We start from the raw sequence: 60,948 nt of genomic DNA, 5'->3' as shown, positions 1-60,948 counted from the left end.
TAGATTTAGTCGGCAACACCAGGGAGCGGACAGATGTGAGACCATAGAACTTCGCTATTATACTTCGCATAAGGTTCATTACAAACTGTTCCACCGTATGAAACTGAAGTGTGGAACAGCTGACCCGTATGATATGCAGAACACAAAACAGTATTTACTGTCAGATGACAAGCTGTCTCTGTTGTTGACATTTATGCGTGAGCCTTTTTAATAGCACATTGCAACACTCAGGCATTAACATAACAGAGTAACATGGATTCATTAATAGTTGAATTTTCCCTGACATCAACAGAGAGCAATTACTTGTTCTGAGTTGAAGTTGCTTTGGCATCACTGTGTATAACATTAAAAAGTTTAAGGTAACAATACATTAATACAGTAATATAATCCTTCTTCTATATTACGCGTTTACATAGCAGTGGGTTTCTTTTAATGCTTTCAATTATTTTGGCTTATAATTTAAATCAAGTACTGTGAGATGTACTGCTAATACATTTATGAAAACACAAAATCTTTAAATAAAAATGAAGAGAACTGGGTCAAGTAAAATTTACAAGCAGAAGTCTGTAGGTTCAATATTTAGGAATTGTAAATAACTTGGTTGTACCAAATGGCTGTGTTCACTGCATGAACTATATTATATGTGCAGCTTGAAACAGCTGAAACAGTAACAGCTTGTTGTTCTGTCTCTGTCCTAAACCTCTTTGTAGTGTTTTGTTTGGTGATCCTGATGATGGTGGTGGTGGTCATCTATAGAAAAGAACCTCTCTGTTGCAGGCTTAGACCATATAGAAGACAGGAGTACACAGTAAGGAGTACCAACTACCACCGGGGTGGCTGTAGCTCAGGTGGTAGAGCAGATCAGCCACTGACTGGAAGGCTGGTGGTTTGATCCTTGGCTTCCCCAGGCTACATGCCAAATATCCTTGGGCAAGATACTAACCCCAAGTTGCTCTCCAATAGGAGTGTGAATGTTGGTTAGATTGCACTTAAGTATAGAAGCAAGTTCTTGTGATTGGGTGAATGAGGCATGTTGTTTACAGCGCTTTGAGTACTCTGGGAGAGTAGAGAAGGGCTATATAAGACTCAGTCCATTTACACTGCTATTAATTATTTAGCTTGTCTTATGAAATAAGACAGAGGTTATTCAATTGGGCCTTAGATTAGGGCTTAGGAGGTTAGCACTGTCTAAATTGTAGGTGTATAGACAAATAAAAATTTATCTGGTGAAGAGTGAGTAGATAACGAGTAAAACAAACTCACCACTGTGGGTCCAAATCAAGCCATTACTTCGTAATAACTTTGTTAAATCTGCCTTCTCTTGAATATCTTCCCCACCAAAACAGCAGGCATTCTTTGATTGGCATTGCCAACAATGGGCACAATGCTGCCCAGAACTTGAGAACTATTGGACCAAGGTAAGGATAGTCTGTGTGTGTCAAACCGAGCTTCCTAGAAGGCTGTTCATCATCAGGATACCAAATAACTATCACTTAGATGGACATTTCCCACCAATGTCTTTCCAAGAGCTTTTTCATAAGGAGGACAGGCAGAGACAGATCTAGAGCATGATCGGCCGGTACTTTGACCGTATAGGCTTCCATGACGAGATGAGCTGGAGATAATTAGCCTCACTTAGCATAAAGACTGGAAGTGGGGTCTAACAGCAAATCTGACCTGCTGTTGAACATCACAAAGGATTCTGTGCAGGCCAGTCAAGTTCTTCCACATCAAACCTGCTTATCCATGTCTATATGTTGGAATACAGGCACTATCCCCAAACTGTTCCCTCAAAGTTGGGAGCACGAAACTGTCCAAAGTGTCTAGGTGTGCTGAAGCATTAAGAATTCCCTTCACTGGAACTAAGGGGTCGAGGCCAGCTCCTGAAAACAACCTTACATCATATTCCCACTTCCACCAAACTTTACACAAGTACCGTTCTTTTGACAACCGCCAAACCCAGACTCATTCCCCAGACTGCAAGACAGAGAAGCGTGATTTGTCACTCCAGAGTCCAGTGGTGGCATTACAATAGGGCGTCTGACAGATGAGCAGTCATTGGATATTCACCTGTCAAACCACACTTGGAAGGACAGCTGAAGACACACAATGGCAGAGTCAATCATATGCAAGGCTCCAGAGGCCAACTTCCACGTACTGCACAGGCCTCAAGGATTATGCTCTTTGAGGAGGCTCTTCATCAAGCCACAACATGAGGGCACTTTCCATCTTTTGCAGCTGGTAGATCGACAACAGAGCCATCAGAGAAAGGAAAGGAGTTGTGGGAAGTGAGTACTTATGCTTTGAGACTGCTGATTGAGCTCTCTGATTCTCGAGTATTCTCATGATAATGACCATGACTCAAGCAGTACATTCCTTAATGATGTGAATGACTTTGTCATTGTCAGAATTGTCTATTCCTTTAACATCAGTTTCCAAATAGTAACTGTTCTGAGTTCACCAGTGACTGTTAGTTCCATTTGAGAGGAAGGTATGAATGCATGTTTGATCTTTAACTAGATCAAACATTTACCATAGAAATAAAAAACCACAGAGCATCTCAAAGATGCACTTTGAAACTTGCATGTTTTTACATATATTGAGAATGGTCCATACTGACCTGAACTTTGGGTATTCAGAAACTGTAAGACTCTTTATTAGGAGGATCATCTATACTTTAAATCCAAATACATATACAGTGCTATGCTTTAAAAAGTAAACTTCTCTGGTGCATTGTCAGAGTAAGCAGTGGATACCAAAAGGTTGATTCTGTTCATCTGGATGTAGTGTTTTCAGTGGGAGAAATGTTTCGTCACACATTGTCTCATACGACAGCATTCCAGCTCCTGTTCAGTGGACCACACATTACGCTCACTTGTTCAGAAACCTCTAAAATACAGCTGTTCCTGTTTAACTCATTTAAAAACTCAAGAGACAAACTGTTTTCCTGATTAATTCAGATTATTCACAACTGATCTGGCACAGAACATGATATTTATTTATCTGTAAAGATTTTTTTTTAAATAAAAAAATTAAGATGAAAAGTCTTTGCATTGTAAATGCCAATGTATATAAACAAAAAGAGATCTTTTATGCCCGTGTGCAGTTTAAGTACCAAGCCTTGTGTACATTGCTGTGGAGCATACACAAGATTGCATGAGTGTGTGGACAAATCTTCAGTTAGAGCCAGATAAGCCCCTTCATGTGATTAGTGAAGCACTTATGTGGTTAAAAATGAAATGTAGGATATGAAGGTGCAGAGATAAGCAAGATATGGGATAATCAATTCAAAAAATGATCATTGGGCTGTCCTCCAATGAGTGTTGAGTATGCCCAGAACACCCTACCCAGGAAGTGCCCATAACCGGGTCATAATGGCAGCTGGCTTTTATGTGAAGGAATAACGGGTCTTGGCAAATGAGTAAAACTCAGCTGCAAACAATCCCAGTACGAGCTGGAGGGCACGTAATCTGCAAAAAGTACAGATGAGATCCTGAGACCACCAAAGTGGAAGCCTTCTACCACTTGGCTACACCAGACAAAGCTCTAGGTGTGGGTGTAGTGAGTCCAACCTTAAAACTGAACAATGTTTTTTAATATAATGGAGGAAATATCTTCTTTTATAAGATTTAGAAACAAATATTAAAAGTATGAGGACAATGCATTGTTTCATTAGTTCCTGTTTTCTTACTCTCCTGTAAATTAAGTATTGAATTGTTTATATATGTTTATGACTGCACATGGGTTTGATTAGGTGGATTATGCGTAGGTGCTTGTAAGTCTGTAAATGGGCTAAAACAATAATTAATCAGAATCAGAATATTTTATTTATCCCAGAGCAAATTATTTAAGCAAGAGAGTTTACATAAGCTTACATAATAATAAGCTCAGTTATTATTGTTGTTATTGAAATCTGGGTCTTATTTTAATGTTGGAGCTGCCAAGACCACATAGAAATTTCATGGATGTAAAAAAGGAGAATATGCAGAAGACTGGTGTGACAGAAGTCAGTGCAAGAATAGGGTGAGATCTGAGTCATCTGCTGTGACTCAGATTATCTGGTTTGGTTTGGAGATGGTGAAATTAACAAAAAGACACAAATAACAAGAGCCAGAACTGAAGGTGGCAGAGTTAATAAGGCAAGGTTCACATGGTTTGGACATGTGCACAGAGAAGACAGTGGATCTACTGGCCAACAGATGTTGAATATGGAGGAGGAAGACCTCAGTAAAAGTTAATAGATGTAGTGAGGAGGACTTGCAGGGTTGGTGTGACAGAAATGGAGGCAGATGATCTACTGTGGTGACTCCTAAAGGGAGCAGCTAAAAGAAGAAAAAAAGTAAACTGGTTGTGCTAAGTTGCATTGTCCATATTTATAACAGTTTGTACAGTCTGTGTGATATAGATGCACATTTATTTTGTACATTATCATGTGTTATTATTATTATTATTATTATTATTATTATTATTATTATTATTATTATTATTATTATTAGGGATGAGTTCCTGCCCCAAGTGGAGGAGTTCAAGTATCTCGGGGTCTTGTTCGCGAGTGATGGGAGAAGGGAGCCGGAGATCGACAGACGGATTGGGGCTGCAGCTGCAGTAATGCGGACGCTGCACCGGTCCGTCGTGAAGAGGGAGCTGAGTGTAAAAGCGAAGCTCTCAATTTACCGGTCGATCTACGTCCCTACCCTCACCTATGGCCACGAGCTGTGGGTAGTGACCGAAAGAACGAGATCGCGGATACAAGCGGCAGAAATGAGCTTCCTCCGAAGGGTGGCTGGCCTCTCCCTTAGAGATAGGGTGAGAAGTTCGGCCATCCGGGAGGGGCTCAGAGTAGAGCAGCTGCTGCTCCACATCGAAAGGAGCCAGCTGAGGTGGTTCGGGCATCTGATAAGGATGCCCCCTGGGCGCCTCCTGGGTGAGGTGTTCCAGGCATGTCCCACCGGGAGGAGGCCCCGGGGCAGACCCAGGACACGCTGGAGAGATTATATCTCTCGGCTGGCCTGGGAACGCCTTGGTATTCCCCCGGATAAGCTGGAGGAGGTGGCTGGGGAGAGGGAGGTCTGGGCCTCTTTGCTTAGGCTGCTGCCCCCGCGACCCGGCCCCGGACAAAGCGGATGAAAATGGATGGATGGATGGATATTATTATTATTATTATTATTATTATTATTATTATTATTATTATTGTTGTTGTTGTTGTTGTTGTTGTTGTTGTTGTTGTTGTTATTTATATGGTTTGCCACTGGATTTAAAAATGCTTGGTGATGTCAAAGTGCCATTGAGGGAATAAATTCATCAGTTATTGAAGGACTGTGCAGGAAATGATACTGGTGGTGGGAGATCATTCTGGCTTAATTTTTTTAATTGCTTATCCAGTTATGGGGAGGGCTATTGCAGCAGACACTGAGTATGACACAGAGTACACAATAGGGCCAATTTAGTCTCACTAATTACGTCAGAGTATCCCCAAAGGGGCAGCATGCAAACTCCACACAGCAAAGCCCTGGTTAAGGTTTGAGTCTAGAAGGTTCTTGCTGTGAAATGAGGGCGCTAATGACTGCAGCATTGTGTTCACTTATTAGATTAAATCAGTAATTTAAAAAAACACCACCTGCTCTGCTAATAAAATGCTTTCCCATAAGAATGAAACCTCCCCCTCCCCCAAACAAACAAAACCATTTTCTGTAGGTCAGCAAAAGTTGGTGCATCAATGACTGGTTTACACCATGATTTGTTCAATTTGGACCATCGTGGGCTTAAATCAAAGTACATGGAGAACAGATTACTTTGCGCACAGTAGCAAAATTATTTCACAAAAAGTTACCACTCCCAAAAATACTAGCCTCCATGACCATAATCATTGTCAATCATTTAGTCTATTTGCTTCGTGCAGGCCGTTTGCTAATGTTCACTGGAGGTACTTCTTCACTAGGAGTGATATATGTTGTGGGTTGTTGTCATGTGGCCCAGACCCACTTTTCCTGAAACCTTATCATATTAAGGACATACTCCTTCAAGGACTTGAGCCTGACTTTAATGTTGTACCCCCTCAAGTTTTACCTCTCATTCATTTAATTTTCTTTTAGTCTTAAATTAAACAAACAACTTATGAAACAAAAGTAAAGCAAAACAAAACAAAACATACATAAATCAAAAACAAGAAATAAGCAAGCCCCGCCACAGTATAGTTTCTTTCATATGAAAAATACAGAATGTGTAAATTTGCAGATTCACAAGTTATGGAAAAAAACCCCCCACAAAAAACCAAAAAACCCAAAATAGCACTACAACACTATTCTATTCCTTTCAATATTTTCACCAGTGTCCCTTTCTGTTCCATCAACCTTTATTTCTTCTGCCAGTTTTGGCCCTATGTTTACGAAGAATTCATTAAAACCATTTACTATCTCTTTCATGTTATTAATACTTCTTGTCCCTTCTATAAAGTACCCAGGGTAATCATTATTCCTTGATTCATTTTTGACTGTAGCTGCCTCCACCAGTGTGTGAATGTGAGAGTGAATGAATAGTGGCATTGTAAAGCGCTTTGGATGCCTTGAAAAGCGCTATATAAATCCAATCCATTATTATTATTATTATTATTATTATACTTGTGAGGGTGCTGGGAGCATCTCCCTCACTAAGTGATGTAGGCACTCACAGTGTCTGATAGGAAGTTTTGATTTTGTTATGTTTTTGTTTTGAAGTCCGTTAACCTCTCTCTCTCCCTCCCTTGAAGTCAACTTCCTGAAGGCCTTAGTCATGGAGTGCACACATGATTATGGCCTAATGATGTTCACCTGAATGGAGTTGAACCATCTGATGAGAGCGGGGGGGGGGGCGGGGGGCAGTGGGTTGAATTTTCAGTTTGATTTGATTTAGTTAGTTGGGATATAAGATAAGATAAGATAAGATAAGATAAGATAAGATAGAACTTTATTAATCCCTCGGGTGGGTTCCTCTGGGAAATTCGACTTCCAAAAAAAGCACAGCAACAACCAAAGTTACAGTTACAGAACTGTTATATATATATACACACACACACACACACACACACACACACACACACACACACACACACACACACACATATATAAATACAGAGACAAATATAAATAAAATATACAAAGGGGATAAATAGAATAAATAGGAATAAAAAATAAAAATACAAGTGAATTGCACATTTCAAGTATTGAGTCTATTGCACTGTTGACTATTTACAAAAAGTATTGCACAAGGTATTGTACAGTGAGGTGCAGAGGCACTACAGCTTAGTTGTTCCCCCCTCCTTTGTCCTCCTGTTTCCCCTCCCTCTCCCCTCCAGAGAGGAGTTAAACAGTCTGATGGCGTGTGGGACAAAGGAGTTTTTAAGTCTGTTAGTTCTTGTCTTGGGGAGAAGCAACCTGTCACTGAACAGACTCTTCTGGTTGTTTATGGCCGTGTGCAGAGGATGCCCAGCATTGTCCATAATGTCCATCAGTTTCTTTAATGTCCTTTTCTCTGCCACTGTCACCAGAGTGTCCAGCTTCATGCCGACCACAGAGCTAGCCCTCCTGATCAGTTTCTCCAGCCTGGATGAGTCCCTCTTTGCTGTGCTGCTCCCCCAGCACACCACAGCATAGAAAAGTACTCCAGCAACCACTGACTGGTAAAACATCCTCATGCTAAGCTATTGCTTAGCTGGGGGGTGTTTTGTAATCAGATATTTGTGAGGTGTGTCAAAATAACCGCAGTATTTCACTGTATAGGTTTTTGTAGCTGGGCTGTGTGGGTGGGAAGACCTTTTACATTTTATTGGTGATGGTATGACCAGCATCTATTTAAGGAGGGGTTTGTTGAGAGGCTTGTGTGGTTATTTTTTAGATGTGTTGCTGGTGAGCATGATGGAAAACCTCTGTACCATAAAAAGAGAGAATATATTCAAAGCTTAGAAAACAATTGAAGGCTCGTGTGGTTGTTTTTTTCCATTTGGTCCCCTTCACATTGTCTTGCCACCCCTACAATACTGTTTAATACATTCCATATACCTCTTGTGTTATCTTTGTGCTCTAACCTTTTAATGTAATACTCTCTTTTACAGGATCTCATTATATTAGTTAATTTATTTTTGTAAGTTTTATACCTCCTTTCAGTTTCTATGGTTCTCTTTTTTTTATGAATTCTCGATATAGGGTATTCTTTTTTTTGCTGGCATTTTGTAGTCCTTTAGTTATCCATGGTCTTCCTACATAGTTGTGTTTCCTGCTGATTTCAATTACTGGGCAGTTTTTTTTTTATCAAGTAATGTGTTAAATGTTCTTAAAAATACTTCGTAAGCTTTATTGACTTCTGTTTGTTCATATATAATATTCCAATCTTGCTTTAAAAGTTCATTTCTAAGACAGTTTAATGTCTTCTCTGTTCTTATTCTTTTGTAAATAATCTTGTGTCCATCGTTCACTTTATAATGGCAATTATAAGATGCAAAGACAGGTAAATGGTCACTTATATCGTTGATTAACAGCCCACTTTTTATCTTTCCTTCTATTATATTTGTAAATGTATTATCTAATAGAGTTGCGCAATGAGATGTTATTCTGGTCGGTCTTGTTATCAGTGGAAATAAACCCATGCTGTACATGGAATCAATAAATTCTTCTGCACTCTTATTATGATTTGGATTCAATAAGTCAACATTAAAGTCCCCACAGATAAACATTCTTTTCTGATTTATATTTGTAAATAAGTCCTCCATATTATCCTTAAATATCTCAATCTTAGATCCTGATGTTCTGTATATACAACTGACAATTAGGTTTTTCCCTTTTTCCATACTTATTTCCACTGATAAACATTCCATCACTCCATCAATAACAGTCGTCACTGTTCCCATTCTTTCGTACTTTAGGTTTTTATCAGTGTAAAGTGCCACCCCACCTCCTTTCTTGTTGATCCTGTCTACATGAAGGAATTCATATCCATTTATTTTAAAGTCTTCTTCTTTTCCAGGAGTTATCCAGGTCACCTTGAATGGCTGTTCAAACTGTGTTATGTAGTCTTTGATGGATTGAAAGTTTGCATATAAGCTTCGACTATTAAAGTGGACCATTGTTATACCCTTTTATACCTTGATTTTCTTTTTAAGTTGCTCATTTGTATAATAATTGCATTCATTTGTCTTATTGTTAAAGAAATCACAATCAGGATCTATGTTGCTGTCATACACCAATGTCTTATTTTCAATATCTATATGAGTTGTTAGTTGAAAACTGTCAGACGTCTGAGTTGGTTGTGCAGCTTAGACGGTCCCATCATATTTAGCACTGCTTTGCATTCTGATTTAGCAGTTATATTTTTCTATATTATATTATTATATATTTTCTGTCATCTCTTTGATGACTAGAACCTTAGCCTGCACTGGTGTTCCATTTAACTTAATGAATATTTTACAGTCTGACGTCCAAGTTGACTGTATTTTCTTCTGTTTTCTTAATATTCTTGCAGACTTCTCAGTCCGGTTCTTAGAAATGCTGCGATAACTTTCTATATCCATTTCCTGCTTTGTGAGCAGCAGCAGTTTTCTTTTTGACTTGATGCTTGTCAAGTTAAAGGTCAAACCCTTGTTGGAGATTTTATACTGTATGTACACTGATAACTTGTTAACTTGATTTTATTAGTCTGAGCATTAAAAAGCTAAAGCACATCATTACACACTAGGAGGCTAAAAATATTAACCCTAAAATTAACCCGTTTTTCTGAAATTATTTTGTTATTGTGTGCAAATAGAAATAATTTATGCTTTCTAAGAAAACAAATAAACTGCTATATTTAGAAATCCTATGTTGAAAGTCCCCTTGCTTTGTTGAAAAAAGCAGTTTTAACCAAAACATGAAGTTTCATTGGATGTTTTATCCTCGTCTGTAACAGGTGAGATAGATGTGCCATCTTGTGGTTGTTTTTTTTTACTTAATTAGATATAAAAATAGAGCACCAGAAAAAAATATCAACCCTTCATTTCAAATCAGACCTCTTTGTACTTTTTAGTACTCCAGCTTCCATCAGACAGTAAACACCGTTTTGTGGAGTTTGCATAAAACTGATCCACCATACTTGAGATTGTTCCTTTCACAGTTTTGCTGAATGTAAAGCTGTGCAAATGATTCTGGGTCAGAAAAGCTTCCCTGCATTCTGCAAGTGTCCACATATAGGAGAATATTTTAGGCATACTGTTATAAACATTTTAAACATTCTCTAGCATATTAAAGAGTATGGTTGGGTAAATGAGTGTTTGTTTGATTTTATCCAATTCTAATCAACCTAGTTACATTTAAGCTATAAACAAAACCACCTACTTTCCACTTGTGACACTTCTTGGTTAATTAATTATTGGAGTAAATGCACCATTTTTCCTTTACATATTTTTCTGTCCTAATGCTGATCACACCATCACTAAGCTGGTTCTAGATTAGTGATACTAGGAATTAGGCATTGGATGAAAAGAAGTATATACAGCAAGTAAAATGAACATTGAACGTGTCACCAGATTTCCAGATGAGTATATTTGTAAATGTGCTATTGACTTGAAATTCTCAACTCATCCAATCCACACATGCAACGAAATCAAACCATAGATGTCCATAAATTAAATCATGTGTATTAATGAGAAATGACACTGGAAAAAAGTACTGATAACGCTTACTGAAATGTATTTAATACTAAAAGCGTATGTTGGTGATGACAGCTTTAAGATGCCTCCTGTATGGAGAGGTTAGTCCCATGCATTGCTCAGGCGGGATTCACTCATTTGTCCACAGTCAGGTTCTGTGGGCCCCTTTTATGAACTCTGAGCTTTAGTTCTTTTCATAGATTTTGGATTGAGGTCAGATGATTAGCTGGGTAATTCTTGCAGCTTTATTTTCTTTGTCTGAAACCACATAAGAGTTTCCTTGTCTGTTTGGGATCATTCTCTTGCTTAAATGTCCACCCTTCAGCCTTTCTTCAATTGTGCCATGGTGAAAAATGACCACACACCATGATGACACAGGTTTGTCTAAATGTTGTTCAGCAAGCTTTCAACCTGCTTTTTCTCATTAATGGAGTCTTGCATGGTGAGCATGCACACAAGCCATGGTGGTTGAGGTACTTACTGTTTTCTTTCTTTTTTTTGCAACAAAAGATCCAAAGATTTTGAAAGTACTCATTGGTTTTGCCCATCATGAAACCTTGGTAACAAGATACCTTATTAAGGCCATCACCTGGGACTGAACCAGCTGATATTAATGTGCACTAAGTGGCAGGATTGTTTTTTAATCACTGATAGATTTCAGCTGGTGTCATGACTTTTCACACCTTCCTTCCTTTTTTCTATGTTTAATACACTTTCCCTGTGTCATTTTTCCATTATTAGACATAATTTATTGACACTTATGGTTTGATTCCTTTGTATGTTTGGAGCGGATGAGCTGATACTGACGTCTGGTGAGAATTTAATGTCATTAAAACCTTTAGAAATATATTTACTTAGAAAATTGGTGGCATGTTCAATTACCTGGTGTAAGGACACTATAGTTGACCCTGTTGCACAACTATAACAATAGCAGCAGATCCCTCTGTCAGTAAACAGAAGCCTATTCACAATCAAAGAGTAAGGACAAATGCAGACAAGTCATATCTCCTATACGACTTTGTGCAATGTCTAGAAATAGATTTATTTTTTTTGCCCCTTTAAAAACTTACATGGGTACCTGTAGAGTGCTTTTCTACTCTGAAAACTCACAGCACTTAAACACAATAAGGCTCTTGACACAACTCATTCAATGTAAGACTTTCACATAGAAAACTTTAATACACTAAATATATGTATATTCAGTATGACACCAATGATGCCTCAGTTCAGTCTGATGGGAATTCCTGTGTGAACTGAGTCCAGTTTACAATCATAATTTACTCTCTTCACTTTACTTGTCATGTACTGTACATTTATTTTCATCACACTTCCTGTATCATGGACTACTGGAATGACACCATGAAATATTGGATTCATACCAGTTTTAACTCTCGTCTCAAAGACTTATACCGAATGAAACAACAGATGTCTTTCTTCATTTCTGTTTTGTAAAGAAATTGTAAAATTATTTTGTTTATAAGTCAGACTGAGAGAGTCGTGTAACTCCAGGGATCCCAGGAAAGATCTTTGAGGTCAGCAGCCATCCTCTTGAAATCCAAGTCAGGGTGAATCCTAAACAATCCTGACCAACATATGAATGAGCTCTATGTGCTCAGTTTTAGACCATGTCCACTAGCTTGAATTTACCCTCCTGCTTGACTGGAAGGACATTGATGAAAGTCTTGTAGAGGACGGCTCCTCTTGGCAGCTTGGTGATGACCTGAGTAGCCTCTGGGCTCCGTGGTGCTGGGACATAGACCTCCTTAGTGAACCTGACATAGCCATCCTCCAGAGCAAAGAGTGTCTTGTTGGTTCCCATTCCAACCTTCAGGGCAAGGAAAAAGGACCAGCAGTGAAACAAGATGAAAAGCAGTTACACCAGCTCTTCACTGTCTGCCACAGCTCACTAGGGATGGGTATTGATAAGATTTTCACGATTCCATTTTCGATTTTGTTTAACGATTCGCTTCTTTATCGATTCTTATTTTTAAAAAAGGAGAACACTAAGGTCGATTAGCTTAGAACTTTGTTTTAGATCTTCTCTTTGAACAACTTTTAACATAAATTATTCTGTAGCAATTACACAAGAATATCCAGTAATGTCCCTGCCTACAATTAAACACATTCACTTACTGAAAATCATCTGCTGTGGCAAATGGGTGCAAGGCTTTGACCACAAACTGAGTCACTGCTCGGTGACATTCGTCTATCCTGGCCTGAAAGGAGACGCTAACGGTAGACTGCAGCGAGAACTGCCAGCATCTGAGCCAGACTCTGTCTGTCTCTCTCATCATGGTCACCTAAATGCACAGTAATGGCAGGTTTTGTAATAAGGCAGATCGCGCTATCATAATATGCACTGTTGATTATTTATCTGCCGCATTAACGGGAGAGGACGTGCAAACGTTACCGCTGCTGCTGGGCTGAGATTCACGAGTCCGGAGCGGAATTAAAAACACGACATTCATTTAAGGTCATTGCGTGTTTTGTGAGCAAATGCTTTTGCATATTCATAGTGTTTCCTCCCTTAAATGAAATATCTACTTTGCAAGTTGTCCTGTTGTCATCTGTTCTCGTAAAGTATAACCAAACTTTTGTGCGTTTGAGCTGCTTAGGCGTCGTGTTTCCTGCCAGGTAAATGACGCTCCGCAACGTGGTGACGTCATTCAGGGCGACTGGAACCGATAAGGGAATCGTTTGCAAAAATGGCAAACAATTCCAAGGAATTGAAACAGTGGGAACCGGTTCTCAACAAGAACCGGGTTTCGATACCCATCCCTACAGCTCACAGTGCCACATGGAACTAACTGTTGACAGTGTGGTGTTAAGATGAAACTTTTAATTCTAGGCTGAAAGTCCATCACACCAACATTTTTGGATAGTGTGCAACTTACATGAGCTCCTGGGTGATACCGCATCAGCCTCTGTGTTGCAAGGATGTTACCAGCATGGACAAAGTTTCCTACCACACGGAAGAGGGGGAAAAATAAAAAATTAATTCCAGCCCCGACCTTTTATGCCAATTCTAGCTATTGTATACACTTCTTGCTTACGCTATGAAAAGTCAAATTCAGCAATGCCACCAGTTTTAGAAGCCATCAGTGACATGTGTCAAGTGTCTGTATTGCTGTATCACTGCATTCTTCTGAATTTCTCAGTCTGACAAATGCTGCACATATCATAATAACAAAAGCTAAACATGAAACCAATATAAACTAAACTGAATTGAGCAGACCCATTCTGGAAAAAACCCCACAAGCAAACATTAAAACTAAATGCTAATAAAAACTAATGGAAAGCACAAAAATACATTAACTGTCCCACATCCTGTTAACTTCACCTGCACATCCCAATACTGCAGGCTAGAACAGGTCCTAACTTGGAATACAAATATATGGATATAATTGTTTGCTGCTACCATCTTGTTTCTTGAAGCCATATCTTCTTCCAGGGCTCTTTCCTCCGAGGTTCTTGCTGCTGCCGCCGGCTTTCTTAGACGCAAACCTCACCGAGTCCAGCAGAGAGAGCTGACCAGGTACCAACAAACCTGAAATCAGAAAAACAAGCGCGTTCACTTGAGTTTTTTTCGCTTTAAATCCAGTTTCGGCACGTGACACTTTAAAAAAAAAAATCTATATGTAGGACATGATATTGCCCCACTATTATGCCCTGACTGTTACCTAGTGGTATGAGGTCTTCAATCAACACACAGGGTTAGCTTACAGTGAACACGATCTACATTGCATTTATTGAGACGTGTCCCACGTATCTTAAACTAGCAGAACTGAGGAGAATCAATAAACTGCATCAACAGTGACGTGCACGTTAATATTTTAAAAGAACAAATCCTATTCGCTCTTCATTTGATCTGCATCGTGACATTCAGCGCTACCTCACATGCAGACAAGTTAGGACACAGTGGTTGCCAAGTTACACTTCGACAGAAGCACTTGCGCAAACTTCAAAGCCGCTCGTGTGAGCAGTAATCTGTAATGTCCGTTTGAAAGTTTGCCGCACTCACTGAAATGTTTGATACCTGTTCTGGACTTGACCATTAACGACACCAGCGTAGCCATCTTGAGCAATGTTGCCTACGTCATTCACCCGCGTCACATCCGTTTACCTTTGCTACGTTCAAGTTCCTCAAGAAATACAGAAAAGTCCGAAATAGAGACCAAAATGCACTACTTCTTCTTCTGTTAAATGAACATATAAGTATACCTGTCCAACCTGTATTGCAGTTAAGATACGTGATTTCAGTTGACAAATAGATGCCTTTGTTTGTTTGTACATATGTTGAATAAAGGCTTGTTGGAAAAAAACAAACAAACAACTTATTCTTCTTCCTTCTGCTATTTCTGTTGGCGGTTTTCAAACAACGACGGTGCATTACCGCCACCATTTGGTATGGAGTGTGGACCGAAATTACTAAAAAAAACAAAACAAAAAAAAGAAAAACCCATGGTGTGTTAAAGAGCACAATATGGCCTGCTGAGACACTTCTTGAGCTCTTTTGAAATAAATCAACAAAGTCCAGTTTCATTTTCATGTAACCAAATTTTTGGATTAGCTGTCTTCTCTCAACCTCATATTTCCGATAATGCACTAAATCACGCTCTATGGTCTCATCTTCTCTATTGCTGTCATATTTTCCTGTATAATGCTATCCTATTAAAAATAATGTGCTGTTTAAACCTGTATGCCCAAGTCAAAGATGTGATCTTCTCTATGCTGTTCCTTCCTGTGCTTCTCCTCTCTCCTACTTTCCTTTGGATTTTGTAAAACCAACCTTCCTTTTCTTTTTTCATCCCATTGCTTTTTCCACCTCTTTTTCATTTTCTTATTATGCTGTTTATATCTGTCATGCTGACACTGAGTGACTTATTGTGGCTTTCTTTCCTGTTCTATCTGTCATTTCAGAATCAAAATCAGAGAGACTTTATTAATCCCAGAAGGCAATTGAGTTGTCATAGCAGCAAATATACAACAAAGATCAAGCGCTCATAGAAAATGAGTGTAGAAACCAATGACTGTAGAAAACACAGTCATTGTTAGAAACAGGCACGGTGGCACGGTGGTTAGCACTGTTGCCGCACAGCAAGAAGGTCCTGAGTTCAATTCCACCATCAGGCCGTGGTCTTCCTGTGTGGAGTTTGCATGTTCTCCCCGTGTTTGTGTGGGTTCCCTCTGGGTACTCCGGCTTCCTCCCACCGTCCAAAAGACATGCAGCTTGTGGGGATAGGTTAATTGGATAATCCAAATTACCACTAGGTATAAATGTGAGTGCGAATGGTTGTCTGTCCCTGTGTGTTAGCCCTGCAACAGACTGGCGACCTGTCCAGGGTGTACCCCGCCTCTCGCCCCATGACAGCTGGGATAGGCTCCAGCACCCCCCGCGACCCTGAAAAGGATAAGCGGAAGCGAATGGATGGATGGTAGAAACAGAGATTTAATTTCCTTTAATTCCATATTGTGCTGGTACCCACAAAAGTAACCCTAAGTCCCATCAAACTGACTCTGTAAAGTGTTTGATGAATCTGCATTGTATGTGAGTTTAAAATAAAAACCGCGTCCTTTTTCTTCTGACCTGATCCAGATTAAATTGAGTTGCTTTCCTACTCACCATCCAGCCAAAGCTCTGTATTCCTCTTTTCTCTATTTCCCAGCTAATCTTGGATGATCTTGTTCATGTCCCTGTAGATTTGCCCAGTAGTTGAGTGTTAGCTGCTCTCTTTGGATTTTATCCTGCTGAATTATATGCTATACACCTGTAATCTAATACCTAACTAATAGTAATATTTGACTGTCTGTTAAAAAGACAGAAAAATACAAGTACAACTGACCATTTATACTAGTTAATAGACCTTCTCTCCACATCATATGCTTTTTCTATATAAAAGAAAACTGCCAATACACCTGTGGCTTAAGGATGCTGGATCCACATCTCCCTCTTCTAAAACCACTCTGATATTTCGCCATAAATCCTTTATCCTTTATTTATATAGTATTTCATTTTTCATTCTCTCCATTATTTTGCAGACATTAGATGTTAAAGTTATTGGTCTGTAGTTTCCTGGTTTTGGTTTCCTTCCTGGTTTATGTAAACCATTGTATAACAAACCTGATCCTTTGTCTTTGCAAACGGTATATTCAAGAAATCCTTTGTGTCATTTTCTAGATCTGTAATGCCTCTACCTATTTTCCCGTCGTCACTATTGTTATTTAAACGAACTTTAGCAAAAGTTTCTACTAGCACACCTGCCTTCTCTTCATGATTCTCTGCTGCAGCTTCCTTGTCATTTTTAATGGTTCTTCTTACATTAGCCTGTGACCTTTTATGTTCAATAATATTCTGAGAATTCTGATTCCTTTTTAATATCTTAAAAGCTTTATTTCAGCTCTTAATTGCTTTATCACATTCCTTTGTTCCCTCGGGTACAATCTTCTTTTTGCTCTTATCTTCTTTCTACTCTGGTTTGCTGCTTCTTGAATAGCATTGCAGACAGAAGAATTTAAATCATCATTATTAACATTCATAAAATTTTTTTGCATCTGCTGGTCACTAACAAGTCTAAATGTCTTCCAATCTGCAGAACTAAAACATCGCTTTTTGTACGCCGCCTGTATCACACTCCTCTGTAGTTCTGTCATTTCCTGCTCTTGTTTCTTTAACTACCTGCCATGAAGAAACACATACCAGTGAACCTGATACTAATGTGAGATCAACTGGTTATTCCGTACCATCGAGGACATTGCTTCTTGTACCACTTCCATCATTTAGGCGTACCAGATTTTTCTTCTTCTTTAATTCTTCAGTTACTGCTCCTTTTTGATCATTATGTTTTATTTCTGATGTAAGTGGCCTGAAATGTTGGGATATTAAAACAAAAAGATACAGACACAACTGCTATTAAAAGACTTCCATCTATAAGGATTTTAGATAGTGTGACCTCTCCTAACCTCTTTTTCAGTTCGTGCAAAAAAATTATTGGGCTCAACTGCACCCCCCATCCTCCTTGCTGAATTTTAGGACTATTTTAAACTCTTCTCTTATAATCTCTTTCCAGACCACACTACCTTCGTCTGAACTATTTCCTCTAAATTTTTGTTTGCTGCTCTGTGTTCCTAATAAATTTCCATCCACTCTTCTGTTTCTCTCTTCGTGACTCCTTTTCACCAACCGGCATCAACTCTCCCTAATCCATGTCGTCCTCATCCTCTACCTGAAATGTCATTCTAGTCCAGCCACACACCAGCTTATGCCAAGCGCAAAAATCTGTGATCCAAATCAGGAGGGCGTATCGATCCAGTTATCGATACCAAAATTGGTATTGGCATTAGATCAGCACTATTGCAATAGGATCAATACTTTGTTTCTGTCCTCCAAGTTCAGCAAATAGCCCACTGAATTGTGTTAAATCTATTATTTATTAGGAAATGAAAAAAATACACCTCAAACATGGACTATGAAAAATATCTCACCCTTTTGTGTCACAACTATTTTATATAGCACATTTAAACAACAGAAGCTGACCCAACGTGCTTTATAAACACGCCTATTTACATTACAGGTCTCAAAGAACCCAAATTTTGAAATACACGTGTGTTGTGTTTTGTTGTGTTAACTAAGTATTGTAGAAATTAAATTTCTGAGTGATTTAGTGGTCGATGACGATTCATCTCATAAATCATTACACACTGCACTTCCCTACATAAGCTGCCTTTATAAGTTAAAAGTATCAGTACCGGCAATACTGACCCTATATTTATTTGATATCGGATCGATACCGACGTTTGCAGTATTGCACAGACCTGACGTAGTCCAAAAACCAAAAAAAACTAAGAATCACTTTTGTTTGTAGTTTAAATCTCGCGCCGTCACGTTCTTTCCGTCTGCAAACCTCTACTTCTACACGCACGACTACTATCTCTACTACTGTTAGGGCCACATTAAAAAAAGGTTAGTTTCTATTTTGGGATTAAGGTCGATACTTTGAGTTTAGAAACATTATTTGAAAAAGTTTTTCTTTTCTTAATGTGGCCACAAGACCCGGCCTCAGTGTCCACGGAAGTTTCAGAAAATCCTCGTCCTCGGGGAACCCCTGAATGCATCATTACCCGGGGAAATCAAACAAGTCTCGCAGTAATCTGTGTTCGGGTAAATAAATAAATAATTTCTCGCTGTAGTTTGAAGTTAGAGCGAGTAGTTAATTTTTTTTCTTATCTATGCTGCTTCTTTATTAACTACTTAATTACTACTGCCTTGTAATTTCAAAGAGTTAAGCGAACCGCAGTAAGTGACGCGTTAAGCTAGTCTGCTAACCTTCAGCTGATGCCTGCAGTCGGGTAAAATGTGCTCGGGTTGTCCTTCCTGATCGTTTCTAAAAGAACATTAATGTCGTGCCAAACTCAATTTAAAAAGTAATTTCTTTATCGCCAGGTCCTGTTTGGTTAGACACAGCGTAGCTGTAAGTTGGATATTCAATTAAGTGAGAGAAGTCAATAACGTTACACCAAGCGACTCCTATAATTGGCCTTGCTTATCTTCTAACTGCAGAAAACACTACGGTGGGCGGTAACAAGCACTGCGCACTGTTTATTCAAATAAGAATTTCACTGAAATAAGGCTTGCTGGTTGGACTGTGTTCAAGTCGAATTTACGAAAACGCCTTTACCTGTTGCTTTAAGTTTTGATTTTCAGGTTTACCTAATAATTTGTTAATTATTTAAGAAGCATAAAGACTTTTGTTTCAAATCTTGTTGAGTGATGATGCTCTTGTTGTTCTTGTGTCACACAATATGTACAGTAACCTCCGTGGACATGTGATCATGGGCAGCCAAAGTGACTGCACCAGTGACCCAGATGAGGAGCTGCCTGTGTTTGACTTCCTCCAGCCAGCCTCCCACAGACGTGCAGAGAAACCAGACTTGGTCGACTTTGATGGTTCTGATGCTGCAGCAGCAGCTGTCTCCTCCCCAGGGAGGGGGAGTGGTGGCGTGTGCATGGGAATGGCTAATGTAATGATAATCAGCAGCAGTTCCGATGATGATGATGCACCTTATGTTCCTTTGGCACAAAGAATCAAGGCAAGGCGAGACAATGTGATTAGCGCCTCCACCATCGTGACTAATGAGAACGATGCTGAGCACTGTTTGCCGCTCTGTCTGACCAGCTCACAGTTTTCTGGCCAGAATGGCTTTTCAGAGTCAGAGTGCCCGCTCGGCTCACATCAGGTGAGAAAAATGAGCTGTGGACAGGAGCTTCCTCTGAACGGAGCAAGGAACACAGACACTTCTCCTTCCAAGAGGAAACTTGGCAAGCGAACGGTTGAGGAGATCCAGGCCTCCAGGGAAGTGGCTCTGAGTAAGAGGGAGGCTAAGAAGAGACAGCAGCCAGACAAGGATGTGCTCAGGGAGGAACGAGAGAGACAGAAAATGGAGAGGAAAGCTCTGGCAGAGGCAGCTAGGGCCCTGAGGCCAGAGGAATGTATCAAGCATATGGTGGTGGTGGTGGATCCAGGTAAAAAGAAAACATTAAATTATACTTGGCAATGTAGATAAATGCAGATCATTACAAATTTTATTTTAAACTGCACATGCAGCCAGTCTTTCATCTGCAGTATTATTGAAGTCATTAAATGTGCTAATTGTGGCTGTAATTGTGCTGAGTGTGTTTGTGTGTGCAGCTCTCCTACAGCTGGAAGGAGGCGGCACTTTGCTGGCCTCGTTACAGGCTCTGGGTTGTAGCTGCGCCATCAAGAAACAATCCCTCCCACGCAGTGTGAGCTGGATGAGAAGAGCTCCCTGTGCGCAGGTGATAAGACACATGCAATATTTTTCTCTTTACCTCACTTTACTCAAAGTGAAGCATGAATGTGAACTTGTCAAATTTGCCGTAATTGCCATAAATGAATGAGAAGTGGTTTCATGAGTGCTTATTTAGCAGTAACACCTTTTATTATCTTTGCCATGTTTCAGGGAGATGAAGGAGCATCTGTACCAGAGGCCAATGTTGTGATACAGATGACAGTGGAGGACTTCATTACTTTGATCCACAACTACGTTCAGGTTTGTTGTGGGTGCTGATGGTATGCTTGAAGGATCAACAGAGCAGAACCACTGCTTCTTCTACTGACTTCTGACTTCTTCTACTGTTTAGAAGAAGTCTAGATGAAGCATAACTGCATCTGATCAGAAACTAGGCGAGTTTAGGAACAACAGGAGGAAAACGGAGAAGGCAAAAGGCAAGTGCCAATTAGAAAATGACATTAGGTAATGTTAAAGGAGTTATGTATTTTGGCCATTAGGGTAAAAAAACCACACAAATGATAAAAGCTTCCATCGGTCCATTAAAAAAAAAAAAAAAGATCAGATGGTTCAAACCATAAAAATTCTCTGTGAGACAACAGTAACCATAGAACAATAAAAATACGAGGATGAGTGTGAAAATATTTTGAGAAAAATATTTATTTATTCTTTACTTATTTAAGAGGGTGAGTAACATACTTCCCTTGACCTACAACCATTCATGTAAGCACTATTTAACTTTTTTCTCTGCTTGTTCTATCGCAGTGCTTTCTAACATTCACACACATTCATACTCCAATGGCTGCATTGGAACTTTGGGTTACTATCTTGCCCAAGGATATTTGGCATGGAGACTTGAACAGCCAGAGATTGACCCACCAACCTTCCGATTAGTAGCTTTATAGCTATTGCTAATTTCTACCCTTAGAAAACCAGTGGCACCTGCAGTGCTGCTTATATGTACAGCTAGTGTGAGCTTAAACATTGATGACATCCACGTTTTGTACATCAACCAAGAAAATTAGATTATGCTAAACATGTACAAATGGTCAACTCCAAGCTAACGAATTCCCCATAAAATGTAAATATGTTTAAAAAAATTACAAATATTTTCTGAAACAGGTAGTTTTAGCAGTAGTTTTCAACAAACCTTACTAAGACTAGGGTAAATTATGTATTTGTAGCCAACTGTTTTCAGTAGTGGATTCATATATTCTTGGTGGTATAGAATGATTTTTGTTGCAGAAAGACACTGAGATGAAAGGTGTTGTCTTATTTATGTTTTTTAAATAACATGTACAACACTGGAGCTTCAAGGCACAGAGAAATAACAGGTATGAGGCTTTCAATATTCAATACACACAATCATAAATTGTGTGTATTGAATATATTGTAATTGTGAGCGTGGCGAAAAACTGACGCAGAAAATTGCTTGTGCAGGACATGGCAAACAAGAAAATATGTTATTACATGTAAGAAATAAAGGTAAACGTTTACATAATTTTCATTCTTGTCATTAGTTGCATAGTATAATTAATTTGAAAGAGTTCTAATTGCATATCAATAGAGTTAATTTTTTTTCCTAATATCTACCTCCCTGTCTAATCCAGAATGAGAGGCATGGCAGATCAGACTGTGGGTCCACATTGACATCCTGGGTCCAGGAGCAGCAGAGGCGTCACCTTGGCAAGACCCTTAGCCTAGCAATTATTGAGCTTGAGAAATACTTCAGGTAAGGATTTGAAGGTTGAGCTGTAGAACATTTTAAAGGATAATTTGGTTATTGTTGCTCTATAGTATGTGCTATCGTTGTATTTAGCCCCTCTATTAATGGGAAAGTTGTTCATCTGGCTCAGGATCCATTGGATTTTAATTAATTTAATTATGAAGTTCCACAGGGTTCCGTGGTAGGACCAATTCTGTTTACATTACAAGTGCTTCCCTTGGGCAGTGTAATTAGAAAGTACATTTTCACTCCTGTGCAGCTGACTTTATCTATCTATGAAACCAGGTAAAACAAACCAGTTAGATAAACTGCAGGAATGTCTTCATGACATAAGGACCTTGATGACCTAAAATGTTTTGCTTCTAAATTCAGCTGAGGTTAATGTACTCGGCCACCAAAAATCTCAAAAATATGGTCTCTAACCAGGTGCTTACTATGGGATGGCATTACTTTGACCTCCAGTAACTCTGTGAGGAATCTTGGAATCGGTTTTCACCAGGATATGTCCTTCAATGCACGTATTAAAAAAATATGTTTGACTTTCTTCCATTCGCAATATCTCTAAAATTAGAAACACCCTATTTCAAAGTGACACTAAAAAACTAGTTCATGCATTTATTACTTCTAGGATGGACTACTGTAATTTGTTGTTATCAGGGTGTCCTAAAAAACTCCCTGAAAAGCTTTCAGTTGATCCAAAATGACTGGGAAAGAGAGCATATTTCAGACGATATTAGACTGGAGGCTTACTTATGATTCCCAGAAAATTTAAGTAAAAAGTAAGAAAGTAGAATGGGAGGCAGAGCCTTCAGCTTTCAGGCCCCTCTTCTGTGAGACCAGCTTCCAATTTAGATTCAGGAGACAGACAGCCTCTCTCTACGTTTAATATTAGGCTTCAAACTTTCCTTTTTGATAAAGCATATATTTAGGGCTGGATCAGGTCACCCTGAATCCTCCCTTAGTTACACTGCAATAAGCCTAGGCTGCTGGGGCAGTCCCATGATGATGAGGTTTTCCTTCCCACTGTCACCAAAGTGCCTGCTCATGGGGGATCATATGATTGTTGGGATTTCTCTGTATTTCTTTGTGTTTTTGTCTTGTATTTGCGTCTTTGCCTTACAATATAAAGTGCTTTGAGGCGACTGTTGTTAAATTGAATATATCACCAAATAGATAATCTCTCAGGCTTTATTACTTTTCTTTCTCACTATGAAAAAAACTTTTTTAATGATCACTGCCAGAAACAACACCACCCAGTCATGAAAGCTCTTATTAAAACCCATTTGATGTAAAATGCAAAAGAATATTTTTTTGAAACCTATCTTCTTTAATGTATTTTTCAAAAGTATCATGATCCATTTTAAAGTTGGGAACCCCCCCCCAAAGGGAAAAAAGGCTCATTTTTTAAGTTGAGATTGATTCCACATGCCCAAGTGTCCTTGAGCTACATGCTCACCCCAGAGCAATGAACTGTGACTGTGTGGGTCTGTCAGTAAGCTGTATGAATATGTGTGTGAATATGAATGTGGCTGGTGGCAAGAAGCACTTTGAGTGCTCAATTAGAGCAGGAAAGCTGTATGTAAACACTAAAGTAACATCTGGAACTGAATAAAAAACTGAAAGATACTGAAATTAAAATGATAAATATTTACCAAAATTGGGAAATTAATGTATTACAATTACCAATTAAATACAAAATACAAATAAACGAGTACCCCCAATTAATCAAAATCTAAAAATGATACAATAAGGAACTTAAATGTACAATCAATATATGCAATGAGGTGGTAAAGATTTTCTGTATCTTTGCGACAACCGAGCTAAAACGCAGAGAATGGTCTGTCCATTACACCGGTTTTATGGTCCTACAAAGGTGTCTCTTTGTGTAACTTGCATAATAGTATAGAGTAAAGTGCTTCATAAAGTGTTTAAAAACAACAAGGCAAGCACTCAGAAACTGCATAACTGCGGAAACACATGGCTGTCTGAAAATATGGCAAGCATCACTGTGTAATCTGGAAAACCTCTGGTGGAAATGCTGTGAGGAATAGGTGTGAAGAGAGTAAATGCATCAATGAAGGTCCTGAGCATTAATGTCTAAAATGACCAAAAATGTTTTTTCCCAAGATCACAGAAATCACAAAAACAGAAGCATTTTCGAGAGGCTGTTGCAGGGGAGGAGACGGGGGGAAGTAAAGCCAAGAGGAGAAAGAAGAATGGTGGAGCTGGTGTACTGCCTGAGGTGTCGCGAGTTGACGTAGAGGAGGTAGGTTAGGTGGTTGACACAGGACAATTTATAATTATATAGAAAAATATAAAATTAAAGAGCTTTTGTATTAATTAAACAATTCCCACGCACTGAATCAATATATCCCTTAAATATAATAGTGGATAATGTGTGAAAAATGAACGTACATGGCCATGTGTGGAAAAAGTGATTGCTACCCCTAAGAAATCACTTAAATGGAAACTGCATGACAAAGTGGAGTATACCAAAAGATCCTAAAAAGCCAGACATCATGCTGTAATCCAAGGCAAGTCAGGAACAAATGAGAAATAAAGCCATTGAAATTCCAGTCTGGAAGTAATAAATGCATGAACTAGTTTTTCAGTGTCACTCTGAGACAGGATATTGTGCAAATGGAGGAAAGCAGTCTTACATATTTGTTTAATATGTGCATTGAAGGACATGTCCTGGTCAAAAATGACTCCCAGCTCCCTCACAGTGTTACTGGAGGCCAATGTAATGACATCCATAGTAAGCATCTGGTATGATACCGTATGACTTTTAAGACCGAGTACCAGAACGTCAGGGTTATCTGAATTTAGAAGCAGGAAATTAGCGGCCATCCAGGTCTTTATGTCTTTAGGACATTCCTGCAGTTTAACTAATTGGTGTGTGTTATCTGGCTTCATGGTTAAATAAAGTTGGGTGTCATCTGCATATCAGTGAAAATGTGTGGTATGCCCTCTAATGATACCTCCGCTAAGATAGGACTGCCTTTAACAGTCTTGATCAGTGATGAACAGTAAGATATTATAGCTTTACTAGTTATCTGCTTTAATCTTTTAAATTAGGACTACGCTTCCTCCTCATTGTCATCCAGCCGTCCTGTTTTCCTGGCTGCTCGGGACAGTGTTCTGGGGGAGACGCTACCTTTTGTTGCACCGGCTACAGGGGCTTGCCTAACCTGCGTTTTTCAAGGGTGTGAAGCTGGGTCTCAAATTCAGTGATATTGGCCTCCAGGACTGCAAACACACTACACTGATTACAAGTATCATTATTGCTACAGGAGACCAAGAAGTAAACTAAACATCTGACACAATGAGCAGGAAAATGCAGGAGGAACAGGTGTAGAGGCCATGGTACTAGCAGGTTTGCTATGAGCTAAGCTAGTGAATCCCTAAATACAGAGTGAGTGAATATTTTAAATTAAATAATTTAAAATGTAAAACTTCTTCGTGTGTTTTGGATAAAGTGTGTGAAAATGACACTGTGAAATAGGATCTTATCTAGTTTTTAATACAACTGGCTATACAAATAAGCTACACAAAAACACCACTGTGTTGTAACAGGAAGTGATACCCTACCGCAGAGAGAGCCAACACCAAGCAGAGCGCCATCCAAAGGAACGTCAGAGTGACTCACTGACAGCTATCGCAAACGCTTGATTGCTGCTAAGGATGGGCCAACCAGTTGTTAGGTTTAGGTTCAGTGCCACGTAGGTCTGCCCCCCCCCCCAACAATAAACACCTGCATTTTGCATTTACTTGTGCTATTTTTGTCTAATGTTTAATGTTGAAATTTGTTTAATGATGTGAATCATTAAGTGTGAGAAACATAAAAAAGGGGAAATGAAGAAGGGTGCAAACACTTTTTCACACCACTGTAAGATGTTTATTTAGTTTTTTTATATTGGTCTACAATTTCAAGGATCTCTGGCTGCAGTGGCAAACATGTTGATTTATACTGAAGAGTCTGGTGTGTTTTCAAGGGGCAAATTAAATCATGGTTACTATTTTGCTTAGGCTTACAGTGATTCATGTTTGTTTTCTGATATCCCTTCAGGCAATGGTGCATCTCCAGCTTCACACTGGTGTCTCAGTCTGCTTCTTTTGTACCTGGAGGGACTTCTCGGATCACATCACCATGACAACCAAAGCAGTTGCAGAGGCCCCTTTCAAGTGAGCAACTGTTTTTTTGGGGTTTTTTTTTCTCTCTCATCACAGTTCAGCTTAACACCACCTCTGCCAGATCAAACAGTCATTTCCCATGTTTCCCTGTTTTTTCAGGAGAGAGAGGGAAAAGACTGGCTTTTCCTTCTACCTAGAGAGTGAGTGGGCAGGGGGCCAGCGGGTGGATAGAGGTGGTAAGGGCCTGCTGCAGGTGTGGAAGAGACAGATCCAGCAGTTCAACAGAGTGAGCCCAGACATGGCTGCTGCCATCTTGGCAGCTTATCCCTCTCCACAGCTGCTCAAGAAGGTACAAGCTTGATTATAGCAACAGCTTACTGACAAGGCCGTGGTGAAGAATATATAATTCTGCCTTTCTGTTTTACTCCTGCTTCTGTATGTAATTAGAACAGTTCTATCAGATTCTTCTAACATGAAAAAATATTTTCTATTCTTATGGCAACAACAACCCCGATTCACAGCTTGTAAGGACTTAAAGGATCCACTGCTAACCTCTTATTGCGTTGCTCAGAACACAGTTGCAGAGAATTATTAGGTTTTTCACTGAAGTTCCATATAACGGAGCTCTGCTACAGTCTTTATGTTAAGGCAGGTTCACGTTGACTGCTTGAAAGTCAAACAATGTAATGTAATATTTGATCATTTTATTTACAGACTCTGAGGTAATTTTCTTTTTAACTTTTCTTTGATGGTTTGAAGTCCTTTACTTCTCTGGATTATCTTCACGTTTGTCATTCATTGAGTTGAGTTATCTTTATCTAATATTAGAATTTGATCCTAAACATTAAAAATATGTTCAGTAGACAAAAATATAAAATATACAAAAAACATTACATTACAGTAACAATCTTGTGTATTTTTGATAAGCTACATACCTGATACTTGACGAGAGTTAGCAACTCCAAGTCTGATGCCAGGCGTTCAAGTTGGGGATGGATTGCTGTCTCAAGTGGAGCAAGTAAAGTGGGAGAAGAGTGGAGTAGGACACTGACAGATGGAGTGATGCAGGTGCTGTACTGGTCTGTTGTGCTGAAGAGACAGCTGAGCGTGAAAGCAAAGCTTTTGATTTCAATTCAATTCAATTCAATTTTATTTATATAGCGCCAAATCACAACATAAGTCGCCTCAAGGTGCTTCATAGATACAGAGAAAAACCCAACAATCATATGACCCCCTATGAGCAAGCACTTTGGCAACAGTGGGAAGGAAAAACTCCCTTTTAACAGGAAGAAACCTCCGGCAGAACCAGGCTCAGGGAGGGGCGGGGCCATCTGCTGTGACCGGTTGGGGTGAGAGAAGGAAGACAGGATAAAGACATGCTGTGGAAGAGAGACAGAGGTTAATAACAGATATGATTCAATGCAGAGAGGTCTGTTACATAGTGAGTGAGAAAGGTGACTGGAAAGGAAAAACTCAATGCATCATGGGAATCCCCCGGCAGCCTACATCTATTGCAGCATAACTAAGGGAGGATTCAGGGTCACCTGGTCCAGCCCTAACTATATGCTTTAGCAAAAAGGAAAGTTTTAAGCCTAATCTTGAAAGTAGAGATAGTGTCTGTCTCCTGAATCCAAACTGGAAGCTGGTTCCACAGAAGAGGGGCCTGAAAACTGAAGGCTCTGCCTCCCATTCTACTTTTAAATACTCTAGGAACAACAAGTAGGCCTGCAGAGCGAGAGCGGAGCGCTCTAATAGGGTGATATGGTACTACAAGGTCATTAGGATAAGATGGGGCCTGATTATTTAAGACCTTGTATGTGAGGAGCAGGATTTTGAATTCAATTCTGGATTTAACAGGAAGCCAATGAAGGGAAGCCAAAACAGGAGAAATATGCTCTCTCTTTCTAGTCCCTGTCAGTACTCTTGCTGCAGCATTTTGGATTAGCTGAAGGCTTTTCAGCGAGTTTTTTGGACATCCTGATAATAATGAATTACAGTAGTCCAGCCTGGAAGTAATAAATGCATGAACTAGTTTTTCAGCGTCACTCTGAGACAGGATATTTCTAATTTTAGAGATGTTGCACAAATGGAAGAAAGCAGTCTTACATATTTGTTTAATATGTGCGTTGAAGGACATGTCCTGGTCAAAAATGACTCCAAGGTTCCTCACAGAGTTACTGGAAGCCAAGGTAATGCCATCCAGAGTAAGAATCTGGTTAGATACCATATTTCTAGGCTTTTCAGGGCCGAGTACAATAACCTCAGTTTTATCTGAATTAAGAAGCAGAAAGTTAGCGGCCATCCAGGTCTTTATGTCTTTAAGACATTCCTGCAGTTTAACTCATTGGTGTGTGTTATCTGGCTTCATGGACAGATAGAGCTGGGTGTCATCTGCATAGCAGTGGAAATGTATGCTATGTCTTCTAATGATGCTGCCTAAGGGAAGCATGTATAATGTAATCAGAATTGGTCCTAGCACTGAACCCTGTGGAACTCCATAATTAACCTCAGTGTGTGAAGAGGATTCTCCATTTACATGTACAAACTGGAGTCTATTAGATAGATATGATACAAACCACTGCAGTGCAGTACCTGTAATACCTACAGCATGTTCTAATCGCTCTAATAGGATATTATGGTCGACAGTATCGAATGCTGCACTAAGGTCTAGCAGGACAAGCACAGAGATGAGTCCACTGTCAGAGGCCATAAGAAGATCATTTGTAACCTTCACTAAAGCTGTTTCTGTGCTGTGATGAGCTCTGAAACCTGACTGAAACTCTTCAAATAAACCATTCCTCTGCAGATGATCTGTTAGCTGTTTGACAACTACTCTTTCAAGGATTTTTGATATGAAAGGAAGGTTGGAGATTGGCCTATAATTAGCTAAGACTGCTGGGTCTAGAGATGCTTTTTGAGTAAAGGTTTAACTACAGCCAGCTTGAAGGCCTGTGGTACATAGCCGATTATTAGAGATAGGTTGATCATATTTAAGATCGAAGAATTAATTAATGGCAGGACTTCTTTGAGCAGTTTTGTAGGAATGGGGTCTAAAAGACACGTTGATGGTTTTGAGGAAGTAATTATTGAAGTTAACTCAGAAAGATCAATTAGAGAAAAAGAGTCTAACTTAACATCAATGGTACTAAGAGTAGCTGTAGATAATATTACATCTGTGGGATGATTACTGGTAATTTTTTCTCTAATGATAAAAATTTTATTTGTGAAGAAGTTCATGAAGTCATTACTGGTTAACGTTAAAGGGATGGTTGGCTCAAAAGAGCTCTGACCTTTTGTCAGCCTGGCTACAGTGCTGAAGAGAAACCTGGGGTTGTTTTTATTTTCTTCAATCAGTGACGAATAGTAAGATGTTCTGGCTTTGCGGAGGGCTTTCTTATAAAGCAGCAAACTATTTCTCCAGGCTAAATGATGATCCTCTAAATTTGTGACACGCCATTTCCTCTCCAGATTACGAGTCATCTGCTTTAGGCTACGTGTTTGAGAATTATACCACGGAGTCAGGTACTTCTGATTAGAGACCTTAGTTTTCACTGGAGCTACAGTATCCAGAGTCGTACGTAGTGAGGAGGTGAAATTATTAACAAGATAATCGACCTCTGTTGGGGTAGCATTCAGATAGCTGCTCTGCTCTGTGTTGGTACAGGGCATTGAAGATGATAACAGTGGGTGGATTATATTCTTAAACTTAGTTACAGCGCTTTCAGAAAGACATCTACTGTGATAAAGTCTACTCTCCACCGCTGTGTAATCAATTATTGTAAATGTTATCAGGAAATGATCAGACAGGAGAGGGTTTTCAGGAAACACTGTTAAATGTTCAGTTTCTATGCCATATGTTAAAACAAGATCTAGAGTGTGATTAAAGTGGTGGGTGGGTTCTTTTACATTTTGAGAGAAACCAATTGAGTCTAATAACAGATTAAATGCCATGTTGACGCTGTCATTTTTAGCATCTACATGGATGTTAAAATCACCCACAATAATTATTTTATCTGAGCTCAGAACTAAATCAGATATAAAGTCTGAGAAATCAGACAGAAACTCTGTGTAAGGCCCAGGTGGACGATAGATGATAACAAGTAAGACTGGTTTCTGAGTTTCACAGCTGGGGTGGACGAGGCTAAGCATCAGGCTTTCAAATGAATTAAAAGTCTGTCTGGGTCTTTCATTAATTAATAGGCTGGTGTGAAAAATTGCTGCCACACCTCCCCCTCGGCCTGTGCTTCGAGGTTTCTGGTAGTTAGAATGACTCGGGGGTGTTGATTCATTTAAACTAACATAATCATCCTGCTGCAACCAGGTTTCTGTAAGGCAGAGTAAATCAATTTGTTGATCAATTATTAAGTCATGTACTAACAGAGACTTGGAGGAGAGAGACCTAATATTTAATAATCCACATTTCACTGTTTTACTCTTTGGTTCAGATGTGGATACTGTATTGTTCTTTCTTTGTAATTGTTTATGTTTAAGTTGTTTGTTGCTGGTTTTTAGTTTGTTATTTGTCTTTTTGGAAGCTGACACAGTCTCTATGGAGATGGGTTTTTGGGGGGGTAGCAGGAGGAGAGAAGCTGCAGAGAGGCAATAGCAAAATTCTGAAAATGTGGTACTATAGGAAGCAAATGTATCAAGGTTGTAATTCTTCCTGAACTGATGAGAATTGCATACATATACAAGTCTTCTCATCTGTTTTTTTTAGTGCTGTCAGCGTTGATCTTGTTAAAACGACGTTAACGGCGCTAACGTGTTGACGCCGTGTGTCGCCCGCGCACGGGGTGATCCACGCTAACTCGCTAACGGAGATTTGCCGCGTTAATGCGGTTATTGTGTTAATGTCATTTTAATGAGATTAATTCTGACAGCAATACTGTTTTTACATGTTGATAAAAGATGATGGCCATAAGAAAACTACAAATGGCACAGCAAAACTACATGAGGAAAATGGCCCCATGTAGTTTTTGATGTTAAAGGCATCAAGAGTTGGGTATGAAGGCATACTTTACATTTCTGGTATTGTGACGTTTTTAGTTCCTACCCTCAGCTATGGCCATGAGTGATTAAAAGAATAAAACACACACAAATGAACTTCCTCTGAGGTGTGTGTGGTCTCAGTCTTTTTAGGTGTATTTTTTGCCAAATGGGTGTTTTTTAAAATCCACAAATATTTACCACAACATGAAATGGTAGGGGACCAATAACTGGAATCATTAATAGTAATGTGCTTTCAGAAGTCCTACTACTTGTTTTTATGTTCTGTCTCTGGCTTGTGAAGCCAATTTTGAATTATAGGGGCCCTATTATACAGTGGCTTGCAAAAGTATTCGGCCCCCTTGAACTTTTCCACATTTTGTCACATTACAGCCACAAACATGAATCACTTTTATTGGAATTCCATGTGAAAGACCAACACAAAGTGGTGCACACGTGAGAAGTGGAACGAAAATCATACATGATTCCAAACATTCTTTACAAATAAATAACTGCAAAGTGGTGTGTGCGTAATTATTCAGCCCCCTTTGGTCTGAGTGCAGTCAGTTGCCCATAGACATTGCCTGATGAGTGCTAATGACTAAATAGAGTCACCTGTGTGTAATGTAATGTCAGTACAAATACAGCTGCTCTGTGACGGCCTCAGAGGTTGTCTAAGAGAATATTGGGAGCAACAACACCATGAAGTCCAAAGAACACACCAGACAGGTCAGGGATAAAGCTATTGAGAAATTTAAAGCAGGCTTAGGCTACAAAAAGATTTCCCAAGCCCTGAACATCCCACGGAGCACTGTTCAAGCCATCATTCAGAAATGGAAGGAGTATGGCACAACTGTAAACCTACCAAGACAAGGCCGTCCACCTAAACTCACAGGCCGAACAAGGAGAGCGCTGATCAGAAATGCAGCCTAGAGGCCCATGGTGACTCTGGACGAGCTGCAGAGATCTACAGCTCAGGTGGGGGAATCTGTCCATAGGACAACTATTAGTCGTGCACTGCACAAAGTTGGCCTTCATGGAAGAGTGGCAAGAAGAAAGCCATTGTTAACAGAAAACCATAAGAAGTCCCGTTTGCAGTTTGCCACAAGCCATGTGGGGGGGACAGCAAACATGTGGAAGAAGCTGCTCTGGTCAGATGAGACCAAAATGGAACTTTTTGGCCAAAATGCAAAACGCTATGTGTGGCAGAAAACTAACACTGCACATCACTCTGAACACACCATCCCCACTGTCAGATATGGTGGTGGCAGCATCATGCTCTGGGGGTGCTTCTCTTCAGCAGGGACAGGGAAGCTGGTCAGAGTTGATGGGAAGATGGATGGAGCCAAATACAGGGCAGTCTTGGAAGAAAACCTCTTGGAGTCTGCAAAAGACTTGAGACTGGGGCGGAGGTTCACCTTCCAGCAGGACAACGACCCTAAACATAAAGCCAGGGCAACAATGGGATGGTTTAAAACAAAACATGTCCATGTGTTAGACTGGCCCAGTCAAAGTCCAGATCTAAATCCAATCGAGAATCTGTGGCAAGATCTGAAAACTGCTGTTCACAAACGCTGTCCATCTAATCTGACTGAGCTGGAGCTGTTTTGCAAAGAAGAATGGGCAAAGATTTCAGTCTGTAGATGTGCAAAGCTGGTAGAGACAGACCCTAAAAGACTGGCAGCTGTAACTGCAGCAAAAGGTGTTTCTACAAAGTATTGACTCAGGGGGCTGAATAATTACACACACCCCACTTTTCAGTTATTTATTTGTAAAAAATGTTTGGAATCATGTATGATTTTCGTTCCACTTCTCACGTGTGCACCACTTTGTGTTGGTCTTTCACGTGGAATTCCAATAAAAGTGATTCATGTTTGTGGCTGTAATGTGACAAAATGTGGAAAAGTTCAAGGGGGCCGAATACTTTTGCAAGCCGCTGTATGTATGACAAAATTGACATATCTTCTGTTGCAAACCACTTTCTCCCAGTTGTGCATCTCTTGTGTTTTTGGAAGCTGGCGCGTTGTGCTGTCACTGCTACCGCTGGGTTGAACACTTAGCGTACCAGCATGTTGTTGTTAATTTTTTTACCATGATTTTATTGACTTTACTCAGTTTGTATTGCAACAGTTGGAAAAGATCACTTTGTTGGGGTAAAAAAATCTTCTGGTTTTGACATCTTCTCTTCCTATATTAACCCTTTAAGACCTACCATAGAACCAAGTCCGCCAGAGCTTATATTATATTTTACGTGCTGTAGTGCCATTTTTGGGAGCATTTCAAGTTGCTATACATCAATACAACCATTACAGCCTAAATTTTAATAATATGTATGCATTAAGTGCATAGTAATTACATAAATTGCAAAAAAGTGCAATAAACTACAAAAAAATTGAAAATCGTTTTTGTTTTTTTTTTTAACATATATTTCTAGTTAGAGAAATTTAAGAGGCTTATCCCTCAAAACTGTAAATACAAAAAAGTTGCACAAAATAGTTTCCCACCACAGGAAATTTATTTTGAGTGTCTTCATAGTTTTATTTTTGAAATACACCAATTTTTATATACTGCAGGAAAAACGAAAATAAATATTATAATGCAAATTTGCAAAAAAGCAGCATATGCATCAAAATAAACTATTTCCAGCAGTGCAATATGAGTCCTAAGCATCCCAGAAACGACACAGAAAGTCATAAAGTCAAACATAACTTTTAAAAACACCAGTATAGGCTCATGAGGCCCTGATGGTAAAAAACGACATTTCCGCGAAAATGACGTCACTTCCGGTTTCGGGCAGGTCATGGCGGACATGCGATAGTTCGCGCTGACGTCTATTCCAGCGTAGGAAGTGTTATGAACAGCTGATCAGATCGGCGAAGCGTGTTTCTGGAATATTATGTTTTTGTTGCTGCAAACGCTTTTTATGCAGTTTTTGCAAAGCTATATGTGGAAGAAAACTGTGACCGAGGACAAGCTGATGGCATAAGATGCAAGTACAACTCCTCCGGTTTCATATGCAAAAAAAATTATTGCGCTAGCTTACGTGGTTGCAGAGCTACTGGGATTTAAAAGTAGTTGCGCAAAACGGAGCGTGCCCCCTTCTACCGGTTTTAAAGGGTTAAGTGCTGATGTAGAGGTATTTCCTTGGGTAATGACATCTATGGTTCAGAAGAATATTACAGTATGTACCTATGCTGAGAATCCAGTTCATTCAAGCACCTTAAATAGAGTACAAAGCATTTTTTTTCAAATCCTGTTGATGTGTGATCACCTCTATTTGCTCTATCCTGCATAAATTTGTGTCGGCTTGCGTCTTTTCATAGACTTTGCAAGCAAAACAATTACATACAAACTTCACTTTGTGTTTGGTCTGTGGTCATCATTGGAGGTGGCATGAAGAGCTTAGGCTTTTTTATTACTTTATTTATCACAATGTTAAGTGCAGCCAATAAGATTTCTCGGATGTGAGTCAACACATCACAAGGCACATCTGCAAACATGTCAGTTTATTTGTTAATACTTGATATTTCCTTGTCTGTTTGTAGGCTTACAACCTGTGCAGAACGAAACAAGAGAAGATCTCTTTGCTCTCTGACCTTCTGATCCGGAGAGGAGAAGGTGTCACTTCCACCACTCGTAGGATTGGTCCGGAGCTCTCCAGACGCATCTTCCTGACAATGAGCTCCTGTGATCCAGAACTGAGTCTAGACTCTAATCTCTGAAATTTGAATTTGATTTTGTGGCCCACCTGCTTTGATTTGGCAGTTTGTGGTCATATCTTTGAATTTAATGCTATGTAATTAAAGTTCAGATTTTTAAAACTTTTATTTATGTATTAAAGTTTTATTCAAATAACAGTTTTGAAGACCACTATAAGATATGCACATCAACCATACTAAATTGATTCTGGGGGAAATTGTGTTACAGCTCACTTTAAGCGTTAGTGAGGTGACTGATTTTAATCTTTGGCACTGTTTTATTTACACATGTATTCCCTCCCTGCTTCATAGCATTGAAAGACACCTTCAGTTGTGATAACTTTGAAGTGAGATGACGGGTATTTCAACATGTGTTTCAAATAACTCAAAGACCAAACCTGCCATATCAGTCTAAATCATGTTTCACAAAAATGTAAGAAACATATTAAATATATTATTGTGAAATTAGAACAGTCACAATTTATCATCTCATCCACATCTGTTTCCAATCACTGGACCTTAAGCCTCACCCACAGTGCTCAGGTGGCACGCCCCAACACAATGATATTGACCAATCAGCTGAAAGGAAAAAATTTCTGGTCAAAATTCGTATTTGCAAGTTGAAACTCAGAAGCGAGGGAACTTGAGCGCAGTTTTACGCTTTGTATCTGTAAACAGACCTTAACAAAAAAAATGTGTAACTTGTGTAATTTTTTCCATTTTCAAACAAATCTTTTTTAGACATACACAAATTCTTATCTATATACAAAAATTGTAGATCTTGACAAAATGCACAAAGACACAATTTTCAGATATTTTTGTTTACAAGGTTACAAAACTCAGTTCACAACTACACAGTCTCATTTACAAGTACAAAATATGACCACAATTTGAGCCCATTACGTGTGAATAATGTAGAAGTTTGTGGAAAATTGTAGCTGACTAAATGTCACTAGTTGGGCATAGCTTTGAGCCTTTGAAGCTTCAAATGCTCTTTTGTTACAATGAGAAAGATGTATTACTCTATCCAATGCTTCATCTGCCCATCTGTAGTCCAAGTGGATTTGAGGTGTCGCAAACACCTGTCTTCCCCTTTGTCTTCTCCAGGAATTTTGGGCATGAGAATCAGAACAGTATTTAAGGGTTCTGAGAGAGACCAATGAATAAGTTGGGTGGGGGTATGTGGTAGCACTCGACTTAAGCGGTCAAAGAAGTGCAGGAGACCGATGCTGTCCAGTGTAGCAAGTGATTTATTCACCATTTTGTGGCCCAAACAATATTTACAAAGAAACTCAACTCTATAATTAACTCAGTTCAAATAAACATAACTGAACTTAAATCAACAGAAATTAAGGTCAAACTGCACACAGCTACACTGACCTGAACCTTTTTTCCCCCGAAACACCTGAGTTCTTCTGCTTAAATAGTCCACTTAACCAAACAATTTCTCCTCTGGACTATTCCATTCAGTAGGTTGGTAAGATGAACGTGATTATATTCAAACCTCTACTACTCCTCTTTACTGGCAACATAAACTCTGGTGTAATCAATACATATTACAACAATAAATCTATTTCTTCTCAAACCCTCTAAAATCAACTTTATTAAATTATAAGAGTTCTTCCCCTTCTGCACTTGGTCTCTTCCTGTGACCTCAAACGAACCCAGAAGTTATAAAGCAGGAAGTAAAACTACATTTCCTCCTTTTGCTTCTGGAAGACAGGTAGGTAAGGTAAGTTCTAAACAAGACCAATTAACAGTTGAAATAAAGAACATGTTAACTTAACAAACTTGTATGAATTGATTTAAACCAAGATGTTATATTATATAATCTGTAAAAGTGCAGAACATAAACAAACCCGGGATAGTAGATGTTTGCCTATTGCAGATTGCATGTGAAATATGGTTAACTCAAAGCAAGAATGTTAACTAAGAATATAGACAAATGGTCTTCTCACCCACTTTGTCACAGGGTAATGCGTGGAGAGTTTGGGTGCGTTTGGTAATTGTAGGGTTACACGGTCTTATTGCAAATGGATTTACAGATGCTATTGGCTGATAGTTTTAATTATAAATTCTAATATATAAATGGTTACGGGGCTTAAATGGCTTTTAGGAAGTTTGGAAATACCCCCAGCATGTTATGTAAAGTGTGGCTCATTAGCAGCAGGGTATAAAAGGCTGCCAATTACCCAATTAGCGCGGTTTATATTTGCTGCTGATATAGGTCACTAGTGCTGCACAGAGCTGTTAAGGTATGAAAATTAAAACTTTCATAAATAAAAATAATAAGACTTGGGTTGTTCTAAATCCAGCCTGCAATAATTGTAGCCTGGCTGCTCAATGGTCATTCATCACACTAATATTTGTGGCATGCAATTTACTGCAAATTGTGCTAAATCTAATATGGGAAAAAGCATGTCTTATGCCTGTTGTGAAGCCCGTATTGGTTGCTTCTAGCAGTCAGGGGCAAATGCTATCAGAATGAGTGTGTAATTGCCATTTTGGATGGATGATTCGGAGCTCTTAGTGCAATACCAAAAATTTTGTCTGTTACCTTAAACCCTTCACTCATCCCCCTTTTCTCAGTGGTTCACACTCAGCAAGTCACATTTCCCTCTAGAATCTGTAACAAAGCAGTCACAAACGTACCATAAACTTACCATAAACTTCCACATGTGGATGGGAACCATACACCTATTAAGTAAATTCTAAATGAAGTCCACCAGATGACTGTAGATTTGAGGCACTTCTGCATTGGCTTCTGGAACCTATACATTTTCTATATATTGCAATGAAGAAATTATATGAATGTTTTTTTGTTAAATAGATGTTACACATTCACAACTATTTTATGAATGGATTTATGGATAGCCACACAACAGCCATCCCAGGTAGAGAGAGTAGCATTACAGGAGTGGGCTTTATGTATTTTCTTAAAGATAAACCACATTATTAATCCATTTCCTTTTCTGTACATCTAAATTTCATTTCATTTCTTGCATGGCGTACTTAATGTGTGTGGACTATCACAACCATTACTTCTAGTGAGTTTACACAGTAGGACCAAAAATGTATCACAGACTGGGAGATCAGGAGGTCGAGTTATTGTCTCAGGATTTTTCTTGACATTCTTTGAATCAGGAATGTTTCATTAAATTTTTCTTAAAGATAAAAAAGTAAAATAAAAAGGTTCTTGGACACAAACTTTCTCATGCTTCTATCAAGGACTACCAGGCAAGCTTTAAGAAACTTCTTCTAGCAGTATTTTTCAACCCAGAGTAAAGACTGTGAAATGGATCTGGTGGTTATTAAAAACCAAAATGTTTGCCAGGATGCTGGAATTTCACTTTACTCCTTTCTAAGTTCTTAAAGCTATAATTTATGGTCTTAGAATACTTGATGAAGATTTTATTGCATCTTTATCATTTAAAGTATATTTTTCATTCCCACCCTTTTTCCTTTTCCTTCCTTGACAAAATGACCAAAGCAGTGTATGCCATAATAATGCAGTTAAATTAAGTCTCTGTGGCTCACTTTTAATTTGGTTTAATTAGCCATTATATGAAGTGTCTCATACCTTGTGTGTTTAACCCTTGTCCAAATGAACCGCCTGTGCTCTCTGTGTCTTTGCTCTCTGCTTTGTCTGTTCCTTGTGTGTTGAGTCTTGTTGTCTTGTTATAGTGTGAAGTGTTAAAAAGCCTCCACAAATGTGATCCACTTTGCTTTGCCACGCACACGGCTCATTTTAGTCGCATTAGCAAGACTGGAACCTGACCAAGAAGTGATGACAGAGGAACAGAGGAAAAGACGGGGAAAGAGACAGATGGGTAACGAACTGTTTAATGGGCTTAAGTGATGAGCAGCATTCATCACTCCAGGTCCTGCATGCAGAGAGACACTTAGAGGTACAACAACTTAGGGGATAGGAGGTAGTCAGTGTGAGTCAGACTGACTCACACTGAAATATGCAGCATAGAGAGAAAAATGCGGTTTATTCATATCTTTGATAAAAGAATAAAGAACAGTAAGGGGCTGTGCAAGGTAAAAAAAAAGAAGAAATAAAATGATAAGATAGGAATCTTTCAATATAAATATCAAAAAACTGGTTAGTGATGAAATGGATTAGGCTGCCATGTTGTTTTTTCTTTATTTATGTTTTTGTTTATTGTTTTATTATTTTGGAGCCAGAATGGCTCATATTTGGGAAATTTGCTGGCGTGCTAACTTACCAGCTAAGAATTACTGGCAAAACAGATCATCTATCAGATAAAAATGATTTTTAATTTGGATAAATTTTAAATGTTAGCCAGTGGGGATTGACTTCCTTTTGAGCCAGCTGTTTGAGGAACTGCAGTTTTTTGGCACTTTGCCTTCCATGGTTGCCACTTGATGGGGTCATTTTTTAATGACCATGAGTGGAGAGTTTCATAATTACAAGCATTGTCTTGAGGAGATGTAATCAGTTCCAGTGGCTATGATGGAGACAAAATATGATGCAGCCATTGTGGGAATACTAGACACCCACCAGTTTTAATTTAGGCAAGGTTAAAAAAAAAAAACTGTTTGGGGATCAAAATAACTTTAATCTTTGACATCCAAATTCTTATCATTTTATGCTTGAGTGGAAAGTGAACATGCCGATGTAAATTTCCCACTTGGCTTTCCTGAATTATCATATGCATGAACAGACAAAAACTGAAAACATAATGCCTCCAGGCATGGCTGCTGCTGGCATAAAGGCATAAAAATACAAATATCAAACAAAAATGCGTAAAAAACAAACCACTGGGACAGCAATTGATATCAACACACAGTGATTGGAGAAAAATTGAGGTGAAGCAATTTCTATGAATGGACATAAGTGATACACACATCATACCTACAGATGTGGGATGTCTTGATTATGACAGATGTTTTGCAACATAAAAATATTCCATTGCAAGCGACATTCTGTGAAGTCTGTAAAATAATGTATTATTACTGTTACTAAATTAACATAAATGCAGCATTTTTCTGCTCTAGCTGGTTGAAGTAAAGCTACTTTTACTATTTTATACAGGTTTGCTTTTATATGTTCAGTGGAAATGCTGATTCACAAGAGTCCATCTTTTAATCTTAGTTCACCATATACTTTGCAGTATGCAGTATACTGCACTCATGTACTTAGAAATTAGGGCATCCAATCTAATGTTCTGTGTGTGACTTATCTCATCAAATAAGATCAAACGAAATTCATCTACTTAGAAAAATGATAACATTCACTGACAATGAGTACATAGTTCTGGAAAGCACAGGCAGACATGACAGGATGTAAACGCCAGGGGGCAGACTTGTGCTCTGGCTCAGAATAGTCAGATGGGGGAGGGAGATAGAAAAACATCAGGATGTGTCAGGATTTTGAGGCTGGATAAATTATCAGGCAGGCAGAAAATGAATCCTGTAAACTAAAGGATGGGAAGAGGAAGATAAATATACACACAGAAAGCTACTGAAGATTTTGATAAATGGCTGAGATAAGTTTGGGAGGATTTCCTATACGCTAAGATAAGATTTCAGAGTGAAGGGCGTGTCAGTGTTTTATTCCTACATAGGATGTTGTCTGGTATATAAGTGGCTTTCACGGATTTTAGCAGTGGAGAACCTTGAAGAGAGAACTATGCATGTTCATAGTGTGCAGTAAGGAGGAACTGTCATTGTGGATTAAGGTCATACAGGTTATTTAGCTCTGCTCTGTGCCTGATTAAAAATGTATGATCATGAATTGTGATAGAATGTCAGATTATCAAGGGGGCACTGTACTGTGTACGTGTGTGTTTGTATATTTTCTGAATGTGTATAAAAATAAACCTGATAAAGCAAAGAAACTGCATGAAAAGCATTCATCATGGACATGTACACAACTTAACTTCAATTCATTTCACTTTACATAGCAATCACAAATCACATTTGCCTCAAGCCACTTTATACTGTAAGGTAAAGACACTACAATAATACAGAGAGAACCACGACAATCAGATGACCCCCAATGAGCAAGCACTTACACTTATTGACAGTGGGAGGGGAAAACTCCCTTTTAACAGAAGAAACCTCTGCTATAACCAGGCTCAGGGAGAGGCAGCCATCTGTCACGACCAGTTGGAGGTGAGGGGAAGGAGACAGGACAACAAACATACTGTGGAAGAGAGCCAGAGATTAATACTAATGATTAAATGCAGAGCTGTGCTTAAAATCATAGAGAATAAAAGAGGTATGTGAAGAAAAACCATTCTGTGCAACATGGGAAGTGCCCAGCAGCCTAGACCTATTGCAGCATAACTAAAGGAGCATTCAGACTCAACCGATCCACCTATAAGCAAAAGGAAAGGTTTAACTTAGACCTAATCTTAAAAGTAGAGAGAGTGTCTGTCTTTGCTTTCCTCATTCACACACTTTTTGTGCTTTCTATTTAACATCCACACTCCAATGAATGCATCAGAGAGCAACCTGAGGTTGGTATCTTGCCCAAGAATAGTTGGTATGTAGACTGGAGTAGCCAGGGATCAAACCACCAACCTTCCAATTAGTAGGTGACTTGCTCTAGCTCCTCAGCTACAGCCACCCCTCAAAACTGGGAAATGTCTTTTTCCCCAAGAAAGGGCAAATCAAGAAATGTTTTTGAGATATTTATATCAGATGTAGCCAGTGACTTAACTTTAATTATTCCTGTCCACCACTGCAATTGAAGTTAATTTAGATAAGACTTCAAAAGAACTGCTCAGAGGCTTTTTAGCATAGCTACTTCTTGAAGGACTATGGAGGACCTCAGATATCATTCTTTCAGAGCAATTCTTTCCACCTGAAATAAACATCTAACAGGAACATAACTGGAAATTTCCTGCAGTTTGTAATCTAAAAACAAGTTTTAATGCAGCCATATTGAAATACCATCTTCTGGTCTCTGGTTCAGGAGTGGCCTGATAATAGGAATGCAACATCTGTAGCCCCTTTCCTGACATTTGTGCATGTTGGCTCTTCATGTGCTGGCAGTCCACTCCTTTTGCAGCTCGTGAATCAACATTTCTTGATAATCTTCTCAAGGCTGTGGTAATTGTGCAGCGTTTATTACTATGCGTGTCCCTCCCAGCCAACTTTTTATTAATATGATTTGATACAACACAGCCAGCCTTTTTACCAGCGACCTTCTGTAGCTTAACCTCCTTGTGTAGGTTCTTGATGATTCTTAAATATTCTAATAATAAATGAGATGCTTGTGATTATCATAAGCCAGAGTCAAATTTCAAACATTAAAAAACAAAAAACTTTACATATAATAAATATTATTCTTCAAAAATAAATTAGCCTTTTCACAATAAGTTACAGTGAAGCATGCTGGGTGGATCATGTTCATTGGGGGTCTTCTCTAAAGCTGTGACAAGGAGACTTGTCTGATATGAGTAAAAAATGAATCCAGCCAGAAGAGAAGTTCTTAAAAAAAAAAAAAAAAAACTGCTCCAGAGTGCAATGACCTGAGACTGTGTTGATGGTTCAGCTTTCAGAATGACAAAGACCTTAAAAAGCCAACAGTGTGACTTCAGGACAAGTGTGTGACTGTCCCTGAGTGGCCCAGCTGAAGCCAAGACTTAAAAGCAGCAGAGTTTCTGTGCAGAGACATGAAGACGGTACTTCACAGATGCTTCTCATCAATTCTGACAAAACTTGACAGAATCTGCCTAAAAAATGGGCTTAACTGTCCAAATCCAGGTGTTCCAAGCCTGTAGAGACTTACCCATGACTGGAAACATAAGGTTCTGAATGATTGTTCAGTTTTTGATTTTTTTTATAAGTAAGCAAAGTTTAAAATACGGTAACACTTTGTTATAACAGGTTACTGAATGTCGACTGAAAATCCAATTTTATAAAGCATGCTAAAAGTGAATGGCTCTAAATACTTTCTGAAATGACTTACATTGAATAACAATAAGTGATGACTTGACATGAAACCTTCTGTTGCTAGGCAACAATTAGTGCCAAAAACTAAATTGAACAAGTGGCACAAGTTCCAGTTTAGTGGATGAAGTTATAATAGATGTGTAGGTCTCATCTACCTGCACTTTTTTTTTTTTTCAAAATTAGCACCCATTGTCTTTTTTGCTGTGAGACGTTCAGGAGACAATCTAGCACTAACTAGCAATATAGGTAGGCATCTATATTGTGCAGATATATTTAAATAGCTCTCCAATCAAAATTTGTAGGCCCTACATTGTGCTACAAAGGTAGAGCCTTCCATTAATTGATTAATTGCCTCCTTCAGAACCCCAGAGAAGAGAAGAAAACAACAAGAGACAAACTGAGAAGAACAGAAAGAAAAACAGAAGAGACAAAGTGAAGGGATCTATAGAGAGAGGGAGAGAGGAAGGATGGACAGATAGACGTACAGATGTGGGCGAGGAGAAATTTATAGTTAAGTTATCACTTATTACTGTATTGAGCAAACTCAGTGGAAATAACTGCTAGAAAAAGATTGATGTGAAATAATTAAGTGTATTTGTCAGAGTTTAGATCAATGCAAAGAGGCAAATCTTGAAAATTCCATTACATAATACATTATTCAGTGTAGAGTACTGCAGTTTTCACAACAAAAACAAGATGGACAGAAGGACAAGGAGAATAATCCATAGAGAAGTGGAAAGCTGATAAGCATTCTTCTTTTCCCTCTGTATTATTGTAGGGTTTTTCCCTTCAGATATAAAGCACTGTTGCTGTGATTTGGTGATATATAAATAAACCCAATTAAACTGAATTGAATTGAAATAGATATTGGAGTCCCTCCTCTGAATGAAAGTGTGATAATTTTTATGCATGCCATAATAACTGTAGAAGCTTTGTAACGGGAGTAACGGCATCATTGTAACTGTAATGCAACCGTTGAATTTAGCGCAGTAATGCATTACGTCACTGCATTACTGAAAAACATAATGTAGCATATTACTTTGTGAGTCTTCACACCCCAAACTGCTCCCGGGCTCATGAAACCTTCCTCTGGGCAGTAGAATTGCCAGCTGGGGAATTTTCTCCATTGCCAAAAGTATAATGCTACAAAACAACTTGTATAACTTGACTTAACAAGACTTGCAAAACCAAAACTATCTCAAGTAGCATAAATCAGCTTTATCAGCTGAGAGAGTTATCAAAATAAATATAAAAACCATCTATGCGAGCTGCCGTAACAGGCTGTGACTCAGGACCATGGTGGCAGGGGGTGGGAACTTTCTGCTTTGTATCTGCACATGTTTAAAAAGCACTTCTTGTTCCACTGAAGTGCATTTGACATCTGTAACATTACCACACATATTGTTAGCTCAGATTTCCACAGTCTAATTTTTACTTTACAGTGAAATATCTTTTTTTTTTCCATCCAGACATAGTTTTTCATTGAAATTCATCTGACAGATTTACAAAATCAGATTGGTACTATTGGCATTCCATTACTCGTGACTATAGGTTTGGAAACCCTTCCTGACCCTGATTTAAATGCATATAAAGTTAAATTATATTTGTCATCCTCTTGCTCCCTGTAGTCCTTTTCTGTTCAGGGATGCAGTTATGCTTAGAGAATTACCTTTCACTAGGAACAGGACTACTTGAAATACATGAGGAAGTTGCCCTCTGGCATTTTATCGGAGGTCAGCTTATACCCTTAAGTCATAATCTAAGCAGCAGCATGGGGGAATCTTAAATCTGGCCTTTGAGGAGCTGGTCTGCTGGTTACCATACATCCTGCCTCTGAAATCAGCAGTCAGAAAGCACATAAATTTACACTGGTCTACTCATTCTTCATCACCATGCTGTCTGATCCTCTTCTGTTTGCTTAGAATTCACAATACAAGCCCCCAGTGGAGAAACAGAACTTCATCAAAAATACACAAACAGTGCAGCTCTCGGGGGTTTGGGAATATCCCCAAAGAGGAAAGTAGAAGTTGGCTACCCCTATTCCTGCTTCTGTTGTCTGCAGCTTCAGCACCAGCACTTAAGCATTCACTCCTCACTGGTAACGTTGGAGACTAGGGCTCCCCCAGGGCACCTTTTTTAACATTCCACTCAGCTGCGTCTTGGTTGCGTGATCCACACAAACAAATTGGGAATAGCCTTTGATTCAGTTGTTGAAAACACTCTCAGGGAGTTCACAGATAGACAAGGAGCATGATTTCCTAATCGCACGCTGGCAGACATGCACAAATAAATGGAAATAGGTGCAGATATGAATGCATTGTACATACACATCCCCTGAGGTGAGGGCACGTGCATTTCCTTATTATTGTACAGGCACACAGGCTGTTGTGCATCACCTTCTGGCTTGGCTTCACCAGACTAACTGCCATTCACAGAATTCTATTCAAATCCTGCACCACAGCTCCTTGGACATGAATTGTCCTGCTCCCTGCTGTCCTCAACATGCAGAGAATGACAGGCCCTTGAAGTGTTCTGCAAAGGCTTCTCTCTATGTGGCTTCCAGTTGCACTGCTGCTGGACGATGTCCCTTTATGCTGCTGTACAATAACACATGACAGGAAGGAGACAAGTGTCTTCTTCCTCACAGTGAGATAAAGAGACAGCACGAAACAATGACAGGTGGACAGAGAGAAAGAAGGAGAGGAAGAGGGAGAATTTGCGTGTCGTGTCACTCATCCACTGGAATACCTCCCTGGTGAACTGCACAAAAGAAAACCCACAGAGGGAAAAACCCAGGATTCATGGCTGAAGTGGTCCTCTGTGCTCTGATTAGATCCTCTGCAGTGTTTACAATGGTCCTGCTAGCTTCTGATAGTTTAACCGCTGCATGGCACATATGAGTGGTGGATGATACATGCAGAAAGGAAAGTTGAAAACATCAGCATAATGAAATAACACATATGACTTAAGGTCTCCCAGGTAAACCACAACCCTAATCTAGCGTTAGTGTTTTGTATGGGCTAACATCCACTCCTTTTATAGAATTTTTGCCTATTAACAAACAAACAGAAAAGCTTGTAATAGAAAAATAAAAAGTCAAAAACATGAGAATTTATTTGAAAGGTAACACTTTCTGAAAATTTGTGAGCGTCTGACTCGAGACCAACCTTATGTTATACAGGTCACCAGTGACTTGGCGGATTCTAAGGGGTTAATTAGGTAGCAGGATTGTAAACAAAGCACAAATGAAAAATATTTAATAACTTCATTCTCACCTAAATCAATTTACCCACTAATGGACATCTGATGGATACACTACTAACAATTACATTCAAATATGGAACTTTCTTGGTAAATGGACTGGTTCTTATATAGTGCTTTTCTACTCTATCTGAGCACTCAAAGCACTTTATACAACTTATTCATTCACCCAATCACACCAGCACTTTTTCTAAACTGTTGGTGCCTATCTAGCATTCACACTCTGATCGGAGAGCAACCCTGAACAACCCCATACCCAGGGATATTTGGCATGCAGACAACAGGAAAGCCAGGAATCGAACCATCAACCTTCCAATCAGTGGATGACCTGCTCCAACGCCTGAGCTACAGCCACCCCTTCTTTTTCCAATCTTCTAGACTGACTGACCTTCATGTCACTGGGTAACTGACTTGGATAGTTTAGTGGTTCTCGTTATACAGACTATAGTGAAAAGAAGACCTATGCTGCAGTAATATATATTTTAGTGGCATGGCTCAGTTAAACCCCTCCATTATACATTTTTGAAATAAAAGACGTGCTGCAAGGAAAGCAGAAGAAAGATCCCAACAGCAGACATGAAAATCATTAAGCATGAAAGGATGAGCTAGAGTGAAATAGGTGTTAAGTTATGTTCATCCATCTATCTATCTATCTATGTTTGAGTGTGTGTGTGGGAGTTTAAAGTATCATAGCTTCTGACTGGAAACTGACATGTAGAGTATGCTGGCTTGCACCCCTCCTTCAGTTTAACATCTCTGTTTATTCCCTAAACTATGAGCCTAATGAGTCAGCAGCTTTTGTCCAGCAACCTTGCACAATGTTTCCGCTTCATATAAACTTGAATAAATGGTATGCTACCTTGGGCCCTTGTGTTACTCTATCAATGGTACCTCTCCTCCAGCCCATTTACTCCTTTGTCTCCACTTCCATTACCCATGATGGAGTGAAAGATGCATCGCTCCAGTTGGCTGCTCTGTCAGCTGACAAACTCTGGTAAATAATGCCAAAGAAAGTATTATATCAGAAATCATTCAGAGAATTCATACAGTTTAGATACCGTTCTCAAGTGTCATGTAGCAGGATAATCAAGCAAATGCAGACTTGTTTGTTGCTGTTGTTAAGTTAGGTAATGTCTCTGCTGGATAACATTTGCTCATTTCTAGTTATAAAAATCACGAGTGGGTGTATAAATAAAAGAAAGTGTGAAGCATTTTTCTTCTGCCCTGTCTGGCTGAGTGCTATGTGTGACCAGAGAGAGTAATGTGGATTGCCAGATAAAGTCAGGCTTCAGTGGCACTTTTGAAATGACCCAACCCTGATAGAAACGAAATGGCTGTGTAGCATGGAGAAGCTACCTCAGCTCTGGGGTGACTGAAGACTTTTACTCCAATGATTCCTATTCCCTTTATTTCTGATGCTGTTCATTGTTGGACAAACACATGAGATTATGGTAAACAAATGTAATAAATGCTCATTTTTGGCTGAGAGGTATTTTGCTTTGATTCGTGTTTTCTAACTGGTGGAAATTTCTGGTACTGACTAATGGTGTTGGTCTTGATCCAAACTCTGCTCAGTCAAAATATGTTTCTTTTTTTCTTTTTTACAGCCATGCAAGTCTCAGGTTTTTATGCTATCCAAAACCCTGGTGGATCCAAATGGACCAGAGTCACTCTCGCAATCTAAGGTGGATCTCTAATTTAATTCTCTAATTTGGATCATGCCTAATTTTCCTCATGTCTACTCTGGTGCGCTTTGTGTACACGCACTGTGTTCAATCATAAATTCCAGGCTCTGGCACACAAACCTTTATTAGGTAATCCTTTCAAATGCTGTTTTATCATCCATATTGAAGCCTTTGGGAATGACCAATGAGCCTTGCCTTAATTCAAAATTTTAATTTCAAATTCAGTCACTATTTGTGGACTATTCTTTTAGCCCATGTGAAAGTTTACTACTTTTGGAGCACCAAAGTAGAAGAAAATAATTGGTGCAATAACGACAGAAAAGAGCCGGTGTGCATGTGGAATATGTTTAACTCCCTAATTCATTGTTTTTCCTTGGTTAAAAATGATCATGTGGCCTGACCTCGAGATAAATATCTCAGAGATCTTGCTGCTATTTGGAGAACATTTCGCATGTTGTTCAGCAAAATTACAGCTGATTAAGGTGGGGAATCGGGATCCTTTTGACTGTGTTTCTGTTTATCATCCACCTAGCCCAAACAGACCAAAGGATGCACACTAGAGCTTGTTTTTACTCTGGGTAAATATCAACATTTGATCATATTTGTTTTTATTTCTAATCATCATTGTATTTTTCTCAACTTGGACTTTTCTTGGTCTTCTGTCTCCACTTCACCCTGTGGTTAGTTCTCGTACCCTAAATTCTTCTACTGCTGTAAAACCTTCTTATGCTTTAATTTATTTATCCTCTCATAACAAAGTTGATGACTTTAATAATCTGCTGCTGCTTACAATAAAGGCCTTCTTCCACTTCTCTTGCCTATGGTGTACCACAAAGTCCTGTTTTGAGGCCCCTATTGTTTCTGTTTATATTTTCAGCCCTTTTTGAGCAGTTTTAAGAACATTATGCAGATGACATTGAGTTATATATCTCTTTTAAGCCCCAAGAATGTTCTAAGCTACAGATTTTGCAGAAGTGCTAAGGCACTATTAAAGGCTGGATGACTAATAACTTAATGGAAAAACAGAAGTCTTTGTTTGTGCCCCCAACCGATTTGTACCTAAGGTAATATAAACTCTAAAAAAATTGTAATATAAAAGTATTTTACTGTGTATTTTACAGTTTTAGACTGTTCTTCTAGAATATCATTAAATTCACATAAATAGACTGTGATTTTACATTTCAAATGCAAATTAACGTAAAATTACTGTAAATGTAATAAAACATAATTTTCTTGTTTTTTAAATGTATTTGTCTGTCCATATGCATATTTCAATTGTTAAAAATAATTCACAAATGCATCATAATTTCACAAATATTTGTCCGTTATTTGAAAGATTGAACTGTTAAATTCAAATGTATTGCTATGGAAAAAAATATAAAATGATTTGTATAAACCTTTTTTTTTACATCAAATAATAATAATAATTATTGCTATTTAGGGCGATCGTGGCTCAAGAGTTGGCATTTCGCCTTGTAATGCCAACGGGGTTCGAGCCCCGACACTTCACCTATCACCTGGTGATGGCCAGGGTGGAATTATAAAGTGGAATTGTAAAGCGCTTTGAGGGTCTCATAAAGTGCTATATGAACGCAATCCATTATTATTTAAACCAACTGTTAACTGTATATTTCTGTACATTTAAGTATTATTATTCATATTGCCGCATTCAACGACCTTGTTTATAGGTAATTTCATTGTTTAATCACGTTAAATTGTTCCTAATTAAATGTTTAAAAGCACTTGAAAAAGGCAAAATCCCATGTAGAATTAGGGTAACAAACTGTATTGTCATTACTGAAAATAACCGTATTTTCATGGGAAAGTTATTTTCTGTTATTTCATGGTATTATTTTGGCGCCCCAGCTGCCGGAATATTACTGTTTTTTTTAGGATTTTTTTTTTTTTTTACGGTGTAGGTCCCCTTGCCGCATTTTCTAAATCTTCTATCAGGAACCTTGGGTTCCGTTGATGCAGGTTTCACTTTAAATGCTGATGTTAAACCTGGTTCACTCATGTTTTATTGCTTAAGAAAAACTGCAAAGTTCAGTTACATTATATCAAATTGTTTGTCATGCATTTTTCTCATCCTGTCTGGATTATTTTAAGTCATTGTTTCCTGGTACAGGAAAGTACTGGCTTTAAAGCATAGTCCACAGATTCTCTACAGAGTTGGGGTCAGGGCTTTTGGAAGGCCATACCAGAAGCTTGCCTGCTTTATCCATTCTAAACCAGTTTGAGGTGTGTTCATGATCATTGTTCTGTTGGAAGACTCATTTATGTCAAACTTTCAGTTGTTTAGCTGTTGATCTTAGGTGGAGGTTGGAGGTAGTCCTTCATTATTCATCCACTTTTTGCAATGTACGAGTACAACTGACAGCAAACAACCCAACAACATGATGCTACCAGCATCCTTCAGTTCAGTTCGTTTTATTTTCCCTTTTGGAAAACTTGGTTTACAAACAGGCTCCCAAAAACCATCAACAAAAAGAAGAAGAATATAAACAAAATTGAGCAGGTGACCATATGTCACATGGCCAGAGTGCAGTGGCCTGGATTTGAGTCTGATCTGCTCCACTGTCAAAAGGCAAAGATGAGAACAGATGAGAAAGGTTTTAGCAGAGAAAATTGTGTCAGAAAATTTTTCCCGACACAGCCCTTTCTGACACAATTTTCTCTGCTAAAACTTTTCTCATCTGTGATGTGTCGGAAAACCTTCCGACACATCACAGATAAGGGCTCTGGGAAACTTGGAATATTACATTGATTCCTGTCACAACCAACTATTTATGTCACTCAGTAAAATAAGAATTGAATCACCAAGCAAAACAGGGATGGAATCCTTGTTGGCAAGCAGTGGTAAGAGGTTTCTTGTAGTTTGGTCACCAGTAGTTTGCATACATCTCAGGACCTCTTTGCAGAAACTCTTTAAAATCCTTTTGGTTTCTTGGCTGCTGCTCAGCAGTTTAAAGCTTCAACACCCTCCACAGATTTTCTATGTGGCTGAGTTCTGGAGACTGGCTAGGTCACTCCATGACTTCAATGTGCTTCTTCTCTAGGCGTTCCTTAAATACTTCAAACAACAGGAAGAAAGACATCAAATTTATATATAAAAGACACCAAACTAGAAAAAAGATTTTGGAAGAATAAATTAAGTTACTAGAAAGCACATACACAAAAAATCCTTCTGAAAAGGTGCTGTGTGATTTAAGAAAACAAATCCACGTTTTTGGGGTGGCTGTAGCTCAGGAAGTAGAGCAAGACATCTAGTAATTGGAAGGCTGGTGCAGTATTTTGAATGCTGGCTGCTAAAATATCCTTGAGCAAGATACTAAACCCCAAGTTGCTCTCAGACGCATCTATTAAAATGTAAATGTTAAATAGAAAGCACTTAATAAGAAGGTGTGATTGTGGCAATTTGTATAGAAGGCTCAAATACAGTAAAAAAGCTCTATATATGAATCTTCCCATAATTCTGCAGTTGTAAAAAAATGTTTTATATAAAGTTCTCTACCACTGACCATAACCCAAATCTGGAAGGTATTCACAGATTCACCTCATTTAATGGGCCAAGACTTTAGATAAATCCATATACTCCAGGAGAACAATTGTACACTCTTAATAAAATGTCCAATAACAAAGCACCTGGTCCAGATGGCTTTATTTTTTTCTGGCTGGCCCTCTCTCCCTTGTTTATAAGAATGTTCAAAGAATTTATGACTACCTTCATAACTTCTCTTTCCGATCTTTCTATGAATACTGCAACGACCATCCTGCTGTTAAAATCAAATTAAGATTCTCGAGCACCTAATTATAGACACTTTCTCTCATAAATGCAGACATTACAATTCTAAGCAAAGGTCATTTGCCAGACAGGTTCTTTCCTGACCTGTCTGGTCAGGAAAGAAACCTGTCCTGACCAGACAGGTTTCTTTAAAGTGAACATGAAACACTAGATATATAAAGATTAATTTACATGATGGAGCCCTACTCTAAAAAAAAAACAAGTGAAAAAACATAAACCACTCTCATAGGGGCTGGGCTGAGTGGTCGGTTGCTGCTAGTAGACTTAATAGACTCTGGTGAACAAGTGGTGCACCTGATTCAAACAAGCTCTCCCCCACACTGTTCTTATTTAATAAATGCTCTACAGACCCTAACATTACAGCTGACAGGTCAGTTTTCCCATTTCAGTTCAGCTATCAAACAATGAGGAACCACTTACTGCTTAAGAGACGCAGAGTGAAAGTGGACAGTATATCATCATTTTTCTTTTCCTTTTTTTTAAAAACATAAAAACATTGCTGTAGCCAAGGCCAGTACACAAGTGCCCCCCTTAGACTGTTTTTAGAGTTCTTAGAGTTCTTTTTTCCCTACGAACTAATATAAGTGGAAAACAAGGACTTACCAAGTCTACTGCAAGTATACTTCTATATAGAGAAAAAGAAGGTCTACGGGTTGAAAGAAGGAGTTGGAGGCCAAGGTAATCACAGGCAACAAAAAACATGGTTTATTTTATTAATGTCATACTAACTAGAACTCAAAACAATCTCCAACCAGTAAATCTGGTGCATGTCTGTTGCTAAACAACACACTATTTGAACACCTCACCCAATGGGAGTAATGCAATGACAAGGAGTCCTCCTCTCACATCCACACACAGTGCACACACTGCCTTGAATGGCCAAACAGCTCTTCTGGTTCTCCCCCTCTTCCTCTTTATAAACTGTGCCCACGATTATGAGCGGAAACACCTTCAGTTTGAGGGAGGAAGACAAATTGTGCAGAGGAAGGGGAGAGCAACACACACACACACACACACACACACACACACACACACACACACACACACACACACACACACACACACACACACAGAACCACTGCTGTAAAAACCACCATCCTGCTATCTGCTCCTCAGAATGGAGCTAGTAACTGATAATTGTTCACGCTTCATATTTTTACAGGATTTGAGCTCCGTGTAAGAATCCAGATCTCTCCCCCTTGAGATTATTGTGAAAATATTAAATTTCTTCTAACAATAAACCCAAGATCGTTCTCAAATATCCCTAATATACCTATAAGGAAGTAATGTGTCTCTGCTGTATCATAGGCTACTCAACACATTCCAGAACACTTTATATCACTCACATGAAATCAGTTTAACACTCCTTTAGGAGTGCAAGTATCTGATAATTTCTGCTGTAATAGGTGTATGATATCCTTCTAACAATTATTACCAGGGACTATAATTATGTATTATAATGGCTTTCAGACAAAAGGCGACTGCAGGGACAGAAGGGGAGTAGTTTGCTCTGAGATGTATTTGAGCTGATCTCTAAAGCCTATATCTCTATTAACTGTGAGCTTCCTCAGTGGCACGACGAAAGATAAATGCTAATGGCATTTACAGACCTGACAAGTGATGACAAGGCTATCATAGCTTAGGTCAACACATGGACCTCTCTGATCTCTCAGCATTTAACTATTGGCATAAAAACCTTATTATATTATTCACTTAAAAACAACGGTCAAATGTATACTGTCTGTATAATGTCTAATGTATGTCTTTTGTGTGCGCTATAGTAAATCAATAACATTTTGAAAATAAATTATTTGTTTATTTTACAAAGATATACTAAAAGAGTATGGACAGATTTGTTGGTAGCACTAAAGAGACTAATCCTTGCATTACAGTCATGTTTGAAACCAAGTGTTTAAAGTTGTTTTCATGCTTTTCATCCATTCAGCCTGCATCAAAGGAAACAAACGTCCTATTCCTTAGGTTGGTATCATTGTGTGTTTGAGATATCAGAGGCTGTAATCACAGACCTGAGGTTGTACGTAATAAATAAATAAATATGAGTAAAATTTGAATTACAAGTTTGCAGATATCTGTATACGTGTGTAAATCAATCTGCACACTTTTGAATAATTTTTCTGTAACTCAAAATTTAAAATTTCACAAATGTGTGTGAGAATTTCAAGATACAATTTTTTCGACACACTCTCACTATTTCTACAAGCTCTCATATTTTGCATTTTACCTTGATAGTTTTCTGCTGCTCTCCCATCTTTCACATGGAGCTCTACTCTGTGGGTGATGAGATTAGGAGGATAAATGATTGATTGACTTAATGTCTGTCACATGAACACAAAAACAAAAAAACCCAAACAGAATTATGTCTGTGTTCAATCAAATTAATTTATAACTTTTATGCAATATGTTCTTTCTGTGTGTTTGGCTGATGTATTGTCTGTCCATTAAAATTAAACTATAATAAAAATACTGTTCATTTCTTTGTAAATGAACTTACAAATTCATCAGAGGATCAGGTCAAGGAGCTGAAGGTTCAGGGAACCCATGGAATCTTTTTAACACAAAATAAGAAATGCAAAACTAATAAGAAAGATGCCCAACCTGACAGGAAAACTACATGATGAAACACACAACAACAGAAATATAATGCCTAAAGTGACCGTAATGAAACATGAGACACGACAAAGATGCAAAAATGTCCTAATGAGAAACAACTGCAAAGATAGAAAATAAGCAAAGACATGTGCCTTTACATCCAATTACAACAAAGTGACGGCATGACTTGTTGATTACAGCTACACTAACAGTGATCTAAATCACTCCTGCTGCTCAGCTGTACATTGGTTGTGAGCCAATCGATATCTAATGTTTCCAAAACTTATATAAAAAGTCATAATCGCAATTAGAATACTTTTTATCACATTTTCGCTTCTGCCGTTTCTCGTTTTGATTTTTTGTGTCGTCATTTCAATCCTTGGCCGTTTTGCACTCTATTTTGTACACTCATTCCTGTGAATAAAATCATAATTTCAGCATGCTTTTGCTTAACCTTTTTTGTCTTCCTGTGACCCTGCTACAACTACTTTGTGATCTACAGGTTAAGAAGTATTTTTTAGACTATAAAGAAGGACTCAATCAGAACATTAATTACAGGTAAAATGTTGAATAAACTAACCTTTTTCAGTCCAGCACACAACCACTGTCTCAGCAGGCAGTATCAGGCAGAGCATTTTCATGGCAAATTGCCCTCGCTCCCCCTGTGCACAAAAACAGGTTAGAAGCTAAAGCATCTCAGCCAATTACCACTGCGCTGTCCTAAATTTCACAGGTTCACGCTGTGTGCTAATTTCACCCTTCAACTGACTTAATAGCCATGACTCAGTACCCTCACACTAATTTAATACTAAAAAGAGCTTTTGACCTATGTACTTGTGGTACTCATTACTCTGAATGGCTCCATTTATCTTGTCATTGGTCTGTTAACTCCAGGGGAATGAGCAAAGAGCACAGGCAGCATTTCACTAAAGATTTTTGACCTAGATGCTTATTGATTAGTTTTGCAATCACTGCCAACTGATTAGATGCTCCTTGACAGGCCATCCATCCATCCATCCATCCATCCATCCATCCATCCATCAATGCATGCATCCATCCATCAATGCATGCATCCATCCATCCATCCATCCATCCATCCATCCATCCATCCATCAATGCATGCATCCATCCATCAATGCATGCATCCATCCATCCATCCATCCATCCATCCATCCATCCATCCATCCATCCATCAATGCATGCATCCATCCATCCATCCATCCATCCATCCATCCATCCATCCATCCATCCATCCATCCATCCAACCATCTTCTTTCTCTTATCCAATTTAGGGCTATGAGGGGCTGGAGCTTATCCCACCTGGCAGTGTGTGTCCCATACACCAAAGTTAAAGATGAAGGCTTTTAAGTACTATGGTCAATACTCATGAACAGCTATTGACCCACTCATTGCTCCTGACAAGATTAAGTTGCTGCAAATGTCACCATAACTCTGAAGTGTCAAGTCCTGTAATGAGACCTTGTTCCATGAAGAAACATTAGTCAGAACTTCATCGGGGGATAGCAAAGGGAAAGCAACTTTTTTCAAGTTAGCTTTAAAAACATAATATAGCATAAAATAAAAAGAACTGTTACAGCTGCAATCTGTAATATATAAGCACACACAAAAACTAAAAAAACAAAACAAAACTGAAGAAGATAAATGTTTTTAAAATGACTTTAAAAGTAAAAAAAAAAATCATCTAAATTTGGACTTCAAGTAAACTTATACTTATTTACTTAAAACTTTAAATGAAATGAAAATTGTCCAAAAAGATATTCCACAATTAACTGTAAATGACATTGTTGCTTTTAGAAACCACAGTAACGCATCCAGGTATATACTGTGCATATACTTTGTGACATAGCAGTAAATAGGTTAGTAAGTCTACACTTCATAAAATTCACATTGCGCAGGCTTACTTTCTATACAAGACAAAGTCTGAACATGCACAGAAAGCATTGCAGTGACATCGAAGACAAACTTTATATATTGACAACACCAAACACATAAGTTGACATTTGTTACTTTTAGCTGTTCAAGGGAGTCGTAATATATAACACCATCTCTTTTTGTGTTCTTAGCACAAATGAGTTATGTGTATTTATATTGCACAACAGTACTAAATCATTTATTGTTCACATGTTCCTCCTCCAGACAGGATTTCTTCACCTTCTTTTGAGCTCTATGTACCTGTAGGAAAACCTAATCTAAAAATCTAAGTAGCTTTACTTGTGCCAGCAAAATACACAAGGCCAGAAAGATGTTCAAAGTGGATATGTTTGAATATCTTTGTAGTAAAAGTATGGTTAAACCTGCCTAATGTGAGCTTGTTGCTCATTGTTAGGCAGAGGTGCTATTTTTGGGTCATTATGCAACTGTCCTGTTTATCAGGTTGGGGAAACCTGCTGAGACTCAAGAAGTCACTTTGATAAACTATTAAACATTTCTCCCACTGCATCCAGATGAACACAGTGATCTTTCTGGAACCAATTCTAATTGTAGTAGTAGTAGTCTCTACTAGATCCATGTCCTGAGATTCTTTAGCTGATATATACTCTGCTATGTTTATCCATGGCCACCAACTAAGAAAGATGTGCTCCTGAGAGATTAGAAGAAAACACTTAGGTGCTGAAACTGAGCCAGGTCACTGTAGGTTTATCTGCATGAGTTACCCTTTTCCATATTATGTGGAGTTTTTAATCACCGTCAATATAAAAGTTTGAATTAGCACAACTTTCACTTCTAGTCACTTAGAGAGGATATTAATTTTTGGATTAATCCTTCATTTTCCATCTGCCATTCCCTTATTCTACCATCTGCCACAATGCGAAAATGAGCAGAGCAATGACCTTGTGCTGTTTTGGGTTTCAAAGCATCAGATTCTCTGGCTAGTCCAACTGATTTCATATCTCCGTGATGCCAATTACGACTGGCTGTCTCTGCATCGTTTGTTTACAGTCCTGCCAGCGAAGAATAGAATACAGTTTCACAGCAATATTGACCTGGGAACATATTACACAGATTTCTTAGCTGTTAAGTAACAATAGTAATTGCAGTTGGGATATGATTTACTTTACAGGTTTACAGGTTTTATTGTGTTCTTATTCTCCCTGAAGACATAAGACAAGAAGTGTTTTCCAGAAAACCCGCTTGCCTGGATCTCATTTCATCAAAAATTTTGATGGGGTACAAATGCAAATGACCAGGGATACTGCTTAAATAACACAAAAGGAATTATTAGAAGATTTAAAGTTTTTTGATTAATTCAGTGAAGCAAGTATTGATGAAAGAATTGTTGACTGAACCTTAGCTCCTTTATTCTACACTCAGCAAGTTTAAAGATTATTTTGAAGTAGGAATTTAGATTGACCAACATATTTAAATACAGTATTACAAGTCATCAAACAAATGCAGACAAACAAATAATAACTGCATTGCCATTGCCTATTGATTTTTCTTATGAGCTTGCACTACAATCAGCTGATTTCAGTTTGTTTGCTGGAGAAGGATAATAGTGGCGCAGTCTACCTTGTGAATATGGACATTACTTTTCTTTTTATTGCACACAAAGACAAGAGCGCAGTCTGTCAACCAGTCTTGACAGACACACATTTACACTGGGCCAACAGCAAAACAAGAAAGGTATCCTTGCTACTTATATGGAATAGCAATTTTATTCCCTAATTCTGGCTCAATGAAATAAGGTTGCAAAAATATACATTCACCATTTGTTTAATGTTTTAATATTCAGTTTCAAATCTTAATCTTTTTTGCTTTATTTATTAATTTTATTTTATTATTCATATTTTTATCAGAGTGAGCATCATGCTGGAAAGGGTGAACGGCAGGTTGGTGAAAGATGGCAGAAGAAGGCAGAGGAATAGAAAAAGAAAGTGGACACAAAGAAAAAGAGAAAGTGATGAAGGATGAAGCCAACAGCATGCCGCTGGATCTCCAACTGCTGCATCTGTAACAAAACACACTAAAAAAATTATAAAGTGTCTGAAAGACAAAACAAAGGGAGGTGCACAAACAGGTGTGTGTGTGTGTGTGACAGAGAAAGAAAGCGAGACAGAGACTGTGCGGGTCTGTGTATGAGCTTTTTCCATGAATCACACCTAAAAATGAGGGTGAGAGACTGCTACAATGCAGTCTGGAGAGCCAGACCGAGGAGACCTTGGCCCATCCACAGCCCCTGAAGAGTAGCGAGGACCTGAACTCACACATCTCGATGACAACTGTGCGTCCATCCTAGCAGAGGGAAGCCCCAGATTGAGCACCCACAGCGAAAGGGCAGGAGTGCCAAAGAACCAGAGGCAGTGGGCAGCCAACCCTGGTACGTGCAAAGGACGGGGTCCAGGGATCCAGGTACCGCCCAACATCCAGTGGAGCCCCCACTGCATGATAAAGAGGCCCAAGGCACCTCAGACCACAACCTCCTCTGTTGGTCTTCCATGGTCTCTTGTGTTCTGGGGGCCTCTGGATGTCTGGGGTTTTGATCTCCTCCATACCCGCTTCACACCCTGGAGGACGGGGCTGTGGCCCCCCCACACTCCCTAGCAGATCATTACATGGAGAAACCTTTGGAATGCAAGCATGCTGATCCACACAGGTATGCACACATGGGTATTCACAGACGCGGACTAAAGCTTTCTTGGCTGCTGCCTCAAAGCACACTGTGCGCTGTCTATCTTGCGTGCTGCACAATATCGTTTATTATTTAGTAAATACTGATATCTATGACTAGCTAGTTTATTGTGATGGTGCTTTGTTTTCTCTATTATTATGTTGCTCTTTGTTGTTTGCTGTCTCCTCTGTTTGTTTTTTTTGTTTGTTTGTTTTTTTTCTCCATACAGGTGACCCAGGAGTTCTTTTTTTTTTTCTCTCTCTTCCCCCCCCTTCTCACCGTCTCTTCTCCCCTTTGGTTTTCTTTCTTTCTCTCCCCCTCTTTCTCTCATTCATTCCCCCTGTCCTATTTATTAAAAAAAAAAAAAAAAAAATGACAAAGGATGAACTGAAGCTCTGCCATCACGTAATGTCGCATACTGCTGTTTCTGATGTCATTTAAAAAAAAAAAAAAAAAAAAAAGACCACAACCTCCATGGGAGCAGGCCAGCAACCACAAGAAAAACGCCTAGCAAGGCAGGACCAAGCAAGGAGCAGCAGGGAGGGGAACCCCCCCCACCCTCAATAACAATGTTCCAGAAGGACCAAAGCTCAGCAATCCCAGACCCAGACAGACCCAGAACAGACCCAGCCCCCCCCCCCCCCACACACACACACAGAGAAAGTGATCATACAGAATCGCTGAGAGCCACTTCCTACAGACAGTATCAGATGATGATAAAATGTTAATAAAAAATCTCTAAAGAACTTAAAAATATAACATCAAAATATATATTCTTATTATTATCAGGGTCACGGGGGGACTTGAACCTATCCCATTCTATTCACATCGTGACAGACGACCATTTGCACACCTTTGGGCAACTTAGAATGATCAATGAACCTTACCTCACTAAATGCTTGTCTTTGGACTGTGGGAGGAAGCTGGAGTACCTGGAAACAAACCACACAAACCTGGGGAGAACATGCAAAATCCACACAGAAAGGCCACAGCCAGGACCTTCTTGCCATGAGGCAACAGTGATAACCACCACAATGCCATGCTGCTTTACAGGCCAACAAAATATAATGTAAAAAGGACAAGAGATGAATGTAACAGCAAATTGTTATTCTGGTGATTTAGTGCACAGAGCAGTAAAATAAACATTTTAATTCAAATTAATGATTTTATTGCTCAGTGTACTCTCTATGCCGCTGTGTATTTCTATAGTGATTGATGCACAATAGAGCACTACAACTTTAAACTGGACCCATTAAAAAAATTAAAGCTTACTGTTCCACAGTGTGTGTTCTGTGTTCTTGTAGCTGCAATTCCAGCAGTGTGAAAGAGACTTAACAGCAAATTAGAATCAATCATTTCAACATTTTCTCCATTCCCAACTGAATACATGCAGATTCCTGTAACAACATGAAACACAGTTTGTGGCATTTGTTTTTATTTAGCATAGCTTGAAAGCTTGCACACATAAAACATATTTTCCCAGCTTGTGCATATGTGAACACAGTAATCAAACTTGAGTGTTGAGTGAAACAAATGCACCAAGACCCTGTGGAGAAGGTGGTCTCGGTGGGGTTCCAAATGAACTCCAGAACGGTTCCTTGATCCAAGCCAACTACCTGGTGTATGTTGCAAGTTTAAGCTACATATGCTTTACATTCGGAGCTGTGGCATGGTACTATTGATGTGCAAAGTTTGTAAGTAGGGATGGGAATTTTTAAGAAGTTTAAACACTTTGAGAGTGTTTAAACAAGAGAGAAAAGTGTGAAAATGTTCATGCCTGTCTGAGAAAAGTGTATAAAGTGTGTAGTGAGGGGCTTTACAGCCTTAAAACAGCTATACTAATTTTTAAAAAGCTGGATACTTTGCGGATTTCACCTATTGCGGGCTATTTTTAGAACGTAACTCCTGTGATAAACGAGGGACCACTGTTTACCCAGGTAAGTAGTGAACCATCTTCATAGTACAGAAAACGCAGGGTAAACTATGAAGTTAGCCGAATAAGACAAGATCCTGCTTTGTAGTA

The 60,948-nt window shown here is 38.9% G+C and overlaps 2 protein-coding genes across 4 annotated transcripts; one reads left to right on the top strand and one right to left on the bottom strand.

Moving 5' to 3' along the window:
- Positions 1–11,797: 11,797 nt before the first annotated feature.
- On the bottom strand, positions 11,798–14,816 carry mrpl27 (mitochondrial ribosomal protein L27). Of its 2 annotated transcripts, none has more exons than XM_080873393.1 (4): positions 14,688–14,816; positions 14,070–14,198; positions 13,546–13,613; positions 11,798–12,476 (listed from the first exon to the last, which is right to left on the bottom strand). In XM_080873393.1, exons 1-4 carry the CDS (start codon positions 14,725–14,727, stop codon positions 12,270–12,272), a joined length of 444 nt encoding a protein of 147 aa, XP_080729519.1. In that variant the 5' UTR covers positions 14,728–14,816; the 3' UTR covers positions 11,798–12,269. The 2 variants fall into 2 exon arrangements, with proteins under 2 accessions (XP_080729519.1, XP_080729518.1); XM_080873392.1 differs by having other exon boundaries at positions 14,673–14,774.
- Positions 14,817–18,682: 3,866 nt separating this feature from the next.
- Positions 18,683–35,131, top strand: eme1 (essential meiotic structure-specific endonuclease 1). Of its 2 annotated transcripts, none has more exons than XM_080871922.1 (9): positions 18,683–18,809; positions 19,489–20,171; positions 20,338–20,465; positions 20,630–20,719; positions 22,069–22,190; positions 24,312–24,450; positions 26,254–26,369; positions 26,478–26,667; positions 34,850–35,131. In XM_080871922.1, exons 2-9 carry the CDS (start codon positions 19,655–19,657, stop codon positions 35,024–35,026), a joined length of 1,479 nt encoding a protein of 492 aa, XP_080728048.1. In that variant the 5' UTR covers positions 18,683–18,809; positions 19,489–19,654; the 3' UTR covers positions 35,027–35,131. The 2 variants fall into 2 exon arrangements, with proteins under 2 accessions (XP_080728048.1, XP_080728047.1); XM_080871921.1 differs by having other exon boundaries at positions 18,726–18,809; positions 19,459–20,171.
- Positions 35,132–60,948: the final 25,817 nt, after the last annotated feature.

The sequence above is a fragment of the Rhamphochromis sp. 'chilingali' genome (assembly GCF_963969265.1).
Source record: "Rhamphochromis sp. 'chilingali' genome assembly, chromosome: 22".
Lineage (NCBI taxonomy): Eukaryota > Metazoa > Chordata > Actinopteri > Cichliformes > Cichlidae > Rhamphochromis > Rhamphochromis sp. 'chilingali'.
The sequence above is the reverse complement of the archived record's forward strand: the minus strand, read 5'-3'. Positions and strand labels throughout refer to the sequence as shown.

Excerpts from the sequence above, each read along its gene's own strand:
- mrpl27 (XM_080873392.1), bottom strand. The coding sequence starts at position 14,727 with ATGGCTACGCTGGTGTCGTTAATGGTCAAGTCCAGAACAGGTATCAAA. Across the intron at positions 14,199-14,672 it reads AACAGGTATCAAACATTTCA|GTTTGTTGGTACCTGGTCAG; the intron begins GTGAGTGCGGCA and ends TTCTGATTTCAG. Across the intron at positions 12,477-13,545 it reads GGTATCACCCAGGAGCTCAT|GTTGGAATGGGAACCAACAA; the intron begins GTAAGTTGCACA and ends CTTGCCCTGAAG.
- eme1 (XM_080871921.1), top strand. The coding sequence starts at position 19,481 with ATGGGCAGCCAAAGTGACTGCACCAGTGACCCAGATGAGGAGCTGCCT. Across the intron at positions 20,466-20,629 it reads GAAGAGCTCCCTGTGCGCAG|GGAGATGAAGGAGCATCTGT; the intron begins GTGATAAGACAC and ends GCCATGTTTCAG. Across the intron at positions 22,191-24,311 it reads GAGCTTGAGAAATACTTCAG|ATCACAGAAATCACAAAAAC; the intron begins GTAAGGATTTGA and ends TTTTTTCCCAAG.